This window comes from Andrographis paniculata, unplaced genomic scaffold (assembly GCF_009805555.1).
Source record: "Andrographis paniculata isolate CXL003 unplaced genomic scaffold, ASM980555v1 Contig25END, whole genome shotgun sequence".
NCBI classification, from domain to species: domain Eukaryota; kingdom Viridiplantae; phylum Streptophyta; class Magnoliopsida; order Lamiales; family Acanthaceae; genus Andrographis; species Andrographis paniculata.
The window spans coordinates 30,394-90,089 of NW_026137546.1; the positions used below are offsets into that span (position 1 = coordinate 30,394).

Here is a 59,696-nt window from a genome sequence, read left to right on the forward strand (position 1 = left end):
GTCGGGGGCTGCTAACTATTAAGTGTAAGCAAGCGTGTGTGGTCACTGGTGAGTGTTTGCGTGTGGCTAAAAAACTTCCAAATCATACAATATTAATTAAAGAGAGTAATATATATGAAAGGACGAAGACGTTCTGGTCTTGATGGTGGTTGCTATTATTGTTCACACCAGTCGAGTCTAGGCGGGTGGATAAAATATACATATATATATACCATATACAAGTCAGTCAGTCAGTCAGAGGTACACGTACATATATGTTATGTAGGAGGACGCGGGAATTTTGACTTTGGGGGAGAGCGGAAAGAAGGGTAGGTGTAGGTGCAGCAGCGGAGAGAGAGAGAGAGAAGAGGAGTGCCGAGAGACACAATCACTCGTTCGCTCCCAGCTACTCCCATCTCATCTCAGCTTCCCTCTCGCTTCACCTAACTACCCCCACCCCCAATTGCTGCTGCTGCTATCTGCTATTTGCTATGCTATCTATTCATTTTTTTCATTCTTTCTTTCTTTGGTTTTATATAATCTGTCCCTCATGATAATCATCATTGTTCCACCTCCTCCACTCCCCACCCCACCCATCAAACTCCGATCTTTCTCCCCTCCCTCGTCTCATCCACCGCTCCTCATCCTCCTCCTTTTCCTCCTCTTGAATTAACTATTATGTTGTACCAATAATTACAAATAAAATCATGTTATTGGTATTGTTATAATTTCTCGCCCCAGCTTCACTTCTCCCAATTATCCCCCCTTCAATTTTCCACTTCTGATCGATCATACATACATACATACATACACCACCATCACTTAATCTATCCGGTAGCTTAGCTATATCGGTCCTATAACAGCTCCCCACCACTACAATGTTGTCGGTGGCTGCCGTCGATACTCAAAATCCTGACCTTTCCTCCTCCTCCTCCTCATCTTCTGTAGACCATACGTCGAAAGCCGATCATGTTTTTGTTTCCAAACTCCCTTCCATACCAATTCCCAATCACCTCCCTTTGCACACCTACTGTTTCCAGAACGTGCCCCAACACCCCGACCGGACATGTCTTATGGTGGGCAGCACCGGAAAATCCTACACCTTCGCTGAAACCCACCTCACCTGTCGCAAGGTCGCCGCCGGCCTGTCCAACCTCGGGATTCAGAAGGGCGACGTCGTGATGACCCTCCTCCAGAACTGCGCTGAATTCGTTTTCACTTTCATGGGCGCTTCCATGATCGGCGCCGTTACTACCACCGCAAACCCCTTCTGCACTGCCAAGGAAATCTTCAAGCAGCTGAACGCCTCTAAATCCAAGCTGATCATCACGCAAGCCCAATACGTGGACAAACTCCGCGATCCAGCAGCAGCAGCTGCGAGCGACGATTCCCTTGTTTTCGGGGAGTCTTTCTCGGTCATCACCATCGACAGCCCTCCCCAAGGGTGCTTGCACTTCTCAGCGCTCTCCGAAGCGGACGAGAGCGAGGCACCGGCTGCGGACATCGATCCGGACGATGCCGTTGCGCTGCCCTTCTCTTCGGGCACCACTGGATTGCCCAAAGGCGTGATCCTGACCCACAGGAGCCTGATCACGAGCGTGGCCCAGCAGGTGGACGGGGACAACCCCAATTTGTACTTGAAGGCGGACGACGTCGTGCTCTGCGTCCTGCCCCTGTTTCACATCTATTCGTTGAATTCGGTGTTGCTGTGCTCCTTGAGAGCTGGGGCGGGGGTCCTGCTGATGCAGAAGTTCGAGATTCGTGCGCTGCTGGAGCTGATACAGCGGCACCGGGTCACGGTGGCCGCGGTGGTGCCGCCGCTGGTGTTGGCGCTGGCAAAGAATCCGATGGTGGATGAGTTTGATCTGAGCACGATACGGATGGTGCTTTCGGGGGCGGCGCCGCTGGGGAAGGAGCTGGAGGCGGCGCTTTTGGGGCGAGTGCCGCAGGCGATCTTTGGACAGGTCAGCACGCTTTTTTTTAAAATAAAAATTTTAGTATTTACAAATTAGTTTTTGATAAAAAAAAAATGCAAAGGGCAACTAAACTAACCAGGCTAACGGATTGTCACCTCGTTCAAATGATCCCATCCCATGTCCTATCCTAACCAAAATTAATCCGTCAAATGGATATCATTTACCAGCAGCGTATCTCACTAAATTGGTCTAACATATAGAAATTAAGTTGCGCCTAAGTGAACAAAATGAAAACGTGAATGTTGTGGTGGGTGAAGGGTTGGTGGGTTGTTTTGTTGGTTGGTTGGTTGGTTGGGGGGGATTATCTAACCAAAAAGAAATAGAGGCGTCCTGCACGACACAATTTATCATGCGATTCCTCTCCTCTGGAAGTACATGGGCCAAGACTCATCGTCATCACTTCAATTCAGTCCCCAACCACATCGTACAGAATATCCTTCTCCTCTCTATTCTGTCTGTTTCCCAAAAATTACAGACAAATTTGTTATTCTACTGTGTACGTGTCCCCACGGGATCTTCAGCCCCTTCCTTCCGGTATCCATCCCCCACAAACAAATTGTTTATATATATCTATATATTATATGTATTGTTTGTGGGGGCTGGGGGCGGGACTGAGGATGCCTTCTAGAGTCTGTGTTCGTCCATACATAGATACAGTCGCAAGTCCGATGAGTAGTGGGGACCGTATTTGACTCTATTATTTTCTAATGTGTTGTTCGAACACTCATGCATTGTGCTGTAATCAAGGAGGACTCCTCCAAAATTTGACTCCTATTTTGGTTTTAGCTCGCAACTGTTCCGTTGGTTAACAGATCATGCATCTAAGATTCACTTATTCAGTCTGTGTCCGCTTCCTGCATTTGGCATATGCTCTTTGTTGCGAGCGGCTTCCGCGTGTGCGAGCTCGTCACCCACTCCTTGGCTTGGGATGGTGATGGGTATCCGGATGGATATATATGTGGATATGGATCGGACCTTGGCTTATCACTACTGCTGCTACTAGTGTTGATCCGCTAAACTACACTAGTACTATTTCATTCATTCATTAAATGGGCTGTGGTTGGTTCGTTGGTTGTGCTCGTAGGGGTATGGGATGACCGAGGCCGGTCCAGTGCTGTCAATGTCTCCGGGTTTCGCCAAGCAGCCATTGCCAACGAAATCGGGTTCGTGTGGGAATGTGGTTCGGAACGCAGAGCTGAAGGTGGTGGAGCCAGAGAGCGGGCAGTCCCTCCCACGCAACTACACCGGAGAGATCTGTATACGCGGACCCCAGATCATGAAGGGGTACTTAAATGACGCTGAGGCCACTGCCAGGACCATAGATGTGGATGGCTGGCTCCACACAGGCGACATTGGCTATGTGGACGATGATGACGATGTCTTCATTGTTGACAGAGTGAAAGAACTCATTAAATTCAAAGGCTTTCAGGTAATATATCAGTCGGTCGATACATCCATCTCACTCCTCTTCCATCACCGCCTACTTGCCTGTATTTCACTTTTATCGTTGGTTGCTGCGTAGTTCTCTATATCTTTTAAATCAACTCTTCTCATTTTCTCTTCTTTTTTATTTTTTTGAATGGGCCTACTTTCTACCTAGCTACCTGATGCTATAGTGTGTGTGTATCGTTGCATTGACTGCCTGTATCTATCCGTTGATAAGAACTGATGGAAGCTGGCTGCATTGCATGATGATCCAGGTACCACCCGCCGAGTTGGAAGCTCTTCTTGTGAACCACCCTGGTATTGCAGATGCAGCTGTAGTTCCGTAAGTACACGACTAATATATATATGGTACACATTTGTGTAATGATGGGATCAATTATATTGGCAAAAGTAATTAATTAATGATGAAAGTGGGTCGGGGGCATGCAGGCAAAAGGATGAGGCAGCTGGGGAAGTGCCAGTGGCATTCGTAGTTCGGGCGCCATCCTCATCTTCAGCAGCAGAAGTGACGGAAGAAGGGGTGAAAGAATTCATATCGAAACAGGTGGTGTTCTACAAGAGACTGCACAAAGTTTACTTCGTGCATGCCATCCCCAAGTCTCCAGCCGGCAAAATCCTGAGGAAAGATCTCAGGGCCAAGCTTGCTGCTGCAGCTGCAACAACAACAACATCCACAGCGGCCGGCACTTAGTTGCACACTACACTACACATATATCCATCCGCGCAGATGTCCGTCCGTCCGTCCGTCTGTTTACTTGTTAATTTTCATTCTACTTTCTTCCAGTTATGATTTATGATTTCTCCTGCTGCATGTGCCTGCCTACCTTGCTCTTCTCCAACTCTCAAGTACAAGCCCGATTCACCCACCCTTATCGATCTTTCTCTCCACTCTGTTTTTCTTTTTTCTTGTTTCAGATCCCCTCCCCTCTCATTTTGCGCACCGCAGGCCATCTTTGTTGTCTTCGTCCAACTGTTTTTATATCCGATATTGTATCATGTGTATCTGCTGAGATTCTTTCCCAATAATCTAGAATCTATATCAATTTGCTTTTGCCACATGACGCCTGTAGCTGTATGATGCATACAGATAGCTTCAACCATCTAATGCTGCAGTAGTGACTTATTATTATTATTATTATTTTTATGTATTGACATATTGTAGTTATTATATGGGAGAAATTTATTTATATTTTTTTCTTTTTTCAGTATGTTAAATGTAATGAAGCCTGGAAACGATAGAGTAACACACACATTATACACGCGACGCTGACCACTTCACCGCCACATTGACCATTTGTGATCGAATGTGGTTTCTTCTGCCAACCAAATCCAATCCACGATTCTCATTAATTAAGATCGCGAGGTTCGAGGTTCGAGATAACACCCAATATTATATCTCTTGCAACTTTTTGCACTTGGCCGTATGACATATGCTCCCTCATTAATTAATTAATTAATTGTTACTACGGCTTTGTTCGGCTTGACGCTTGAGTTTGTTGCCTGCTCTCTTCCATCCTTCCTACTTCTCCGATCTCCGTTGAGGGAGGGGTTTAACATTCCGTTTTACGGCGACCATGATGCCTTCAGCTTTTGGTCCCTCTGCCTACAATTTTGCAGAGAATAGCCGAGATGGGTTGATATCATCCAGATATTATTCTGACTACAGCTTGGACGACTCTTCTGTCGTACTCACGCACGAGGGCTGTGCGCATCGGATTTTTCGAACCACGGGAGAAAGATTTTCGAGGGGGTGGAGAGTTGTCAAAGAAACTGCTATCGAAGCGTATGAAATGGGGAGGTCCGATCCGAGAAAAGCGGTGTTCGCTGCTAAAATGGGCGCCGCTTTATCTCTGGTTTCCTTGCTGATGTTTTTCAAGGAGCCCCCTAACATTTTTACTCACAAGTCCATCTGGGCTATTCTCACAGTTGTTGTTGTCTTCGAGTTTAGCATAGGTCAGTGCAAAATATACATGATTTTACAAGAGCAGAGCCCTTTCTCTACTATTATGTAGGTTTACGGTTCCATCTAGACTCTTGTCTGCTGCTGCTGCTGAGTCGGCAGCCTAGGCGTTCTTTTTGTTTTGTTGCCTTTCCCAAGTGCCAACTATTGTAACTACTGGTCGCTTTTTTAAGCATTCTTATTAGATGTATTATTTAAATACCTTTTTGCACACACTATATGCGCGCCCATGTATGTATCAAATTGAAGTTATCGTACGAAATAATGATTCCAAACTCCCAAGCCTTTTCTTTTAGTCAGAGTGCATTTTAATTAGTTCCATGCTTTTCAAATTGTTGCTGCTTGTTCAAATCTGGCCTTTAACCTCTTACCTTTGGTCATGGGATTGCATGTCTAGGGGCTACATTAAGCAAAGGGTTTAATCGAGGGCTGGGTACCTTAACTGCTGGAGCACTTGCCCTGGGGATTGCACAGTTGTCCATGATGGTTGGGGAGGTGGAAGAAGTCATAATTGTTGTTAGCATTTTTATTGCAGGTCAGTTCATAGTGAGCAAATGAAGTTATTCTCTATATGATTTTATTGTAATGAAGCATGCTGAAGTAAGATATCTCGGGCGTGTTTGTTTGGGAGTTTGGATTTTGAGTTGGGATTTGAATAGTAAAAGTTTTGAATTTAAATAGTTGTATGATGTGATATAAATAGGTGTTGATGTGATGTTTTGAATGTAAAATTGATTTTTAAGTATAATATAAAAAATGAAAAATAGGTGTTTGATTTGATATTTTTGGGGGCAAAAAATGGGATAAATAGTGGAAATTAAATCCAATCCCCCAAACAAACACACCCCTCGAGATGGATCATGGCCCTCATTTGCATTATTTTATTTTTCATCAAATTTGTCCACTTAGTTAAAGGCAAAGTATTTACTAGCAGAAATCATTAGTCAATGCCCTTCTTGGCCATCATGCCAGGATACGAACTTTACACTAAATGCAGCTTATTTGCGACTTTCACTTTTTCCGGTCTGCAGGTTTTGCGGCTAGTTATTTGAAGTTACACCCAGCTATGAAGCAATACGAATATGGATTTCGGGTGTTCTTGTTGACATTTTGTATTGTATTGGTATCTGAAGATTCAGAATTGGTTCAAACTGCTGTTTCTAGATTGCTGCAAATAGCAGTTGGGGCTGTTGTTTGCTTGATGATGAATGTATGCGTTTTACCTATTTGGGCTGGTCAGGATCTGCACAAACTCATTGTTAAAAATTTTAAAGAAGTTGCTATGTCTTTGGAAGGTGATGATTTAGATTTGTGAAATATTGTTGTGGATTAAGGCATAAAACCCCAGCAAGCTAAATATACTCATGCTTTTCGAATTTATATAAGGTGACTTTTTTCACTTATATCCAGGGGCTTTGGTTCAGGGTGTGTCAAAATGTACTTGCAATCAGCTGAATACACTAGAATACCCTCAAAAATTCTAGTCTACCAGGCGTCTGATGATCCTCTTTACAAGGGATATAGAGCTGCTGTGGAGTCCACTAGCCAAGAGGAGACCCTGGTACACTGCATCGTATTTCTTCTCAGCTGAATAATATCCTAGTCTTGGGACCCTGTGATGCCTGATATACTTTTGACTTGCTACTTGTTGCAGTTAGGTTTTGCTATATGGGAACCACCCCATGGCCGTTACAAAATGTTCAATTATCCTTGGAGTGAATATGTTAAAGTTGGCGGTGCCTTGAGACATTGCGCTTTCATGGTGATGGCAATGCATGGCTGCATACTTTCTGAAATACAGGTTTATAGCTGACCTTTATTCTGCTTATAATCTGTTCAAAGTTACTACTCCTTACACTGTGTTGCTTTCGTTTTAAAATATATCAGTCAACTACGTTTCATTAAATGACATGTACAACTGAACCTAACAGAGTTTTTAGGATGCTCAAGTTGGATTTTATCCTGTTTGCTCCCCTAGCCTTTAGAAACGTTTTGTGATCAGGTGTACAAGGTAGGTTGTTGAGGAAGAAGGGTGTTTTCCTGGAAATTGAATAATTAAAGATACAGAAAATATTCTAATACTAGCAAAATAATACTACTTCCGGCTTTTTTTCAGGTTGTATAATTTTTATTATTTTTACCTTTTTATTCCTTTTTGTTGGGTATCTTTGTATAAAGGGATAAATGTTTTTTTATCCCTTGTGCAACATTGTTTATTGTTTTGGTTCTTTAAAAGAAATCGGGTAGTTGTTGAAAATGTCCTCTGCAATTAGAATATTATTATATGTGTTGATATGACACTGCTGGTGCGAACATGGACTAACCACATACAATTTCCAACAGTAAATGTTAATATGAATTTAGTTTTATATATTTTTGTATATTTATTTAGGGTGTGTTTGTTTGAGGGTTTGGATTTTGAGTTGTGATTTAAACTGCCTGTGCGAACATGGACTAACCACATACAATTTCCAGCATTAAATGTTAATATGAATTTAGTTATATATATTTGTATATTTATTTAGGGTTTGTTTGTTTGAGAATTTGGATTTTGAATTGGGATTTAAACTGCTAATGCGAACATGGACTAACCACATACAATTTCCAGCATTAAATGTTAATATGAATTTAGTTTTATATATATTTGTATATTTATTTAGGGTGTGTTTGTTTGAGGGTTTGGATTTTGAATTGGAATTTGAACAGCAAAGAATTTGAATTGGAGCAGTTTATGATGTTATATAAACAGGTTCTAGATATTTTAAATGTAAAATTAAATTTTAGTATAATATAATAAATAAATAATAGGTATTTGATTTGATGTTTTTGAAGAAGAAAAAATTTGGTGAATAGTAAAAATGGGGAAATTTTTTTTCAAAAGAACACACCCTTAAAAAATTAAATCCACTTGAAATTACGGTATGGCCGGTTCATATCAGCTTTGGTGGTACCATGTCAGTACATATGACAATATTTCAGTAACAAATGATTTTTTCAGCAACTATAGATTAAATATAGAACTATTTCTATACAATCTTTACTTAAGACCAAAATGATAAAGATTACAACATCCGGGCATTATCATTTTTAGAATGGTAAAAGAGGATTGGGACATCCTAAATTAGAAATAATAATAAAAAAAAAAATTGGGACTGGGGAGTAAAAAACATTCTTTGAGCATTCTGACAGTGATGATGTGGTGTAGCATTTGTTGTGATATAATGAAACCAACGTAGCTATGCTGTAAGTGGACATATAAGGGGTGTAAATTAAGCCACTTTCCAGCTTTTCCTAGATATAAAATCTGTCCACCTCAATATGTTTGGTTCTATCATGTTGTCACGGCTTGTGGGATATACTCATTGCAGATTTTATGGTCTCAATATAACCTCAAGGTTTATCCCACATTATATTCACATTTTCCAATATGATCTTTAGCCGTGGAAGTTCACATTTTCCTTTGGCTGTTGCTCTCTTAACACTTGTTGTAACTACTACACTGCATTTTGCTATTCAAAGTTACTAGGCTTCCACCAAGAATGTGCAATACTCTAGTAGTTGATCTCCAATCCTCCATTGAACCCATGTAATCTGCATTCATATATGCTTCACGACATATGCTCAAAGAAAATCTCTATTCTCCATGCCTTTAAATTATTGGTGGACAATTCTGAAGGCAACTTTTAAATGTGCTTCCTTTGGTTGGTGCATAAACTGGTGACTAGGCTCACAACAAAGGCAATATCTGGTCTAGTGTAAGATAGATACTTCCGTGGTAGCCCCATCTCATTAATAAATAAGCTTGCCAAAAGTCTATGAATTATGATACACTGGAGTGTTTGGTGATCTTAAAGTCATCTTACCTGTTTCCTTAAGCAAGTTTGTAATATAATTGTGTAAGATATGAAAATTGGCAAGGGCCACTTCACTCCCCAAAAAGTATTTTAAGTCTCTAATGTCTTGATCTTGAATTCCAAGGCTAAGGACTCTTCAGCAATGAAGGCTGCAAATTCGGTGTTCTCGGCACAGTCAGAGGCTCCCAAAGATCATAGGCCATCTCAAATTTGGAAGGAAGAAAATATTTTATTCATGAGCCAGTCAAATATGAAAACTAATTTTTGGGAGAAAAATCCCTGTGATTATAGGATTTTGTTTTTTTTACTCGGATAATCCTAGCATTAATGACAGGATACAGCTTGATAAGAAATAGAACTACTACAAGAATAAAATATAAAATATCGTAAAATTTCACACTTGGTTTGTGGGATTTTAAGCCTTCTTCCAAATAGATAATATGCTACTTTGATCAAATGTATCCATTGTACATTTTCTGCTTGACATGTAGCAAATGCATGGAAAAGTGAACACCTTTAACCCATATGTCAGTATGTTGGTGTTGATTTTCTCGATTCCTGGTGCTACTACCCATTCCATCCCTGTTTTCTTAATGTTTTCCAAGTCTTTGAGTAAGCCATTTCTGTCTGCAGGCACCTTCTGAACTACGTGTTGTATTTAAGGATGGAATTCAGAGAGTTGGGACTGAAGGAGCCAAAGTACTGCTTTTGCTCAGTGAGAAGGTGGAAAAGATGGAAAAGCTTGACCCGGGAGACCTGCTTCAGGAGGTTCATGATGCTGCCGAGGATTTGCAAACAATGATTGACCGCAAATCATATCTTCTAGTGAATGCTGAGAGTTGGGAAAATGAAAATTTACCTGAGAAATCTTCTCGTCGTGACAATCTTCATGAGCTCAATAATGACAACAAACAATTATTGACTAAGTCACTTAGTGCATCGTTTAACCCTAACCCAACTCGGATATTGCAAAACAGTGGTCTGCATAATGCAAACCAGCGAACAAGTCTCTCTCTTTCAGAATGGGGCACAAGAGAAGATGTGTTTGAACACCTGGTGGTGTGGCCTTCACGACTCTCACTTACATATGATGCAACTCTGAATGAGCGAGAAGCAAGGACATATGAAAGTGCAAGTGCGCTGTCACTTGCAACATTTACCTCCTTGTTGATTGAGTATGTTGCTAGACTTCAGAATCTTGTGAACTCATTTGAAGAACTCAGTGACAAGGCTAAATTCAGGGAGCCTGTTGAATCGAATGCAACACAATCAAATTCAAATGTTGGATTTTGGAACAGACTGTCCAAATGCGTATGCAGCAGAGGCTAACTCAGGTGCGTATTTCTTACATTAATCTTGTTTGAGCAATAGCATGGTGTTTAAAATAGATTAAGTAATGCTTGGTTAACCAGTAAGTAGTGAAAAATCTAAGAGAACGGCTTGACTAAGATACTAGATGCAATTAGTGGGCTAACTCATGCATGAAGGAGTGGTAGTACCTACCTGAAACAGGCATCCATGTTATAGTGTATAAGAAGAGTTAGAAAGCCTGGGAGCCTAGCCTAGGTTAGGATGGCAGCGGCTGTCTCCAGGATTGACAGCATATAGGCGCTATGGTTAAAGAAAGAATCAGGGAGAATGCATAATTGCTAGGATCTATCATGCTTACATTGCTAGGATGAATCGATCATGTTTAGCAGATGTAATTTTCTGCTTTCTTATGTAGTGGAAAACTATAATGCCACTTGAGCTGCACGAATGGTGCAGTAATTAACTTAAGGGATACAATGGCCATTTTAATTCTATTGCATGCTGTGCCATTTTTATATTTGATTGATGTAACAGAACCACAGCTAGACTGGTTTGAAACAAGCTCCGTTCTCCATGGATCAGATCAATCTTTATCCACATGCTTGCTTCTCACGGGAACTCAGCTCCTTATTAGAAGACAATAACAGGTAACACAACAATGTTTTGTTTTCTAGTCTAGTCTAGTCTGGTAGTGCCTCCCGGCCCCTGCCTTGCACCACTAATGCATGCTTCCCTAGTTATCAAGAAAAAAAGAGCATACATTGATAATTGGAAGAACACAAGTTTTACTCTGTATATGTTCACTTGGAAACTCGGTAAAGCGATGATGTATGCAGTGTTACATACAACAACCATGCATTTAGTGTAAGTAAGAGCCAACATGTATGGGGTTAGAGGGTGGGGGTTAAATACGACACCTTCGCCACTCATGCATCTAATGTAACGTAGTCTAGTTGTGGATGATCCCCACACTACCTCTCTCTGTGCCTTCAACATTTCACTATTATATTTTGTTGTGTCAAATATATCTAGAAGCAGGGTAAGATAATGATTTGATAGAACTTTAAATCCCTATAATGTTGACTGTACACTTTATTTTGATCCTTTCACGTGTTGGATATCACAAAATAAATATGAGGGTAAGAAGTTGCACTCAAGTGCTAAAGCGTTAACAGTGAGGATTGATGTTAGGAAGATAAGAGAATGATTGTTATTTGGATTTTTTAGTATCTTGATGCATATGTCACAATTAAAACTATAAATGACCAAGCGTTGTTTATTTGTAGAAAATCTGAAAGTTAATCAACATTTTAAAATTAAAATCAAAATAATTAATTTTAAAGTTTATTCAAAATTCTTAAGGTAAGATAATAATTTGATAGAACTTTAAATCGCTATAATGTTGGCCGTACACTTTATTTTGATCCTTTCATGTGTTGGATATCACAAAATAAATATGAGGGTAAGAAGTTGCACTAAGTGCTAAAAAGCGTTAACAATGAGCATTGATGTTAGGAAGACAATAGAATGATTGTTATTTGGAATTTTTAGTATCTTGATGCATATATGTCACAATTAAAACTATAAATGGCCAAGTATTGTTTATTTGTAGAAAATCTGAAAGTTAATCAACATTTTGAATTTAAAATCAAAATAATTAATTTTAAAGTTTATTCAAAATTCAAACGGTTAAGAATTTTGAATTTGACAAACAATTGAAATATATATTTGAATTTAGTTTGTCTAAGCTCTAAAAGCCTAATTTGTTGAAATTTAAACCGTTTTCTTTTTATTGGATATTGGAAAAGTTTGTCGAAATAAGCAAACTCACTAAACAAAATGATTGATTTTTTATATTAGTATATAATAATAAATTTATTCGAGAACCAATGTAACTGAAAATTGAATCAATGAACTCATAAGATTATATGCGTGTAGTGTACACAAATGTTTATAAATCCTAACATTAAACTTTTGAGTCTCTATTTTTCAGAAATACATAACATTAAAATTCTTAAATATTTTGAAGCAACAAAATTTCATACTTATATAGGTGATTTTTTTAAATCTTACACCTACAATGCAATTTTTCAAAGAACTTATTTAGAAAATAAGTTTAAACCTAACTTTCTTGCAGGATTGAACGTTTATTTTTAGATGATATTTTAAGAGCATTTCAATAAACTATAAGATAAATTTTTCACATTAAAATCAACTCCTAATGACACATTACGAGGGAATTGAGTGTCTCGTCTTTAGATGAATTTGATGGACTTTATTCTCAACCTAAAAGATGACTTGGGCATAAGTTTTCTAGTTAATCCCTTCATCAAGTGGTCAATAAAATTATATTGTGAACAAGCATATTTTACTAAAATCACTCTATTGGTAAGACGTTCATGAGTCATGCTATGTCTCACGTCTATGTGTCGAGACCTGTTATTATAAATCTCACTATAGACTTTTGTCATTGTTGTTGAGCCATCACAATGTATTGAAATATGTGACACCAGTTTCAGCCACAATGAAATCTGATGAATCAAGTTATGAAACTATTATGCTTCCTTGATAGCCACGCCCAAAACGATAAATTCTGATTCCACTATCGAGCTAGTTATACAAATTTGCGTCTTTGATGCCCAACAAATAGTAGTACCTCCAAGCAAAAATACCTATATCGTAGTAGATAAGTGATCATCTATACAGTTTATCCAACTAGCATATGAGTATCCTTCAATGACTGAAGAAGATCCACTTTACGAAAACCATAATTTATTTTTGATTTCACGCATTTAAACACTCTTCAAGTACTTGCCAATGATGTGTACTTGTGTTACTTGTAAATCGACTTAGTCTTTCAACGGAACAATAAGCAATATCCGGTCTCGTGTTGATCATTGCGTACATCAAAGAGCCTATGACTCTAGAGTACTCAAGTTGGCACACCGACTCTCCAATATTTTGTATAAGTTTTGCCCTCTGATAAAGTGGGTATAAATTTAATTACTATCTTCTATGTGAAACATTTTAAGAATTTTCTCAACATAATGCAATTGAGTAATACTCAATCTTAGCGGATTCTCACTTAATTTTAATCCCAAGAATCACGCCTGTCTTATTATCCTCGTTGCAAACTTGGAAGACAAAAAACTTTTTGTTTCATCAACATGGCTTTGATCCGCCCCAAAGATCAATAAGTCATCCACATATAAATAGATTATAACACCTTCACCGGCATCATTAAACCTACTGTATATATACTTCTCCGACTTATTCAAAACAAATTCATTAGACAACATAATTGAATTAGACTTTTGATACCATTGTTTGAGAGTTGTTCCAAAGACTTAAATCATATAAAGATTTAATTAGCTTACATACTTTACTTTCAGTTCTCGACTTGATGAATCCTTTTGGTTTTTTCACATAAACTTCCCCACCTAAGTCATTATTGAAAATTATTGTCTTTATATTCATTTGATGTATTAACAAATTGATGATGCCAACCAATACAATTAACAGTCTAATGGTAACAATTCTAGCAACATATGCTTAGGTATCAAAGTAATCAATACATTTTTTTTTGCCTAAAACCTTGAACCATCAACCGAGCATTAAAATTATCGATGGTGTAATTAGATTTTAGCTTTGTTTTAAATATCCATCTACAACCTAAAGGTTTACAGCTCGGAAGCAAATCTGATAGCACTTAAGAGCCATTTTCCATTTCATCAACTATTGCCTTATTCGAAAAGTTGCATTCCTTAACTTCATAGCTTCACTAAAAGTTTTAGAATTTTTCTCTAACATTGTTACAAAAAGAACACAACACATCAGTTTTATTCCTTACACTTTCAACTAAATAGAGTTGAAACTCGGGACCAAACTTGGGCTTCCTAGCCATTTTACTTCTATGGAGTTCAATAATTTGTTCTCCCATATCTTTATCAAGATTGTTTCCCAAATTCAGCATATTACTTCTATCTAACACGATATCCATCGGTTAACGAATATTGTTCTCATGTTCATACTCAATATGTTTCACATCAATTGATGGTCTACGAATGAAGGTAAATTGATGTTTATCTAATATCGCAGGTCGAGACTCTATAATAGTGTGAACTGATACAAAGTCATTAGGTCCTATAACATAGAAGCTATATGTTTTAGAATGTTCAACATAAATATTAAATATACAATTGATTCCTTTTTCTCGTAATGTTTTCATTTTAGGCTTCGAAACCTTTACAATCACCCTACAACCCCTTACGTGTAAATATGACAAATATAGGTTTTTTTTTAACCGAAGTTCATAAAGGTGAGTTTGTTTTGTTTTTGGGAACCCAATTAAGAAGATAACAAGTTGTCAACATAGCTTATTATCTCAAATCCAATTTGAAGCTCAAATGTGGCCTTAAAGATTTTAAAATTGTCCGAAGCCTTACTATTTTTTTCTAATACAACAGGTAAGCATAACAAAACTTGGTGGCATCATCGATAAATGTCACAACATACTTCTTATTCCGTAACGAGGCTGTAGAATCAAAATCACATAAGTCACTATGAATGAGTTCAAAGATTTTTGATTTCGTAGTTACACCTTTAAAGGGTTTCTCGTGATCTTGGTGAACATGAAAGTTTTGCATTTATTATTGATGTCAAATGAAGGGATTAATCTTGCTTTTGACATATCTCAAATGTGACCCAAACATGCAGATCGACTCATCGTTGTGATATGGATATATTACACACGAATTTGATAGGAAATAGAATATTAATTAAATTCACCCTAAATATGCCATTATAATAATAACCAAATATTATAAATGATCATAGGACATATTTGTCCGATTTGAACATCTGTTTGTGCCCAAACTTATATAGTACAAGACCCAAGACAAAGTTCTTACGTAGCCTAAGAACATATATAACATTACATAATATAACACTCTTACTAAAATTAAATTTCAGTGTCACTTTTCCACATCCTACAATTGAATCACAATGCTAATCCCCTATGTACAACATTGATCAATCATCAACCGGCTAGAATTCTTTGAACCAACACCTATATTTACATATTATGTTGTGGCATTAAAATCTATCCACCACCACGGATAAACATCATCTTGCACATAATGTGTATTACATATCAAAGTTACCGAACCAACGACCATCATGTTTTCAGACTTAAACCAAATCTTTACCTTGGTTTGGGATTGGTGTTTCGACCATTTTTCCATCGTACCAGTGCTAGCTAGCACTTCTTTTTCCTTTCCAACATGACAATAGCATTTGAAGTGTCTTGGTTTTCCACAAATCCAACAATCCTATCTAGACTTCTTGTTGGAGCTTTTGTTGAAAACATCGGGCTTGCGTTTTTTCTCCATTTTTTTCCTTCTCCATATTAGTTGTAGATCCAACAAACTCATTTCCCTTCTCATCTTCTTGCGCACGTAATGACTCCTCAATGCGCAAATGATTCCCGAGTTCCATCATCGTCAACTTTTTTTTTTTTTTTTTTTTTTTTTTTTTATGTTTAAGCCAATGCTTAAACTCTTTCCACGCAGAAGGGAGTTTATCAATGAAACTCGATACGACGATAGCTTCATCCATCTTAAACCGTGTTAGGTGAATTGGCCCAAAATCCGGAAATATATTGTTCCATCATCGGACACATAATCCGTTTTATACTTATTGAAATTGCTTACAAAAAATTTCTTGCCAAACACATCTTTTACCATGTACCTTGTTTCGAGCGCCTCCCAAAGTTACTTTCAAGATTGAAAATTTTGGTAAACATCAAAGAAGATCATCAGTCAGCGCATTGAGAATATGGCCGCAACCAATATAGTCATTATTCTCCCATTTCAGTATTTGCCCGGGCATGCTCTATTGCCTCATCATCAAGATTCTTAGAAGGCTCTAGACATAGTGTGCTCAGCACATATGCATCCTTGAGGGAGGTCAAGAGGAAATACATATTTTGCCAATGCTCACAACGACTCTTTTGAATGTCCACAACTTTCCAATTTTGGTTGCCATATCTTTTATTGATTCTCTGGCCATTGTGCACAAGAAATGAAATATATGATTGTTGTGTCAAATACGTATAGTTCATGGTAAGACAATACTTAATAGAACTTCAAATCACGATAATATTGTCGATTTATTTTATTTCAATCCTTTCACGTCTTGGATATCACAAAATAAGTATAAGAATAAGAAGTTGCAAACAATGTTAAAAAGTATTTTAATAATAAACATTACTGTTAAAAAGAAAAGAAAATAATTATTATTTTGAAAATTTAAACTTTAATACATACATCAAACTTAAAACAGTAAATGACCAAGCATTGCTTATTTGTAAAAAAATCTGGAAGTTTTTTAAAAGTTAACCAACATTTTGAATTTAAAATCAAAATAATTAACTTTTCAGTTTATCCATAATTCAAAATTCTGAAATTTAAATGTGACAAACTCAATTAAAATACAAATTTGAATTTAATTTCAGTTTATTTTGTCTAAACTCCAGCACCTTAGTTTCTCATTTCTTGATATCGGGATTGCCTGAGAGCGCTCATTTCTTGATATCTGGAAAACTTGTCCGAGTACTCCACGCAACCCATTTCATCTTAATCTTGAGATCCCTACGCCTAAGAAAGATTCCCGTTGTACCAAAATAACCAACATATTTCAAAGAATTAATAGAGAAATAAAGTTGTAAGACATCACACTTGAACCAGTAACATAGAACATAATAACCATCTGTAAAGCAAAAGATGATCTCCATTCTAACACTACAGTTAAGGCATCGTACATTCCGCGAAGAAGAAATTACATGGAGCTGCCATTCTCCTTTCATTTCTCTTCAAAGTCGACATCAATGATGTCTGGTTGAGACTTTGAAGAGGTGGATGTGGAACCTCTGGAGAAAAAGTCACCTCGTGGCTGCCACACAATATTTCCACAGTTTGCACACCGTATGGTTTGGTTCTTATATCCAAGAAATTGCCGCCCACAGGCTGGGCACTGTCCCTGCTCACATGCACTAATACGGTGAGGGAGGATATAAATTGGGTGGTTAAAACTGAATTTAACAGTTTGGCTTCCATACACAACGATAAGGTCGTGCAAACTTAATGACCGACAAAAATCCCATAACCGCATACGTGATGCTCAAAATGAGATACAAAAATAAAAGTAAATATTTCAAAATTGATCTTGCAAACTTATTTCAATATGGGTACCGTATCTATGATCTACAAGAAGTAGCACCACAACATTTATTCATGATAAATAATTTAACAGGATAAACAACTGTTTAGAACACAGTGATTCATAAAAAAACCGGATGCATGCAAAATTGTACCCCACACAAATTATGGTAAAAAACTTACACTCAAGAATCTCATATTTAAAAAAGAAAAAAAGAGAAAAAAAAACTCTAGTATGGAAGACTTAAGTGGCGTCTTTAATATGCAAGAATAAAAAGTCACCGTTGATTAAACTGCAAAAATGTGAACTAAAACACACTATAAAATCATTCAAAACTAGCATGCTCTCAAATCTGAAGGTGGCAATATAACAATTGTTTGGGAAGTAAAATGGCACTCACTTCATTTCAAAATCCAAATTACAGCCCCTGGAATATATTCATCGATCAAGGGAAATTTAAGGTTACCCAAAGAAAAAAATTAAAAATTTGAAAAAAATGAATTTCACATTATAAGTTTGGTTATCACCCACATATCTAAAGTAAGGACGGCATTTCTTGGCAAGATCTAAACTAGATAGTCAGTAAGTTTAGTTCCCAATACTACAGCTGTCCATAAAAATATATATATCAAATACATGAAAGTTTGGATTTGCTCAATTTTAAAAGTATTACAAGACACAAGGAAGACAATGCATCTTTACTTATAAGGATCATCCAGAGAATCATCATAGTCATGGGATGATAGTATTGCTCCCATGCGAGAGTAAGGAACACAACATTTATGATTTCTCAACCCATTTCACAATCTTTTGTACTCAATGTCACATCACAGTTTCTGATGCTTATAGATATTTATAATATGAAAGGTTTGTAATTGTGTGCCCCCCACCCCCACCCCCACCCCCACACTTTTTTTAACAATCTTTTTATTCTGTCTAAAAATATCTCACCTAACAATATTTTCATATTTTCAGCTCAAAAACATTAAACACACTTTTTTTTAACGATCTTTTTATTCTGTCCAACATCTCACCCAACAATATTTTCGTATTTTAACATCTCATCCAACAATATTTTCGTATTTTCAGTTCAAAAACACTAAGGGTAAGTTTGTTTGGCGGATTTCCCCGGATATCTACTATCCACCAAATTTTCTCCCCTTATTTTCATTTTTTATATTATACTAAAAATTAATTTTACATTCAAAATATCACATCAATACCTATTTATATCACGCCATATCACTATTCCAATTCAAAATGTTCACTATTCAAATCCCAACTCAAAATACAAACCCCGAAACAAACACACCCTAAAAATACACACACACAAAGAAAAAGAGAAAAAAACATCCCTAGTTTGACTTTTTCTTTTCATTTCATTTATGTATTTCCAGCATTCAACAAGTATTAATGAAGAATATTGGGAATGCAATATCAGAATAATTTGAGGTTGTCCCAGGGAAATAAAATAGCCAGTAACAAATCTTAATGGGAATAAGAAAGTAGAAGCTCAAGAATGAGAACATTACCTTAATGACAAGATTATTTGCTACAGCCCCAATCAAGAGAGGGCCAGCAAAGGGCAATACCCATGTGGCAAAAATAAGAATTCGAAAAAGCCAGCCAGATAGAGCAAACCATAAAAAGAAAAGTGTCTGTGCACAAAAATGTTAGAATCATAGTTAGAAACTGGTGATAGGAAAATATAAGATTTGCAAAATCAAATATCTTCAAACTAGGCATTCAAAGTGCCAAGGGTGTATTGCTCAAGCCGTTGAGCCCTCTCTCGGCAAGCATGAGGTTGGATCCGTGGGGTGCGTGAGTGTGTGTGTGTATGTGGTTTAAGAAAAAACTAGACATTCAAAAGTATTATATAATTATCTTTCTTGATCAAGATATACAATTATTATATTCAATACAATGTTGAAACAAATTTGTTAATTCATTTGACAAGTTGATGGAACCAGTGGAATGCTGCAGGAATAGCGTTTCCTCCCTATATCATTTTAAAAGGCACCGAGATGCAATGTAAAAACTCCAAACATCATTGGAAATAGAGATTCTCCCAAAAGGCTAAAACAACACGAAAGCTTGTACGTTGACATACAAGGAAAATATATTGGAAATAATACTCACAGCAAAACTCCTCCCCAGCGGAGTCTCAAGAAAATCATTGAGCTGTTTTCTGTACTGCAAAAAATAAACTTATAAGAATCCTTATTATTGAATGGGCGGAATTTTAAATCTTTGAGAAATAAGTGGTTAGGATAGCAAATACCCTAGGCCAATTTCTACCGAAATCAAGCGAAAAGGTCCTCCAGCGCTGTGTAATTTCAAACTCACGATCAATCTCTCGCGCTCGGTCGGCGGCAGCCTGTGCGGCGGAGGAGAAACGAGTAGAGACAGCGTATCTTCGGTCAATTCGCTCGGCTGTTTTCCTAGTTTCATAGACAAACTGTTCAAAGCCATCGTTAGCTCTCCGCCAGGCGTCGCGCCAGAGTTCACCAGAAGCGACGCGTTTCGCGAAGCCATCAAGGTCACTGCGCCTGAAGGAGCTGATAGGGGCGGGGCGACGGAGAGGTATGGGATTGCGTGTGCGAGAAGGACGAAAGGATGAGGAGGTTTTCTGGGGGAGTGGAGGGTGCCACGGGACGCCGGACGCCATTGGAGAATGAATGAATGTATGTATGTATCTTTATTAACATTATTGTGCAAGTAATTGGAAGGTATTATTTAGTATTGATTTATTTATTTATTTACGATAGGCCCCTTGGCCCCCGGGCTATTTCATTTCTGGCCCTATTTATTCTTTTCTAGTTTCTGCTTCGATATATATGTATGTATGTACGCATGCACATGCATTTTTCATGGGCAAATTATTGCACCTGGCCTTCATTATACTTTCATTGAAGAGTTAACAATGTTAAGAGGGCTCCCCAAGCAAAGTCTATCAATACAACTAACCAACACACGCATGTATCATAATACTACCAACACTAATGACTAATGTCTGTCACCATTCATGCCAAGGATGCTACGGTACCCCCCATCCCCCTCTATCTCTAGTGCTGCTACTCAATAAAACCCCAGGCTTGAATCCCTCCACTCTCCACCACCTCTGCCTCCCCCATCTTCATCTTCATCTTGTCCCCGGGATGGACTGACTGACAACTGTCTTGAGTCTTGACTGTATGTAGAGATCACTAATGAGCTAGCTCTCTCTACACATCATGAATCATCGTCATCAAATTTCACAGCGGGTGCTGTGTAGAGTCTTCAGTTCCTCCAACTCTTCCCCATGTGCTATTCCCTCCTCAATATAGCACAACTGAAACACAATCACATCAGTCGTTACCTTCTCACAAACAAAACAAAACAAAACAAAACCCGCTTGACTGAAACTCACAATTGCTACCCACCTGGTACTGTGGCTTCTTCAGGGTGTGCTCCCCCCTCTTTATTAACCTCTGCCATCCAGAATTCTCTCTCAGCGATGCTTCCAGATCCCTTGTTCTCTGCAGCAATGATATGGGCTTTGTGTTTTAAGATCCAGCACCACACAACCAATGCCTACATGTAGCTGGTTAATTACAATACAACATTGCCGTATCCATGTCCAATGGCCATGGTATTCAAACAATCAATGCCCAGCACTACACACACAACTAATTAATTGTAGACACTGTTTCCATGTCCAATGGCCCTGATAATTTCTCATCAAGGAAACTTAACTTAACTACGCTGCAAATGACAGACAGTGCACGCAGGCAGGAATATACTTACTTGAGCAGGATCAAACACAAGTAAGTTGTACTGTCGCATCCCATTTCTCTGATACTTGGCTTGTATGCCAACAATGGTTCGAGAATGGCCATCGTGTTGGAAGTACAGAGGACTGCTCAGGAAACCTCATTGTAAGTTAGAGCTGACTTGTGCACACACTAACGAACAACCAGTCCTATTCCAGATCAGAACAAATAAACTACTCTGACCAAAAATGTATCCTCCTTTCAAGTTAATGCTAGTGGCTTGAACATACTTACGCTTTCTCACTAAGAACGACGCCATGATTGCCCCTGTTGGCATTTTCTCCAGAGAAATATCTCCAGATCCACGCAGTGAGAACCTGATGACCCCTCTGAACCTTCTCAGAAGAAATGTTAGGCTGCTGCCGGAACTCTTCTCGAGAAGGAACTGCAGGTGATAAATCTAGCTTCCCCTTTGAGAGAAATGTGTCCATTGGTCCATACACCTGGGTGCTCTTCCTCTTGCCCAAGCCTAACCAAGAAACTTCAAAATCTTTGGTGGAAAAATCCACTATCCTAGCACGCACCCCAAAGGAACGGAAAAGGGCAGCACATTCTGTGGTTCCTATCCAATCCCTCTTGCCAACAATTTTCTGACCAAAATCCTTTGAGCCGGTAGTATCGAAACCTTTTTCCCAGGCTAATTCTAGCCATCTTTGGAGCGATCCAATACTAGGCACAAAGCCAGACCTAGCAAAGAGGACCTCCCTTGATTCCTGTCGTTGGCTGAGCAAATGAGAACTAAGCATTTGTATATTTCGCCAACCACATCCCCAGCCAACATCCCAGGATTCGATGCTCTGAAAATGATCAACATGCCCAGACAACACAGTTAAGGTCTTTCCTGATTCTAATTCCAAACACTTTTTCAACAAAGTCATCAAGCCACCTTCAACCACATAGAATGTCTCCTTATTCCAAGAGCCGATCAAAGAAGCAATTCTTTCATCAACATCTCCCCCTTCATAAGAACTACTATGAAGTTGAGGATTGTCCCAAGAACTTGTGCATTCCAATAAACCATCAGCCTGCCCATAAAAGAATTGTCTTCTTATTGATATTGAAGATGCCATTAGAAGAAGCAAGAGAAACCATCCAGAGTATTTATGTAAACTGCCCGACATAGAATATATACCCAACAAGTAAACCTATGGTTTTGCTCGAATTGATTGTCACTAGAATTCGTGTGGAGGTCGATAAGCGACTGACTCTAATTGATCACATATTCATCTATAAATTTTATACCGTGATATATAATAATTGTAAAATGGAAATCCGTATGAAGATACAGACAGGCTGATAAGGGGTAAAGAACGTACAATCGGAGAGGGGGGCGGGGGAATAGAAGGGATTTGGTGCGGCGATACGAAATTTGGGCCACAATCTTCTTTTTCTTCATCTTCATCGGCGAAATGATCGTTGGCATGTCTGCGGGATAAAATGTGAAAGTGGTAAGAGCATAAAAAAAAGGAGAAGGAGAATAGGAGAGATGAAGCTGCGCGAATATTTCAGTCAGTTCCTGAGACTCACCTCTGGAGTTGGAGGGACGGGATGCTTCGAAAACAAATAGGGCAAGTGGAGGAGGAGTTGGAGGAAGACGAAGAAGACAGATCCATTGAAATCTGACAAATGAACGAAACCTTTTCTTGCCTTCTATTTATTATAAAATTTTGATTCTTATTATTATTATTATTACGGAATCTATTGAATATTATCCACATTGCTAAATATACGGTAAATTACGGTGAAGGATCAGTTCACCTATTTCTAGGGCATCGACAAAAATCAATTAATTTTATTTTATATATTTGAACCAAATTAATTAATTAAAAGTATATTAAAATTTTGTAATTTTTTCTCTTAATTATTATTATTATTATTATTGGTTAAATCATGTATACTATTTTTCAATTTTAGCTTATTTTGCATTGTCCAAAAAATAAAATAATATCAATATCTTTTTATTAAAAAGTATAAAATAATTTGAGTTAATTATAAAAATCTAAAAAAAAATAACAAAAAAAGATAAATAATATATAATATAGTTATCGAAAATAAATATTGAATAGAATATAATAATTAAAAGTTATATTTTATATTTATCGAAGTTAATAATAAAATAAATTCAGCTGATAAACTAAATTTAAGGAAGGAAAAAAATATTAATTAAAGTTAATTGCATTATTAATCGTCATTGTGATAGGAAGACAATGTACTCTTAATAACATCTTCTCTTCTCTGTGTTAATACTTCATATGATTATATAACATTTTTTTTATATATAACATGTTTGTTTCACCAATTTATGTAAGTATCCATTCATTCTATTTGTACGTGTTCCGGTCCGACCCCAAATCCAATCCGTCGTGACACAAAACCCAATTTCGATTCAATCTCACTCAAAGTCAGTTTTGATGGATTTTATTCAGATCCAACCAAATTTGTATTTATCCTCTTCAATCCCGGTTAGAATATGATAGTTATTCCATTATCGGCGGGGTTGATAAGATTTGTTTTGTTCCTAATCATTAGATTTTATTCAAAACTCCTCAAGAGAATAAAAAAAATGGAAAATGGATTAATGTACTATGTGAGAAATTCTCTGCGTGTGTAGGACGTTGTTTCATGTTTGCTTAATTTGATCATGTCCCATCTTGTTCTTCATCAAATTTCTCCTGATTTGCTTTGTGCTTGTCCGGATTTGTTTCGTTTCTATCCCAAACCTTCGGTGTGTGCCGTTCAATCTTCGTGGGATTATTTGAGGTTCTGGATAACTTTGTGTCAACCACCAACAATCTGTCATTGTAGATGTTGCCTCATTTGATGAGTTGGAGCTAATTGGTGCAAGAGTAGATTGTGATCCGAGCCTAATTATAATTATGAGTAACATTATTTTCAGAGTAAGACCGAATAGGTTGTGCATTTGAATATCCCTCCAGCACTCAAATAAAATCCAAGTCTTTTCTCTATAGGCAACACAAAAAGAAAGTAGGCACACTAAAGTTGAGTTGAGAGAAAGTAGGCCCACTGATTCAGTTCTCAATTTTACACCACTCTACTGCTTCAGTGCACCACCAGTTGGATCCTGCTGCAACATACTATACCCAACACGCACAGATTATGATTCTTTCATTGATCAGCTAGCTACAAGTATAACAACAATAACATATCCCATGGATTCACTCCCCTGTCAGATTGTGGTCCAACACTGATCCGTGCCTCCTTGTTTTGAACAACTTAATGAAGATGATGAAGGTGCAACTCTTGCACAGTTCACACTAAATCTGTGTTTCCCAGATACCCATGATCCCACTTTCCATCTTAGCATGCCCCTTACCTTGAAACTCAACGCCTTGTTCCTTATTCCTGCTGTGCTGCTAGTGTTGCGCTGCTGCCGAACCATTAATAGCAGCGCTGCGCCGAGAATCTTTGTCCCTTGGGGCCCTTGATAGAAGGGAGCTACTGGTGTATCGGGAGTGATTCTGCGGCCCTTGTAAGACGCATGCACTCGGGAGTCCTCATAGTATATTCCAAGGAACATCTTGTTTGGATTGTGTGATAGGAGAGTGAGGTGGATTGCGGAGGAGGAGTTGATGAGGTTAGCCTCCCGGATAGAAAACTGGGGTGGTTTCCAAGGGTGCAGGATGAGCAGCCAAACAAGGAGGAGCATGACAAGGATGGCAATGATGATTAATGCAGTGAGAATGAACAGCCAAGAGAGTAGCAGCAGCAGCAGCTTCTTCCTCTGGAGGGCTGCACAGTGCTTGGGGGATTTCTCATGGATTTGAGACATGGTGGCGGTGATGATTGGTGGAAGAGATCAGGAATGCAAAATTGAGGCTGCCGCTGGCTAGGACTAAGAAAGAACTATATCGCCAGAGTCACGATATGGATATGGATGGATGGATATTGGATGTATGCCTCTTCTCTTCTCTTCAAGGGGAAGAAGAAGCACACTGTTATAGGGCGTGCGTATGGGCAGGTCCAGACAGATAAGAGATGGATACTCAATAGTGGGAAGTGACAGACCCACCCCGATGACTTTACTTACTACTCTTGCATACCCTTTTTACAAGAAGATGGATGGCATCCTATGGAGGAAACGGTGAACTTTGAACTTTAATAAATGAGAGACGGAAAGGAGGAAGTAGACACACAACTTTATGGCACTAATTCAACAGCATGAAAGCTTTTGCCTTTCCTCCTTGGTTAAGAAATGCCAGTGTAATTATTCTACTTTATATGAGGCGAAGAAGCTCTCTTAGTAGTTACCTATCTGATAGATTGACTACTTGAATGAGTCAATCCAATGTGTGCCAGCCTTAGGCTTGGGCTTAGCTCTCCAGTCCTCCATCCATCTGCAATCCATCTCTCCAAATAAATATGCATGCTTGCCCTTGCCCCTCTCTACTCTACAGGCGTGACGCATCTATCTATCATCCACCATACGCATACATGTATATAATTATAGCCTTTGGAGTGAGCAGACATCAATCAAATACATTATACTACACTTTCACTCACTCACAAACAGCTATGAGCTATGCCACTACTGTCTGCACACAAGGCCCAGATGTGTTTCAATCATTTCAACTCCTTTCAATTCTGACTCATTTCTTCCTCATTCTCATCCGCCTCAGAAATTGGTTTCTTCCTGCTTGTACTTGCAAAACTTGCTGTTGAAACACTCAGTAGTTTGTTGATTGACATGCCTTCACCTAAAACCTTCCTCCTTTCTTCATAACGATGTTTGATTCGACCATCAAGTTTGTAACCAAGAAATGCAGGGAAGGACAACAGCTCTCCAACTTCACGGCCCATTTCCTGTGTCAAGTATTCCAACTTATCCTCCAACGACTTATGGTTGTATTGCAGCACTTGTGGATGTTTCTTGCTCATCTCCAATATGTCCCTGCAACTCAATCCATAACTCAACAGAACTCCAACAACTGCTTGAAAATTCTTACAGCTGCAACGGGTCACAGCTCCCATTGCCATAGCCAATTCTTTCGTTCTGTTCTTATAACCAATTTTCACCAAGAAGACCAACTTATTTGCAAGATTCTCCTCAAATGACAGGCTGAGGAACAAAGGAGCTCTGATCAAAAACCTATATATATCACCGGAACTCAGCTTGCACTGTTTAAGAAAGTCAATCCTTGGATGCAATTTCCGCTTTCTGCTAGCACTGAACAGACTTGGATAAACAAGAATAACCCTAAAAATTTCCTCATAGCTCAAGCCCGCATACGACTTCAAGAACTCGACGTGATCTTTCAAATGGTCCAAGCTATATGCCAGAGCAGACGGGAACTTACGCAACACTGTGGCAGTGGCATGATGATCTTGCCCACTCAACTCCAAGAGGTATCCAATTCTTGGCATCAATTGACTGTCCAAATCATAATTGAGAATTGCCGGCCATCGAAGGACCAAATCTGCACCCCCAAAAGGGTGTAAAAACGCAAGCAGTCTCTCCATCTCCTCTGAAGATTTGAAGCACAGAGCTTTGGCCAAATTAACAGTGTTCAACACCTTGCCAAGCTTCTCTTTGGGAATACCAAATTGAAGTAACAACCTTAGTTTCGTCTCAAATCCCACAAGAAATCTAGGATCAGTACCAGTCAGCAGCCGCTCGATTTGTGCCGGTTCAATTTTCCCTTTCAAATCTAAATCATCACCATCAACTATGACAGATAAGATTGCATCAATTTCTGGAGCTGTTAATACGTCGGGACGTTTGAGTGCTACTCGCGAAAGAGCAAGACCCTTCAGTCCAACGGATTGCAGTAATTGAATTCTACTACGAATATGATCACTAGGTAAGTATGTTAGAGCTGCATTCGTATCCAGAATCACTCGAGCGTCTTTGTCGTTAAACCCCATTTCTTGAAACAGCAGGAATAGCATGATTCCTAAAGGATAGTAAACGAGAGCATAAAGATCAATAAAGAAGCTTCAGTGCGTCATTTAACGGCATTCTTGAAGTAACAACTCTTTTTAACATTTCGGAACGGAACATGAGAAGAAAAACGCGAAGGACAAGTTGTGACCTAAGCGAAGTCCCACGCATAAATATCTATGCTTTGTTTGTTTACTTTTAGAGCTTCTTTAGACATACATACATGCATACATACATACATACCGGAGTCGGCGAACATGGGAGCGGAGTGGGCGCCGTTGACAGTGACAGCGTGGCTAATAAAAAGGGGAAAACATGTGGATTGGCATTTGGATTTGGATTGGGATTTGGAGGCGGGAGGGACGGAGGTACAGGGGTTTTGGTTCTGATTTTGATTTTGGTTAGTGAAAGGGAGGGAGGTTGCGAAGAAGCTTCGGAGCCGAGATACGGTGTGCAGAAGAAAGACATTTGCTGCCATCGATGGACGACGATGACGATGATGGATGGCGGCGAATGTTAGGCGACTCAGCTCAGCTCAGCTGGTCGGAGGGACTGACAGACTGACTGACTGGTTGGCTGACGCACCGGTCCATGAACTCGCTGAATGGATTTGGATAAGACTCTTCCATTAACTAAACCTACCCTTTTTCTATTTTTCGAATTTTCGCTGTTTGCTTGTGGCTTTCAGTCCACTTTCCAGCCTCAAATCAATACTGATCGGTGGTTAATCTATGACTGAATAATAAATAAGAATAATAATAATAATAGTGTATACTAATATCCATCCATCCATTATTTCCTCCTCCTCCTCCTCCTCCTCCTCCGCAAATATACACATGAAATGAAATAACTGGTGAGTGCAGGTATGCAATTAAGCAACAAATCTCCACTGTTGGAGGCAATTCCAATTCCAATCCCAATCCCAATCCCAGTGAACTCATAATCATACTCATAGTAATAACAACAACAATCAGATGATACATACAATTGCAATAGCATGGCTTGGCTATAGTGACCAAAAATATACTGCAGCAAGTATCACAAGACCCCTCGAATAATCAAATCATCTCGACAATTCCCTCCCCAACTTGGCTCAACTTTCCCTTTCCTTTTCATTTTCCTTCTGTTTCGACTTCACGTTGCCTTGGCTCAGGAGCTGCTGCTGCTGCTGCTGCTTGTTCGTTCTTTTCTTCCCACTACCTATGCTCTTTATCAGGATCACAGATGCGCTTCCATCTTCTACTTCACTGGACAATCAAACCCATTAATAATGTGACACCATTAAGGAAGCTCAGCAAGAGACCTAAACAACAACATAGGATAGGATTCCTTACTGGCCTGCTTGACTCTTTTCAACACCAGGTCTTCGGCCAACTTGCTCAACTTCAGATTTATTCCTCTGATTGACAAGGATCGAGCCAGGCAACAAAAGAGTTAGCACAAGACAAATATATCAAACTGAAGCCTACAAAACCCATGGACATGTCTGCAGCTCCCAGCTGAGACACACTATCTTAGAAAGTTCCAAAGTATCTCACAATACTTGATAAAAGAATCTCAAATTTTATAAGCAGGAGAAGTCGGAATAATAATAATCAGTCATAGGCTTGATTGAAAACACAGGAGTTTGAAGAAGGCCTACATTCCCTGACATCCAAAAGAAAAGGGCTTTGACTTTATAGATATAAAAAGCCAATTTATCCAATAGAATTAACAGAGATCATACATATACAAGGCACACATCGATACCGCATACAGCAGCTTGATTTTTTGCATGAAAATGGATTAATTCTCTAGAAGAGTTCTTGGTGCCGTCATAGGTAGCCGGATGCCATGGAACTCACAAAACTTTGTGAATTCTTTTGACAAAAATTCACCTCTGCTGAATAAACAGATATTAAAAAAGATGTTCCCAGTCACCCCATACCCCATTTAGTGACAAGGATCTTACAACAAGCTGTAAAAGTATCATATATTATAAATGGTACTATAAAGATATGATATGAGTGATTTTCCTTCTTGCCGACCAGGTACGATCATCTTAGTGAGTTTAATGTGAACAACAGCAGCTCAGCTCAGATGCCCATTGTTTGTTATGCATACCCATACTACACCGTACCATTCGAAACCAATAAACATAAAGATCACCACCACCAGAAAAATCTGTCAATCACTTAAACTTGGCTCAGATTAGTTATCTAAGCAAAACTGCAAACAAGCAAACAAACAGAAAGCACACACACTGTACATCATCAACCAACAATTTTCAAAACTTACTTCATTCAGTGGCAATTGACACGCCTCAGCATTCCCCTCCTTCTTATGGCTCTTCTTCCACTTCTTTCTCCCGTGATGATCCTCCTCCACTTCCCCGCTCGTCTTCCTCTTCTTGTTATTCCTCGTAACCTCGCTGCTCTTCCCCTTCTTATCCCTCACTTTCCACACATTCTTCTTCCTGTACAGCAGCTTCTCAAATTTCCACAACTCGTAACTGGAATCAATTACCGTCACCTCCGTTCTTGAAAACCCTGCCAAATCGACATCACGTTCCACCCGTTCCCCTTCATCAGTTTCCAATTTATCCAACACTTTGGCTCCCTCCACTCCACTGTTGCTATCCGCGCTCCTCAGCAATGTAACCTTCTCCGAAGCTGCATTGTGATTCCCATGGGCCCGATTATTAGGGCATGCGCAAATTCTAGGGTTTGGCTGTTTGCGAGTGGATTTTTTGAATTTTGTGGAATTACTAATGCATTTGTCCCCAAAATTGAATAGCTCATGGAGAGCGTCGGTGACTATGTCGAAGAACTGTTTGCCTTCATTTGGGGAGGTGTCGGAAATGGGTGTGTCGGGATCGGACGAGCGTGGGTCGAGGCTTTGAGGGTTGGGGAAATTGGGGTTTTTCAGAAAAATGTCGAGATCGGTGACGCCGTTGTCGGGGAAGCCTTTGGCTGTTCGGAGGCGGTCCAACCAGGTGGACCCGGACTTAGCAGTGGAGAGAGAGAGCCGCATCGAGAGGAAGTTGGCGGTGCGGACGGGAGAGAGGGAGAGAGAAAGAGCAAGCTCTGGTCTAGAGTCTCCCTGGAGACAAATTGGCAAAGTGGAATCGTCAAATCTTTGAGAAGCCAAGTGGAAATTAAGCCTGTGCGCGTGTATGCAGAAATCCAGGACACCCTACTGTGGCTGGGCTGTGCTGGGCTGACCCTGAACTGATGAACTGGAGACTTGGACGGGATTACTCCCTCCCCGTCCCATAAATTAATCCTTAATTTAATTAGTAGTACTGTTTTCAAAGATAGGATCCAAACCCGCATGATAGTAGCATTTAATTTAATTTCGCGATCCAGCAACAGAGCTCAAACAATTTCTTATCTTGAAATCAACCACTCCAGCCCAGAAGAAATCAGGAAGAAGGAAGGACAGAATCCATTCTATTATTCACAAGTATTTTCATGATTTTAAGTTCTTTGTAGCAAGCAAGCAGCAGCACACGTTTGAATAATTTAATTGTGTCCACGTTCTGAAAACCACATATTGTCGCATAAAAGCTGCGAGGAAACTCATCATTAATATAACTATCCGCAAACGAAAAGTATATGAGACTTGCACATAAACTCGAGATTTAGCCTACGCTCACTCTTATACCAGACACATGCAAGCTCAGTTGCAAGATTGGGCTTCATTATACTTTCTATAAATGTGTCCAATCAATAAATTAGCAACTGCAACTCTTGTTCCGATTGTTGATTGTTATACATATGCATGTTCATTCCAATTTCCATGGAGGAACCCTCTCCAAAGTCCAAATCCTCCTTCTGATCCCTGAATTCTTCCTTTTCAACTTTCAAGCATTAGGCAGGCCCCTTTTGCTGGAGTTCATTCTGACTGAGAGAGCAACTGACGTTATAATCTGTTCAACTACATGATCATCACATCACAATAGCAAGAAAGCTCACGCTACCAATTTTTTTTTTTTTTTCCTTTCTCTAATAAGACCATAAGATAGAGAAGTCCTTCTCTGGGTTATAGAATTAAGAGTGCAGTGTGTTATCTGGGCGCACCGCATCATTAGCATCTTACTAATCAGGATCTTTGGGGCAGGGGTAGAGGCAGAGGCAGAGCTCAGGCAGGCAAAAAGAAGAGGGTGGCCTTGACTACCGGGATTGGATGGATGGATGGTTGGATACCTTCTGAGACTGAGCTCAAAGGCCCCCGGGCAGAGCCTCCCACACCCACACCCACATGGATGGACAGGAATAGGATGCCTCTCCAGCGGAGGCCTGGACTGGTTGGGAATGCAATCGAGCAAGCAAACAGGACCAGACCAAGCAGGTTTCCCAAGCTGATTCAGAACTTTATTGATACACATTCAAATTATATATTATAGGATGGAATTCAAAAGAGGCATGGCATGGCATGGCATTAATTGTTGAAATGCAGTTTTCAGCCCAGAGTGAGACCTGTTGGTTTATTGCTGACTGCAGCCTGCCATTTGCCCAAAATGAAATCTAGCTTAGCTTGTGCTTTGTGAATGAGACAGAGAGAGACCTCAGTCACAAAAACAAAAACAAATGGATGACAACACGCTACTGAATTATAAATAGTGCAGGCAGCCGCCCTGGAATGAATGGAATTGTAGGGAGGGTGCTTTTCCTGTTGCTAATGGAAAACATAGAAAACAAAAACAAATGGATGCCAATTACTACACATACACATACACACATACTGACATACATGTTAGGGACTAGCCAGCCAGCTTCATATGCAAATGCAAATACAAGTATAAAACCACACCATGCATGATGAACAGGGTGGGTTCCATAGCTTAATTTCCACGATACATTAATGCCTTCAACATCAACAACAGGCCATGGGCGTTAAGCTAATAAAGACGCCATTAAAAAAAAAAAAGACTTAGAGAGTACGTGCGAGCTTATTGCAAACACTGTGTAATGTACGTATGTATGATTGGGGCGGAGAATCAAAGGGATGTCTTGATATAGATAGATGCACTTAATTGGTTGGTTCAAGGAAATTAAGGATGATGGCCGCCTGCAGTTGGTTATGCAGCGGCAGAGGGAGCAGGATTGCCGGCGGCAGCGGAATTATCCATGGAGGGGAACCTCGTAAGAATCAGAGGACGATCGTGGGCCTCGTCATCGCCGTCGGCGTCGATATTGATGCAGGAACAGCGTTCCAGCGAGGCGAAGAAGGCCGCCGCCACGCTGGTGCCAAGCCACCGAGCCAGCCCGTCCATCTTCTCGCAGTACGAGTAGGAGTAGGAGGCGGCGGCTCCACTTGGGGCACCGCCACCGCCACTGCTACTATTATTATTATTATTATTTTCCATCTCCTTCGTTTTCCGTTTCCCAGACAAGAGGATCCCTTCTCTACCTTCCGATAGACGGACGCAGCAGACACACGGAGTGGAATTAGGGTATTCGGACAATTCTCTTATTTTTATTTTTATTATTTCTTTTGCTTCGTGGGACAATGGATGGTTGGAACAAATATCTTATTATATTAGTGCGGGGTTACACGCGAGAATGAAAGAAAGTATTTTTAGTCGTTGAAAACCAATCTCTATTATTACCACGCGTTTGAATTCGAATTAGTCATTTACCCTCGTTAACTTACAATTTAATATATTGTGTGAATTTATTAAGAATGTGTGATATTTTTCACATTTATTTTTATTCTATTGATTCTTCTATAAATACAATTTTATTTAAAAATGTCCTATAATATCTATTTTATATTTAATCATATTTTATATAAAATATATTTTTTTTATTTAAAATGTTGTACTTAAATTATTATTCAAGCTAAAAGTTTAATTTTTTATTTAATTTGTTTAGTTGTGGTTTAAAATTAATTTGAAATAAAGTGTTAATTTGAATTTTTATATAAATAATATTTTGATACGATGTTTTATAGATAAAATAGTGTATTTTTTTAATTATTAATAACCGGTAGTGGTTTAATTTTGAAATCACAACCAAACAAATCTCAAATTTTTGCCTTGATTTTTTTTTCGATCCGTAAAAGGACAAGCGATTATTCTGCAAGAGTTCGGTTTCGGATTCTAGAAGATGTAGATGAAAGATTATATTCGTTGCAAGGATTTAGAGGTGGCGCTAGCGAAAAAATCTTAAGATATGGACGAAACCATCTATAAGAAGTCGATGAGTGCGATTTGACTTACTCTTACATTGAGCGTCGCATTTCACACAGTTAAGGCAAAATCACGAGAGAAGTTCTAAGGATCTCGTCAGATATGTACAAGTAACCCACCATTGTGAATAAAGTTTACCTGATACGAAAAGTATTCAACCTAATAGAAACATTGAGACGAGGAGGAAAGGTTGTAAAAGGTCAAAATCAAGACTTAAATATAAAGGTAAGAAATATGATAATTGCAATACAAATGATACTGTGGCGAAGAAGAATCAGAATTTGGAAAACGTGGCGGAAGATATATCCGATGTGTTGATTATAAGTGTCAACAATCCATTAGAGTCATGGTTTTGGACTTTGGAGCATCGTTTTATTAGTGTAGTGATTCAAAAATCATGGAATCCTACACGCCCAGAAACTTTTGATATTGTCTAACTTTTTATGACGATCCACTAAAAATTTAAGGAAAATGGATAACTCGAATTAAAACACCGATTGGAGGTAAATGGAGACAGGATAACGTAAGACACGTTCCAAGTCCGATGCTATTAATAAGGCAGCACCCTTGATAAATGAAGGTCAATCGATGCTATTAAATATTGATATTCCAAAGGATGCATAGATTGGAAAACCGATAAATCTTTTTTTTCTTACGTACTTTCGGTTGTACTGCATATGTCAAATTTGATACTGAGATAAAGTTAGACATAAACTTGATAAAGTGCGCGTTATTTGCTATGATAATGAAGTTCGGGTACATATTTTTGGATGAAAATAATCATGATATCATACATGTTTGTGATGTATCTTTTATGAGTAGGTTTTGTACAAAGATAGGTCAAGCGATGAAATCAAAATGAATTTGGAGATTATTGAGTTTGATATTTCCAACATGAGTTTGAGCAGCCAAGTTCAGATTCATCGGAGTGCATTTGATGTGGTGGTCGAGCCGCTACCCCGTTATTGAAAGTGTTGAGATCCTCACAAAAGTTGAACAAAAGTCGTCGATAATAGTGAGAAGATTTGAGAGGCAACATTGTGCGCCAAAGAGGTACTCGCCTATTCTTCATTATTTACTCTTTACTGACAGTGGCGAACCAAAATATTATGCATAAATCAAGGCTAATGAGGAAGCTGACAAGTTCAAACATGTTGTAAAAAATAAGATGAATTTGTCATGACCATCCAAGTGTATGAGTTGAATGAACTTTTAGATGACAAAAAAGTACTGCATAACAAATTAGAGTAAACGATATAAGACTAGATTGGTTGTGAAATGCTACGAGAAAACTATTGCTACTACTTTAAGAGGTTTGATTATACATATATAATAATCCTATTATATATGGACGATATGTTATTGACAAAGTTTTATGCTCAAAGAGTTTGTGAAGCTAAAGTAGCCATTTATGCAAAGTTTTTTGATGAAAGTTTTGAAAAAACAAAGTAGATTTTAAGCATGTGAATAACTCGAAACTAAGGGAGTGAGAGATTGGGTCTTTGTAAGGTTTCAATATGAGAGTATATAAATAAGGTTCTAAGGAGGTTCAACATGCAAGAGGCAAAGCCCGTGAGCACGCTTTTAGGGAGTCACTTCAAGTTGTCAAATAAGGACTCGGTAAAAATGAGTTGAAGCGTGTGCAAATATGAGTAATGTTCCATATACATCTGCCATAGGAAGTTTAATATACATCATGTTTGGTACAATACCGAATATTGCAAATGTAGTGAGAGTAAGCCGATTTATGAATATTTCTGAAAATGTAACATTGTGAATGACTAAAATGGATATTGAGTTATCTATGAGGCACTACAGATAAAACACTGATATTCGAGAGAAGAAATATTATAGTGATAATCAGAGCACAATCTTGTTGGTCAAGAATCTTGATTATATGCAAGCAAAAAGCATATTGAATTGAAGTTTTGATATCTCGTATGTCATACATTTTTATTGTTTATATTTTGGAAGTATTTGAGTTGATTTGGTATAAATTCTATTGGATTTGTGCATATTTGAATATTATCAGATTTAACAATTATTTTACAACATTAGTGAAAAATAAAAACAAATAGAGAAAATATTGTTAAAAAGATCAATAAATGTCTATTTGAGCCTTGATGAATTTCAAACTCAATTGCTATTTTTAAGGCTCAAGAATTAGGATTTCAAAAAAAAAAAAGGATTTTAAGAAATATACAAATTCATTACATTTGTGAGCTATTATAAAAAAAAGATTTTGAAGTTCGAAAAAAATTAAAGATTGGGTTTATTACCCTCGTCTTTGGCTTAAGTGATACCACAATAAGTCGAATCTCTGACAAACAAGAATGAAAGAGGAACGGAGCTGCCAGAGATTAGAAAATGTGTACCAGAAAAATTAACTAATGATGAGAGAAGAAGAAAGAAAATGAGAGGCTTTTGGTGTTGGTATCTTCAAATGAAAATGGATGACTTCTTTTATATGTATGACAACTTGGAGGATAAGACAACAGATGCAATCTACGACCATATCTTAATTTTCAATGTAATTATCGTAATCATATAGATATAAACGCCAACGAATAGACATATACTTTGGACAATATTTTATCTAAATCCTTCACTTTCGATTTGGACCAAATACATGGGTTTATACTCAGGCTTTCTCATATACTTTATTTTGGACCAGTCTCAAGATAAAATAATATAGTTTTTTAGTCTCAAAATGAAAGTATTTTTTTTTCCATTTTGTATGTCCTACTAAAAAAACTATCACTACAAGTTAGGGTTTTATAATGAATCAAATGGACTTTGTATCTTGGCATGTTGCAAATGATCATATATTGAATTAATGAAAAAATGTTATTATAGACCCTAAATTTCTCTAACAAAATTATATTTATATTAATTTAATATTAGTGAGTTTTCAGGTTGAATTCAGTGATTTTAAGTTATAAAATTAAATCAGAGAAAATATTTATAGCTGAGTCTGGGCAACCAGTAAAGTAGTAAAGGCTTGCTAGCGAGCGACCAAAATAGTAACAGACATAGTGTAAAGTAAAACAGTAAAAGTGAGGGAAGTGGTGGAAACAAGCGGAACGGTAAATAACGAACGGTGGGTGCATGAAGAATAGGGGTGAACGGAGCGGAAAAGATGTATGTGAATGGCATATTTATAGTGAGGAGACAAGCGGAGTGGTGATTGTTCAGCTCATTACATCGATGAATTTTCTATCCATTAAGTAATGCACAGATCACTCACACAAACCACAGTCCATCATTACATATATGTATACCACATACTGACATAAGTAAAATATGTGATCATACTTATTAACTTAAATCAGATTTTTGATATTATTGTCACTAGATGATTCCGAGACCTGTAGCAAGTGTCTATGTCTAAAAAATTATTATTTAAACTATTTCATTGACTATACACATGTGTTAGTTCTTCTTTTAATAATGATATAATTCAGATCAATAATTAAGCAGGTTCAGAAGACTCTCACGTACTTAACTGCTTCGAATTACCTACTCTATATTATTATGACGAAATTGTAGACTTAGATGACTAATCATTTTCTAGAACTTTAACAGTTTATCAAAAATCAAGACTTAAATAACCAAATATATGTGAGTTTTTAAATGAAGATAGATGCGGAGAAGAAAGTGATATTCCATTGACACTAAAAAAAACAATAAATCTATAATAAAATCTGTAAATAAAAGTAGTAAGAAAGCAACTAAATCTGTTTAGAATGACAGAACTTAAGGGGTTAGGAGTATAGAGGACTTTATTCATCCATTGGCCTCCACTAAACTAAAAAGATTTTTTTTTATATAGTTTGGAGCTTTAAAAAACTGAAAAGAATAGTGTAATAGAACTAGACAAACACTCTAGAGTTAAACGTTATTTAACAATGGAAGTTTAGACTTATTTATAAGATTGAAGACAAAAATAGTTGAACGGTTGAAAAAAACAGTTGAGACGCTCTTGAAAAGTTGTAATGTTGGGCAGTTAGACAGTTGAACGTTTAAGTTGCTACAAGTTTTTTGGAACTATCATAACTCCCAACTTATCCGTTTCGCTAATCTGGAATGATGGGAACAGATATTTCTCATCATTGACATTGCTGGAGGGCATCGGCATCACTCAAGCGGAGCTGGATGTCCTTGCTTGCCGGAACTGAATGACTTGATTGCTGGGAGACATGCGCTTCGCTTGCTTAGAATAAGTTCAGAGTCTCGCTGGTCAGCGATGGAGGTCTGGCCGCTGGTCTTAGGCGCAATCATAATGATCATCGTTTGTCATAGTTGTGAAAGTCTTTGTAGCTACGCTTGAAATAAGTAATTCTGAGCCAGAATATCGTTTGAATAGGACCAAAATGTCAGTAATATTAAACAAAACAAATCAATAAAAATATGCCATTAAATAAGATATTATGATTGTTTTCGCACAAAATTTCAAGTAATACACATATTTATCAAATAGAAAATATGTTCAAATTTGAAATTATCATATTTATTTTTATTATAGTAAAATTAAGTATACATTTATATATTTTTACTAACTAATAAAATATTATTATTTTTTAATCTATTATAAAAATTTAAAAAGATACTTCGAACCGAAACGGATGAAATGTTATTTTTCGTTGATGCAAAACTAAACTTGCCAAATCAAGTATTTAAATTTAAATTTTATAATATTTTAATGTAATTTGATATTAAAAAATATAAAATTAACAATTGACAGATAATATATATAAAAATGCATAAACTGTTGTAATATTATTATAGTAATAGCCAATAGAAATATTAATTACTTCTATCGCTAACCACTATTTTATATTTTGTATTATATTATATATTGTATATTATATATATAAGTAAATATATATATAGATATATGTGCGTGAGTGCGTAAATATAATGTGTACATATATATATATATTATATTATATGCATTAAGTAGGATGGTATTAATGAATATGAATGAGGAGGCATGAGAGAGAGGGATTAAGGATATGAATTACGTTGTATGCAAAATGATTTCTACTTTTTATTTACAAGCATTCTTCCTATTTATATACATATGAAGGTAGATATTTGATTGTACATAAAAGCATCCACGTTGCATATATGTCGACTATATGTGTACTATTCGTGTACACTTCACAATACTCCTCCTTACTAGGAAAAAAATCCTGTGAGACAAAAAAAATTTTAATAAAGGAAAAAGAGTACAACATTCTTGTATCGATTCGCTTCCCCTGATCTGCGCATTATTTGAGATCTTTGAACCGACGCATCCCGATTTTCTTCACCAGTTTTTCAAATTTTGCCGTCGGCAATGCCTTGGTTAATATATCCGCCAAATTATTATCTAATCGAATTTGTTGCACATTAATTTCACCATTTTGTTGCAGATCATGAGTAAAAAAGAATTTTGGTGAAATATGTTTTGTTATATCTCCTTTAATGTAATCCCATTTTAATTGCACTATACAAGCTGTATTGTCTTCATATAATGTAGTTGGGAAAATTTTATCGTCAAGTATTAACCCGCAATTTTTCAGAATATCTTGAGTCATTGACATCAACCAAACACATTCTCGACTAGCTTCATGTATTGCCAATATATCAGCATGATTTGAAAAAGTGGCAGTTAAAGTTTGTTTCATCGATCTCCAAGAGATCACTGTTTCGCCACAAGTGAATATATAGCCATTTTGAGACTTGGCTTTATGGGGATCCGATAAATATCCTGCATCGGCAAGTCCAATTAATTCATGCCGAGAATCTTTCGAGTAAAATAAGCCGAGATCAATTGTTCCTTGAAGATAACGAAAAATGTTCTTAATCTCATTCCAATGTCGTCGAGTAGGCGATGAACTGAACCTTACCAATAAATTTACAGCAAATGATATGTCAGGTCGGGTGTTGTTAGCAAGATACATCAATGCGCCTATAGCACTCATATATGGCACTTCTGGTCCAAGTGTTTCTTTATTTTCCTCTTTTGGTCTAAATGAATCCTTTTTTGGATCGAGTGCTCTGACAATCATTGGGGTACTTAGCGGATGTGATTTATCCATCATGAATTGTTTTAGTACCCTTTTGCTATAATTTGATTGGTGGATAAAGATTCCATTTTTCAAGTGCTCAATTTGGAAACCAAGGAAAATTTTGATTTTTTCAAAATCTTTGATTTCAAACTCCTTTTCAGATATTCAACAGCTTTTTGGATTTCATTAGAAGTTCCAATTAAATTGAGATCATCGACATATACAGCGATGATTACAAATCCTGACCCATTTTTCTTTATGAAAACACATGGACAGATAGGGTCATTTATGTAACCTTCTTTGGTTAAGCTTTCGCTGAGATGATTGTACCACATTCGGCCCGATTGCTTGAGCCCATACAAAGATTTTTGCAATTTAATGGAATATGATTCTTTTGGCTTTGACTTGAATGATTTAGGTATGTTGATCCTTTTGGGATTTTCATGTAGACGTCATTGTCTAAAGAGCCGTAAAGATAGGCAGTAACTACATCCATTAATTGCATATCAAGATTATTGTGTACTGTCAGGCTCACCAGATACTTGAATGTTATTCCATCCATGATCGGCGAATATGTTTCTTCAAAATTAATACCCGGTGTCTGGGAAAAACCATGGGCTACAAGCCTTGCTTTATATCTTGTGATATCATTATTTTTATTTCTTTTTCTCACAAAAACCCATCTGTAGCCAACAGGTTTTACATTTTTAGGTGTTTGGACTATGGGTCCGAATACTTGCCATTTATTCAATGAGTTCAATTCAGACATAATTGCGTCTCTCCATTTTGCTCAATCATCTTTTTGCCGACATTCATCAACTGACTTTGGTTCATAATCCTCGTCATCTTTCATTATATCGAGTGCTACAGAATATGCAAATGCATTATCAATATTTGTTTTCTTTATGTTCCAATATTTTCCACTGGTGGTATAGTTAACGGAGGTTTCAATAACTTCATCATCACTTTCATCAGAATTTTTAGTATCAACCTCTTCAGGGGTTGTACTGACCTTTTCAAGTATCTGATCATTGTTGATCTCTTCACCAGTATTTACAATTTTCTTCTTTCGTGGATTTTTATCTTTGGAACCCAACGGTCTGCCACGTTTTATACGGGCAGTATGCTCATTAGCACTCGACATTTTCTCTTCTGGGATATTTATTTTAGCTGGTGCATTTGCTGCTGCAATATATGATTTTGTAACTCTGGAAGCATCATTGAAAACGTCAGGCAATTGGTTTGCAATTTTCTGCAAATGCACAATTCTTTGAACTTCAAGTTCACTATGTTTCGTACGATGATCAAATTCAAGTGGTATTTTCCACAAAATTTCTTTTTTCAGTTGATTACTGTCTCCCCCTAATGTCGGAAAATGTGATTCGTCAACATGACAGTCTGCAAACCTCGCAGTAAATAAATCACCCGTTGTTGGTTCAAGATATTTTGCGATCGAGGGTGATTCATACCCGATATATATACCCAACCTTCTTTGAGGTCCCATTTTTGTGCGTTGAGGTGGCGCAATTGGAACATAAACAACACACCCAAATATTCGCAGATGAGATATATTTGGTATTTTTCCAGAGACCAATTGAGTAGGGGAATAACAGTGATAACTTGTCGGCCTTATTTTCATGAGGGCTGTTGTATGCAATATAGCATGTCCCCAACATGATACGGGAAGTTTAGACCTCATTAACAATAGTCTAGCAATTAATTGCAATATTCTGATAAGGGATTCAGCGAGGCCATTTTGCATATGTACATGGGGAACAGAATGTTCCACAGTAATCCCAATTGACATGCAGTAATTATCAAATGTATGTGATGAATACTCTCCAATATTATCTAGACATATTTTCTTTATCGGGTGATTTGGAAATTGTGCTCGCAATTTAATTTTTTGTGCAAGTAGTCTAGCGAAAGCTAGATTGCGAGTAGATAACAGACATACGTGTGACCATCTCGTTGACGCGTCAATTAGTACCATAAAGTACTTGAAGGGTCCACGCGGTGGATCTATTGGTCCAAAAATATCACCCTGAATTCTTTCCAGAAAATCTGGGGATTCATATCCAACCTTTGTTGGAGATGGCCTGATTATTAACTTCCCTAGGGAACAGGCAGCACAAGCAAATTCATTCGGACTCAAAATATTCTTCTTTTGCAATGAGTGGCCATTTGAATTTTCAACAATTCGCCTCAGCATTACATTGCCAGGATGCCCAAGTCAATCGTGCCAAGTTTTAAATTCGCTAGTAGTCATTTGGTCTACTAGGTGATATAATTCAATGGCACTGATATTTTAGTAATATAAGCCGAAAGAAAATGATGAAAATTTTTCTTTCACAATTCTTTTGTCATTCACAATCTGAGTTATCAGAAGATACTCATTTTCTGCCTCATTCAATGTTTTAATATGATACCCATTTTTTCGAATATCACTGAAGCTCAGCAAATTCCTTTGAACTTTGCTCAAGAATAAAGCATTTTCAATTGCCATTTTTGTCCCTTTTGGGAGATATACAATAGCTTTTCCTGAGCCTTCAATCATTTTTTATGCACCACTGATAGTAACAATAGTGGTCTTTCCCATATTCAGGTGGGAGAAATAACATTTGGTTTTCAGAATGCTGCGAGTCTTCAATCATTTTCGATACACCACTGTCGATAAGACAGATGTTGTCATCGGCTCCAAAATATTTGGCATCCATATCTTTGCAAGAAGGTAAAAATAATAAAAGACATGTATTAGTAACATAATTAAAATAGACTTATATTATAAGGGTAATACAAAAAGGGGGTCAAAATAACAAAAAAATACAATAATATTTTATCATTTAACATCATTAGCTATGTCAAGCAGATCATCGGCATCCAGGTGCGTGATATTCTCATTCATCACATCGTCAAATGTGTCATCGTGGGCAGCGTGGTTTGTTTCGGCAGCAACTCTTCCCTGCCTTTCTTTGAAGGCCGGATACAGTTCAGTCAAGTGATTGGTTGTGCGAAAAACATGGGCCCAATGACCTTTGATTCCACACCGGGTGCATTCCTCGTCATTTTTTCTGTTTCTCCCGGTGTTGAACCTCTGTTGAGGTTTGTACGGCCTTCTGTCATTGTAACGCCGATTTTGCACATATCGGGGCCTATTTTGATAATTATTGTGACTGTATGGGTTTGCCCGGCCCCGTCCGCGATTCTGATTTCGATCGCAATCAATTCTTTGATTTCTGACCTGCCCACGGCCACGCACCTGATTTGCCAGTTGTATTGCATTTGCCTCTGGAAATGGATTTGCACCTATCGGCTGAGATTCGTGATTTTCAATAGCAATTTGTTATTTTGTTCGGCCAGCAAAAGCCAGGTGATCAACTCAGAATATTTATGGAAGCCTCTTTCGCGATACTGCTGCTGCAAAACCATGTTAGAGACATGAAAAGTGGAGAAAGTTTCTCCATCATATCAGATTTATATATATTTTCGCCACAATGGCGTAGCTGTGATGTTACTTTAAACATGGCATAATTATATTCTTACATTGTTTTAAAGTTCCGAAGCCGTAGGCTTTGCCATTCGCTTCGTGCCCTAGGCAACCATGTCAGTCTCAAATGATCATATCTTTCTTTCAATCTCTCCCACAATTCAAGTGAGGATTCCAGTGTGATATATAGTATTTTCAGTGCCTCATATCATGACGTTTGCACGATCTTGGCTCGGGGAGTTTTTATCCCGGCAATGGTATTTTCCAAGCCCATTGATGCCAGATGCATTTTAACATCGCGAGCTCATGCCATGTAATTTTGGCAAGAAATGAGAAGAATGGGAAATTCCTGTTTAGCAAGATTTGACATAATAAACAGATAAAATATAAAGTATTACATTGCGAAAATAAAATATATAATCGTATTGTAATATTATTACAGAGACAACCAATAGAAATATTAATTAATTATCCAGCTAACTATTATTTTATATTTTGTATTATATTATATATTGTATATAATATATATATAAGTAAATATATATATGTGTGCGTGAGTGCGTAAATAGAATGTGTACCTATATATATTATATTATATGTATTAAGTAAGATGATATTCGTGTACACTTGATAATATAAATTTAAATTATGTTAATACTTTTTATTTTTTACATTAAGTCTACCTGTCATAAATTTATTTGATGGAACAGGGGAAGAGAGAAATATTGGAACAAGAGAATTTGATGCCTGCCACGTGAGGGGGGAGAGAGAGATGGATAAGCAAAAGCAACCACTGGTCACACTCCTGCAACTCCAACGGCAAGGAGGGCGATTGGCTCTGAAGAAGAAGAGCTGTGCTCCAGAAACAAAATGGCGACCCTTTCCGTCCCTCTCCAACACTGGACTTCCTCTCCCGCCGCTTTTACACCCAGGCTCAACCATTCTGCTGCATCCACTCTTAGTCACTATCACTTTGGCTTAATCAGATGCTCTTGTGAGTTTCTAGCTAGCTCTTTGTTTTACTCCATGCCAGGCAGGCAGGATCTCCATCAATTTCTTTTCTTTCTTTTTTTTCTTTTTTTCTTTTTATGAGCAACCACCATCTCGAAAATGTAAATCTGTATCTCCACACACACACACACATATATATATAGGTGGTGTGAACCATGGTCCCAAATCTGCTCAAAGTTTGCCCAATGTCTTCTTCAAGGAACTCGGGAGTGTAGCCTGTGGAATTCTTGCTGTTTGGGCCGTCACTGCTGTTTCCCCTGTGATTGCTGCAAACCAGGTCGAGATTTGATTACTCTATCAACTTAATTCATTATTTTTGTAAAATTCGTATTCTACTGAGCTCAGTTCAATTTCTTGAGTTTGACATTGTTTTTTCTGCCACGTTTATCCCTCTCCCCTCCCTCCTGGCCTAGAATGCAAGCTGACTCTCTTTCATGCTTTAATTTCTTTTTAACTTGTATTGTCACTAGTCAGCTGTAGGTTTTATTCAAGTGCCCTTGGCTGGTTAATCCTTTTCGTCACAAATAATTGCACAGCTAACATGTTTGACCAAATCCTTACTTGCAATTGTGATTGAGTGAGTGATTTGAACCATGTTTGTTGCAGTCTAGTTTCATGTTTCAGTCGTACATAGCGGAGCGATTGTTCGTCAGTGTGTTTTTTTTTTTTTTGAATACTTGTGTATTGTAGAGGCTGCCACCATTGTCAAAAGATCCTAATAGATGCGAGCGTGCCTTTGTTGGCAACACCATTGGGCAAGCAAACGGGGTGTATGACGTACCGCTTGATCTCCGACTTTGCGATTACACCAATGACAAATCTAATCTTAAGGGGAAGTCTTTGGCCGCAGCCCTCATGTCGGATGCTAAGTTTGATGGCGCAGACATGTCTGAAGTGGTGATGTCCAAGGCATATGCAGTTGGAGCCAGTTTTAAGGGTAATGATAATCATAATGATGATGATAACAATCTATTTATATGTGAGAGAGAGAGAGAGGGAGGGAGAGAGGGATTTGATAAAAGAAGGAAGCTTTCTTGCTGTGCAGGTACGGACTTCAGTAATGCAGTTTTGGACCGTGTGAATTTTGGGAATGCCAATATGCAGGGAGCCGTGTTTAAGAATACGGTGCTGTCGGGATCCACCTTCAGTGGCGCTCAACTTCAAGATGTTAACTTCGAAGACACCATCATAGGCTATATTGATCTGCAGAAGCTGTGTGTGAACGACACTATTAACGAAGAAGGAAGAGCTAACTTGGGGTGCCGGTAGTAGTGGGGAGGGAGCTCTCCCATGCCATGCCATGCCAGCAAGTGGCAATCAACTTGTGTGTTTCAGTTTCAAGCTTGGGGTCATGGGGATCCCAGTTCCTTGGCTGTGTGAAGTCAGTCAGTCAGTCAGTGCTACTTCAGTTTGTTGTTAATTTAAACCTTGTACTCTGTTCTATTGTGGGGGAAGAGCTCTGCGATGATTTCACTGAGCTCAGTCAAGTCAATGCCACACAAGTATGCGTTCTGATCCAATTATTGCGATTACTTTCATATACACGTGAATCTGGGCTGAACTTTTGTCATATTCATATGAATAAAGCACGAGAGCTGTATATGCATGGTGGAGGGGAGTGGTGCCCCATTCAATATGTTTCAATCTGAGCTACTAAGAGCTCTTTCTTTCTGTGTTTTGCAAAAAGAAATCTGCTTGGAAAGTCCTCAGATTGATTCCTTTGCTAGACGCGCACTCCATTCTCCATTCCCCCTCCTATCCTTTGCACAAAGAAAAGTATCTTTCACACGCGCCTCTACCCTTCTGCCATGCTCGCTCAATCAAATTCATCATTAAGCAACGAATACCCACTCAGCACCACCTCACCGCAGGCTGCAGCCATGGTGAAATGTTTCCAAACGTCTCCATTTTTCAGTGTCCTCGGGGGATTGTGTCTGCTAGTGCTCATCTTCACCCAAGGTACAACAAATATGCTGTTAATTTTTCCTCTCGTAAAACTGCATGCATATCATATCATATCCATCCATGGCTCGCTCGCTCTATGTTGGTCTTGCTTGCCAATCCAATCCAAACCAAACCATTCAGGTTATTTATTATATTCCGTGGCAGGTGTGGGTGTGGGTGTGGGTGCGGCAGGATGGATCGGAGTGAACTATGGCACTGTGGCGGACAACCTCCCTCCCCCGACACGAGTTGCCAATTTCCTCACACAGTCCACCCTCATCAACCGCGTAAGATTCTTTGACGCCAACCCCGACATGCTGAGAGCGTTTGCTCACACCGGCATTGCCATCACGGTCACCATCCCCAACGACCAGATCCCGCTCCTGACCAACGTGGATTTTGCTCGGAGATGGGTGGGGGCCAACGTTCTACCCTACCTGCATTCAACCAACATCATCCGCATCCTCGTCGGGAATGAGGTCATCTCCACCGCCAGCAAGCTCCTGATCGTGAGCCTCGTCCCTGCAATGCAATCCCTCCACGCCGCCCTGACCCGCGACTCGCTGGACCGCAGGATCAAGATCTCCACCCCACACTCCTTGGGGATACTGTCAAACTCAAGCCCCCCCTCGGCGGGGAAGTTTAGGCAGGGCTACGACGTCTATGTCCTTGAGCCGCTGCTTGGCTTCTTGAGAGCCACGGCTTCTCCGTTCATGATCAACCCGTATCCTTTCTTTGGCTGCTCCAGCGGCACGCTCGATTATGCGCTCTTCAGGCCTAATGAAGGCGTGCTTGATGCGAGCACCGGTCTGAGGTATGCCAACATGCTGGATGCCCAGCTGGATGCCGTCTTCTCCGCCATGAAGCGCCTCGGATTCGATGATGTGGACATCATGATCGCCGAAACGGGATGGCCCTGGAAAGGAGACGCGGGGCAGGTCGGGGTCGACGTGGAGAGTGCGGCAGAATACAATAGGAAATTGATTCAGCATGTGACATCAGGCACCGGGACGCCCCTCATGCCTAACAGGACATTTGAGACTTACATTTTTGCTCTATTCAATGAAGATCTCAAGCCTGGCCCTACGTGCGAGCGAAATTTTGGAGTGTTCCACCCAAACTTGACCCCTGTCTACCCCATGGGCATCCTCAAGCCTATGGTATCTAGCAGCGGCAGCAGAACTGGGCACCGGCAGAGCGTATATTTGTTGTTCGTTGTGTTTCTGTTGCGCACTAATTTCTTCATGTGTTTTTCTTGAGATGTTTTGGCCTTGCCAACTCAAGACACGCCAGAGAAGAGAATGGTTTCGATCCGCGGGGAAAATGAGAAACAACACAAAAGCCATAGCCGAATCCAAACTGAAATTTGAAGTGCTGCAACAGCTGCTGATCCTGAGGCTCAAAGGGTGTCAAATAAGTTGCGGTTGCAGTTGAAGCCCCGTGCATCATAACCGAAGGGTCTTGTCGACTCCCCGGTCATCACCTCTCAAAAATGGTTAAGGTATGATTCGTTAGCTGAATACCTGTGCTGTGTAGTATTATAACTTATTTTGCTCAGCATCCACATATTTAATTGTTTTCAAGACCAACAAATGGACTACATGTTACTTCATCTACTTTTATGTCCCTTAACTAGACAGTTTCACTTTATTTTGTTTTAATCTGAATGTGCATGTTTGCAAGTATAACGAGTAGCTGATAATCATAAGCATTTGGAAATATATATATATGTGGATAGAATAGGTTGAGAAGAGTGGAAGTTTGAAGTGGAACATGACTTTGATGCTTGCATCTTTGATGGCACCTTTTCTTTGTCCGTTGGCACAGTAATGCATCCAACAAGCTTACAACTTTAGGTTCTTATACTCTTCCTTCCAGGCAAGCATGGAAGAAGTCTCCTCCTCCTGGAAGCATGGAAGCAATACAATCATGCAAACACACAGTGACATTATTATCAGGGAGCTGTTCCCCGATTAGGCTATGGTTCTGCAATCGAGTTCAGGACTAGTTTTGTTTTACCTGAGAATGTTCTGTATGCATTTTATATTAACCCAACCTGCTTTTTGCAGAAGAAGAAAACAGATGATAATAATAATAATAATAGCAGCAATGCAATGGAATGCAGTGCCAATCAGGCCTAGGTTTTTTAGCTCTTTGGAGGATTAACCTGGACATGAATTGTAAGGAAGGACCTTGAACTACTGTACTGTACCTACATGCTTTGTTTAGCTTGCAAATTTTGACACCAGCTTTTGAATTTTGATGTGAAGTCACTTTTTTCACACCCAGGAACAACTGCTTTGTGCATGTAATTAGTGAAGAACGAATCGATGATTAAAAAAAGAGCTTGTGACAGAAGGTGGTTGTAATCTATGTTCCAGCGTGGAATCCGGAACCTCTAAGCAAGGGAAGTTCAAGGCAACGGTTGAACTGCACAGCCTTATCTTTGTAAATTAAATGGGTGTGATGTTTAGAAGGCTTAAGAGTGGGCAAGAATGAGAGTGGCAGTGGCAAATGCGATCTTGTACGCACCACAGGCGAATGAATATGAAGCGGTGATTGCTGCTGCATCTCTCAAAGTAGACCCAGGCCCAGCCTGCAGACAAAAACGAATACTTGATGTTGTTCAGTGGCAGAGAATCAGAACCAATGATTATTAGCATGCTGCGCTGCTCTTTGTTTGTTGTTTTAGTTCGTTAAAACTGTGTCTGTGTGGAGATCTAAAGCTAGCTAAGGAAGTAGTAGCAGTATTAATTTAGGGGAGAGCGGTGGAGTGGAGTGGAGTGGTGTGGTGTGTGCCAGCCAGCCAGGTTTGAGCATAAACGACGACACGGCACAGACAGGACCTGGAATGATTGTGTGCAGAAGTAGAGCGGAGGCCGTACAGAACTTTACAATTAGTTAATGAGACTGTGCTGTGCGTTCCCAAGCCAAACAAGCATTATACAGATATTCCTTCCTTCCTTCATCACTGCGCTTATGTCGTTGCCCTCTTACATACATACGCAGTTAAAATACTAGTATGTTTGTATATACATGCGCATACGTACATACATACATACATATATGGATGCAGAGCAGAGCAGTGTTCAAGTGAAGTAAGTAGTAGCCGAGTACTCTTCCAAATATGATGTACAGTAAGTTAATATTCCTTTCCTGTTCCTGTGGTGTGGTCAGTGTGGTGACTCTCAAGTCTCAATCCGAATCCCTCCTTTCCCCCTCCCCCTCCCACTTCCACTTATGTGATCCATGAATGCATTGATATGTCTGTCTGTGCCCCAGAAATGAAAATGATAAAATGCATAAATTGACTAGAAGCAAAAGCCCAAGTATGAGGAAAAGTGTCACAAATTAATATGCATGCAATCAATCAATCATTCATTCATTCGCTGAACTGGCAATGCTGCTTGGCATTGGCATTGGCATTGGCATTGGCGTTTTCCTTCCATCAATCATTCCCTCTTTGTTTTGTTTTGTTTTCTGGTCGATGAGCTGATGGGTGCGTAGCTAACAGTAACTAGCATGGTCTTCATACTAAAAGCCTGCTACCTCTATCTACGCTATGCTGGTGACACGGCACGAATATACATACATACATACATACATACATACATCTATGCTAGTGCAGTGCGTGCTGCTACTGTTTTCTTGTCATATACTACTATTCATAGATGCATTTGATGTACCAAAGTGTGTGTGGTAGTAGTTGACTTCCATTTTGGTGATGCATTCGTGTCGTTGCCATGCCATTTGCCCAGCTCCACTGCAAGCACTAATTAGCTATATAGATATATAACCAACCACCCAACCAGCCTTCTCTTCCAGGTTCCAGCCTCCCTCTCCTGCTTGCTTATGAATCCAATTTGCAGCAGCCATGACTCCACGGCCAAACACAAAACCATCTTCTCTTCTTCTATGCATCATCATACTGGCATTCCAATCTGCAGCAGCAGGTGCTTACAATACTACTATAAGCTTTGTTATGAGACACGTTTCAACAAGCTTACATACTTAATTAATTGCCTTGCAGGCTCCTTCCAGTTTCTCCACCTCATCTTAATCACTAGTACTATTACTTCTCCTCTTCATTAATTTCCAGGTACCATTCATGGCTCTCACGTACCTTTGCTTCTTCACAATCACAAGGTATTATTTGTTTTACTATATTAATGCGCGCGCGCACACACACACACCCCCCCCCCTGCTGCTGCATGTATATATAGTCACTCCTGCATTAATTAGTAGCAACACCATTAGTAGTAGTACTAGTAATATTACATAACCCAATGAATATAATTTTTTTTTTCTTTTTTCTGCAGCACCACAAGTCAAGAAAGTTGCCGGGATTCAGTGCAGTAGCGTTGGATTACGACGATGCAGGCGCTAACCCCAAGCATGATCCAAGAGGAAAGAAGGGAGGTGGCAGCAGCAGCAGCAGCAAAGCCCCCTGACTACTACTACTACTACTACTACTACTACTACTATATATTCAACACGTACGCATCCTTATAAGTTACTTAGTGCGTGTATAATTCAGTTTGGTTCTGTGCGCCCACTCACTGCAATGACTTTTCTGCAGCCCCTAATTGTATCTGTACTGTGCATCCATCGCCACGAAAAGGGAAACAAACAGATCAAGGTGTGGTGCTAGCTGTAGCTGCATCTGCATCTTCATCAATTGTTTAAACGGAAGCCAAATCTAATTTGGCGATCACTTGTGCATCCGTCTTTTCTTATTTCCAACTCTTACCCAATTATTAATCTGAGCTTTAAAATGTGGATCAGTCCAAACATAAACTTAAATTGTGACAACTTAGCTGAAATATGAGGAGGGAGGGGGGCGTATGCATTCCTTGATTGTTCCGAGATGTAATAATAACTATGTGCATATATGCTCAACTCATTTAAGTAAGTATATAAAGCACAAGGGGGGATCGGGATCAGGATCAGGTGGGTTCTTGGTGCCTATGTACAGCGTCTCTGTGTGGCGTTTTCATGATGAGAAGAGAGTGAATGCCCAAATTCCAAGTGACACTAAGCTGAGGGTTGCGACGGCCTGGCCCAATTCAAGCACAACATTTTGCTGCTGCTGTTGCACCGGGAGACTTTGCCAATCCGTTTGCCTGTCCAAGAAAATGGTGGAACACTAAGTCAAGTGAAGTGAAGTGAAGCAAGGGCTGCTTCGTAATGGAAATACTATGATCAAATGACGGGGAGAGAGGGAAGGAATTGATCGCTGCATTGGCATTTCTATATTATATTACATACCCAAGATCGGCTATCACAATGCTGATGTTGTCTTGTGAATATCGGTTCTGCACCACAAATTTGTCGTGAAACAGGCCAGTCAGTAATTATTATTTCCACGTAGAAATGAAATGGGGATTGGATTCAGTGAGCTGGTATGATTCGTTACCAGAGCCAACTGAGCTAGAGCTTCAGAAGCCATCTGAGAGTTGAAACACAAAAGCACACACACTCTGTCATTTCTGCACCTTCTGTAGTTATTATATTGTAGGTGCTAACTAACTAACTAACTAACTAAGCTGTGGTTCATTGCTTACCTGAACATCTCCATGCTGTCGGAGATGATTTCGAACAAAAATGACAGCATCCGAACTGAAGTTATCCAAAAAGAGTAAGAGTGTTTATTGAGATGAAATGCCTTGATAAGGTCACGAGTAAAATAACAGGAAAGGCACTGGTGTTGAACATGAGTTTATATCTTACCTGTTAATGTAATCCCACAAACCATCTGATGCTAATACTACAAATTCAGCATCCGGTCCAAGAGCTACTTGAAAAACATCGGGAGATGCCGTAACCCAGTCTCCTTTCGGTTGAATGCTGTTGAGTATGTAGAATTACATGGGTTGAGATGTAAAGAGCAGTCCAGGAGAAATGAGGAAGAGAAACAATCAATCTCACTCACCGAGAAGCAAATTTTTCGGTCCATCGGCCTTCCTCCACACCTTTCTTCAGCATCCTGATATAAAAGCAAACCAATTCTAACTCATGCTAAAGGGTGTGTTGCGATTGTGAAAAACCAAAATAGCTCACTCATTCTTCTTGGTCTTGAATCTCATGTCACCAAAAGAACGGGATACTGAGATGTCTCCACAAATCCTTCCGTTATTAATCTGCACACACGAATTGATAGCTATAAGACAGACACCCGGCAGATGGGCTGAATAGATCAGAGAAACAAAAGAAGCACTGCAGTTGAAATGTTGCCATGAACGAATGATGAGCAAAGGAGACCGCTTAGACCAACACACCCATCCTCCGGCCTCTAAAATTCGCCTGATCTCTTGTAGAGCCACTTTGTTGTTTCCATAAGGCCTGTGAGAACCAGTCAAGACTTGAGCTTTCCCAGCACATGACAGAGCCTGCATTCGTGTTTCAGAAAAATCAAATCCCAAGTACCGGGGAGAAATGTTTATGGTTCCCTATCTATCACACACGATAATGACGAAACCGGGCTAAAGGCGCACCACGCATGAGTCGCCAACATGCGAGACAATCATCATATCACTCCGGACAAAAATGACTGTGGCAGTGGAACCAGACTCTGCTTCTTCTCCGCTCTCCTCCAGCCTTTACAAAAAAAGCCTTCATACAATCACAAAGCATGCATAATCACATTGAGACTATGTATGTAACTGCTTGATTGCTCATTTTAGGTTGCTTCTTTCCGATGCATTATGGGGCTCAATTTGGTTACCACTTCAATAGTTTTGCATCAGCGCTTTCAAAAGCCTCTCGGAGTGCCTTCTTGATTGCTTGGAATTCCTTCCCATCCAACACTTGCCCGCCTTTCAACGCAGCAGCACACTCTCTGTACAGTTCTTCTCTGCAGCAGAAAAGGAGGTTGTCTCACCACATTACATAAAGTAACACAAAGCTAATGCGATTCAGTTTCAAGCCCACATAGTCGGTCGTTGCTTCAGTAAGAAGAAATCGTGAATTAGGGGGGAGGGGGGGGGGGGGGGGGGGCAAACTTACTTGAGGAATTTAACAGAAGAGAATCCAGCATGGCCATCAAAAACAGCGGCATAAGAGAACCCATCAAGCTCATCGGACTGAATGATCACAGAGTCATCCTCCATCTCTTCGCGGGCTCCCTTAAGCTGAGCCGAGCCCCATCTGATCCCAGAAACACTCGTCAAGGAAGACGGCGCATCTATCGCAATGGCAGAGCAAGATATTTGCCCCTCTCCGCCCTTCACTCTACTGCTCATGCGCTTCCTAGTCGAGGTTCTATTACAGCCGCGATTGCAGCAAATCCTGCCCTGCAAAAACTTGTGTAGTTGAGGGCTACACAGAGCCATTGTCGGTTGGGGATTAAATCAAAAGGGAAGGGAGATTTGTATGTAAGAATCTGACGAGCAAATTCTTGCTCTCAGTCTCTAAGAAGATATTTTGATTGGTTGAGCTTGAGATATAGTTCGAGGATGATAGGAGTGCGATGCTATGCTATGCGCTGCGATGCAATGCAACGCAAGCCAGCCTGACCTCTAACTGAATTAACGGCTCAGATCCATCCTCCCTCTTGTCCACGCAGCTCACCTCCACCACAAAATATATTAATGGATTTGGGCCTAATATAGTTTGGGCTTTTGTTGACGGCCCGGCTCATTGTATTACGAAACGACGTCATGAACAGAAGGCCACAGCGGAGTGGACTAGTAATGACTGACTGACTGACGGACACCGGGAGGTGGGACTGGGAGGGAGCTGAGATTAGATTTAACTATTCAAAGCAGCATCAGCATCTAACCGAACGAATACTACTTACCTCCCTCCCTCCCTCCCTCTCGTTGATTTTTCCGGTGGGCTCGCTCATCACCGACTAGACTACACATACAATAATAAGGAAGTAATAATAATAATAATAATAAATTCTGTGGACCTGATAGATAGTAGATCGACATTCGCTACGAAGCCGATGGATGCTACTCTGGAGGAGCCGTGAATGTGTGCTATCAACTCGCTGGCTTCAGAATAGTTCCGGATTTGGAAGGATCCAAGGATTTTGTCCTCCGATAAACCCTAGGACGCAATCCAATGCTAATGCGTGAATAGTGAATACTTACTCCTTGACACTGGATTTGGACTGAAATCTCGGACATAATTTGCAAATGGAGAGGTCGGGAACTAAGAGATACTACTATTACGACCAGGACTATGAATCCGAACCCCGGCATCAGCCGAGGAGCAAACCCCGCCACAGCTACTACTCCGACGAGGGCGGAAGCGGAGGGCACCATTATGCCTCCAGTTACCATCGCCGACCATCCTCGGTAGGATGCGGTGGAGGGGGGACGAAAGTGGGGGAACACCCCTTGACTGTGACAACGGTTTACCGGATTCTGTGCCATGATCTTAAGGTAGGAGGTGTGATTGGCAAGTGCGGGAGCATTATTAAGTCGATTAGGCACCACACCGGGGCTTGGGTCGGCGTGCACGACCTGGTTCCCGGGGACGATGAAAGAATTATCGAGATTACCGATAAACGGAGGCGGGATCCTGAGGGAAGGATCCCAACTTTCTCCCCTGCTCAGGAGGCATTGCGTTTGGTGCACGACAAGATTTCGGAGAATTCGGTGGGAGAGTTTGGGGAGGTTGAAACGGGGAGGGGAGGAGGAGGTGGTGGTGGTGGTAACAGAGTGGTAACGAGGCTGGTGGTTTCAAAGATGCACGTAGGTTGCTTGATGGGGAAGGGAGGAAAGATCATTGAGCAAATGCGTGGTGAAACTCGGACTCATATTAGGATTTTACCCAGAGATCACAATTTGCCATGTTGTGTTGCTGCATCGGACGAAGTTGTTCAGGTCTCTGTTGCATTTTCCCTCTATAAATCGCAGTGGTCATCCCATCTCTTTGCCATTGATTCTAATAGCGGAATTTTAAGTTTTATGGTTCCAAGATATGCTAAAAGCATGAGCTCGTGATTTGCTGACATGTTGAGATCATCATGAACGGAAACCCATTTGCAAGCTGAATAGTGCTTTTTAGATGGTTGGGAATAATCATGCAGCACTACTACAAGCCACCCTTGGCTTGTGAAACAGCCAGTGATGCAGTTCATTGAGATTCATGTGTAGGGTAAGGGTATAGTTAGTCTGTCTGCTGTCTAAGCACTAAGATATATATTAAAGTCAAGAATGATCATTAAGACTATTGTTATATGTACTTATACAACAAAGTGCCAGCTTGAGTGCCTATGTCTGAGAATTATATTAATATGTAACATTACTGAAATGCCTGTAATATTCAGACATTTCTGCCTTGGTGCTGAGTGCTTATAGGGCCTGAGGCTTTATATCCTTGTTACGGTCAGATGATTCGGACTTGGTAACTTTGCCTAGTGCAAGGTTCATGCCATACTATCTGATTTTGGTTCCTTTATCACTCCTTTGGCCCTTCTAAGATGGATTCCTAACCGGTCACCCAGATAAAACACACAACATGGATATTAACAAAGGGACTCCTGAATGTTATGTAGCTTTGTTGGCCTGAAGTTATTACATGGCTAGGTCAAACTTCAAACAATAACAGATACGGACTTAATTGTTTCACTACGTTGTTAGTTTTGTTCTATGTGTAGTTATTCTGCCCTTGCTTGGCAGTGTGATTTTATAAGTTGTTCTTCATTGCAGGTGGTTGGCAAGTTGAATGACGTGAAAAATGCCATACAAATTATATCTTCACGGTTGAGAGAGAGCCAGCATCGGGATAGAAGCTTTTACGGTAATAAGTTAAATTCACCCGACCATTTTGAAGCCATTGACAATGAATTCCACATGAAGAGTAGAGCAAGGAGATCATTAGCGGAAGAACCTGGTTTTAGGTCAAGGTCTTCTTTTGATAGTCAGAGAAGTAACTATTTATCTCGCTCGTCTAGATATGTCATTGAATCCAAAACTCCTGTTGATGACCTTGCTCAATCTTTTTGTGGTGAGGATATTGTGTTTCGAATACTTTGCCCAATTGAAAAAATGGATAGTGTTGTTGGCAACTCCAAGGCGCACGGGCTTGTTGACTTGCTTCAAAGGAAAATAGGTGTCAATGTTGACATAGTTGAGCCAGTTGAAGGATCTGATGAACTAGTAATCATTATATCATCTGACGAGGTACATGTATCACTTTATTGTTCAATGAAATTTTGATAGGGTCTAGACTCTACAGTCTAAAGTATTGCAAGCTGATATATTTATTTGTCTAGGGTATGGATGATGAGTTGTTTCCTGCTCAAGAAGCTTTATTGCATATACAGTCCCACATTGTTGATCTTGTTCCAGAAAAGGAAAATATTATTACGACTCGGTTGCTTCTGCAATCTGATGAAATTGGATGCATAGGATTGAATGGTGCTGCGCCTGATAATGATTACATAGGTGGAGCAAAAGTAGAGATCCTGCCAAGAGAAAAACTTCCTTTGGGTGTATATGGGGATGAGAAAATTGTTCAGGTTTGTTATATTTTTGTAAATGATTAATGGCTATAAACCTTCTTAAAATTCATTCCACTACCAATCATGTTAAGTTGTTAGATGTCCTTGTAGCTGGTTCAAATGGTATGAGAGAAGCCATATTTCTGGAATCTTGATCTTGCAAGTTAATCCATGAATCTCTGTTTACTTGTGATAAATTATGAAGGCCATTTGACATAATTATTTGTCACTAGCACAGTACATAGTGGTAACCTTTATATTTCACCTTTACCTTGTGAAGCTACTACTGGTGTATCTCATTTTAAAGAATTTGGGTGAGCTTCTTGATCTTCTATTCGTGTGCCTTTTGCTTGTTATTTTCAGATAAAGTGTTCTTCCCATGGGGGTGGGGTGACAACTTGCTGTCGAACACCTTCCCTGTGTGCTATGGTTATGATTTGTTACCTCAATTTTCTGTGTGCAGATTACTGGGGAAATTAGTGCTGCCCGGAAGGCTCTGTTGGAAGTTACCTCAAGGATTGGAAGTCACTTGTATGGAGAATTTCTCAAAAATGATGCATTGGCATGCTGTCCTTGGCCCGCAGATGGTGCCATGGAGTCAGAGGCCGGGCTAGACGGTTCAGCCTCATATTTTGAATCCCAAGCTGGAAATGAACCTGTTGATTCAGCTCACCAAAATGCATTAACTGATAAACCCACAGGGAAAACAAAGGTCCGTATAAAGGAATCTCTTCTCGCACAGATTTTTTGTTAGTTATCCCAACATTTCACTTCCACTTCAGGATGTGGTGCAGCCAAGCATTGAACAAGCGAATCGAAAAGAGGAGCCGCGCTCAGATCATCAGCCATGCACATCGAATAGGTAGGCAGTTCATTATCTGTCTTATATTGTGCAGCAGCGAATCTCAGTATAAGCGGCATTGATCATGCTCTGATTTCATCACCTTTTCTGCCCTCCCCCATTCTCATCCTGAAAGAATCTCCATGCCGATAATCGCAAGAAGTACTTTGGAAGTTGTTATACCGGCTTATGCAGCTCCGCTGGCAACAAAATCGAGAAATCTGACGTTGATCAGTGAGGTAAGTGGGAATGGTGTGAATATTTATATGGGGGATATGACTTAAAGCTGATTCATTCCGGAAGGAGCCCATTACTGTGTGGAAATGCGATGCAGATATCAGGGGCGGCAGTGAAACTATTGGTGGAGGAGGAGGGCACAGAGGGGGAGGTGGGGGCAGCAGATAAGAGAATTCAGATATCAGGTACTCCAGAGCAAGCTGAGAGAGCTCAAAGTTTGCTTCAAGGGATTATATTGAGTGGTAAGACCGGTCCCTGATGATTCATTATTAGTATATCCTTGTCTCTGTCTGTCTATACTTGTTTCTCCCCTTTCTCTCCCACCATATAGTATAGTATAGGATAACAAGGCGGTGATGATTTGCTTTGACTGACGGCCATGATTTTCTCAGCCGAGGAGGAGGAGGAGGAGGACTGAGGAGGATGTGTATTAGGGTAGCTCGACCACGACGGAGGAAAGTTGAAAGGCTTCATTCTGTGGCTGGCTGAGTGAGCACTTTTTTACTCCATTTGCAATGTACTTTCATTACATTACATATATCATGTGTGAATATGTTTCAGTTTCCCTACGAAATGGAAATAGTTACCTTTACTATACAATATGTATTTGACAGTGGATTATTATTTATTGCCTACTTTTTAACATATTTGAACCTGAACCAACTGATTTTGGTTAACTGCTAAAATGTCATAGAGTCTTTCTTTCAGGGCATCTCCAACTCAGCGCTATTTTTTGGCAATTTTGGTGTTATAATGTAGCAAAAAGTTGCTTTCTTATTTTTATTTTTAGTTTGTTTTTTATTTTTCTAAATTTTTTAAAAAGTTATTTTAAATTATAAAAAAAAAAGTTTAAAATAATAGAAGAAATTGAATATTTGAAGAATAATAGTGAAAAATAGAGTTATCTGTTAGAATAAAATTACTATAACAACGGTATATTTAGAGTTAAGACTGCATTAATGGAGTTGATGGATGGAGTTGATGGATTGGAGATAGATTAATACACATTTTTTTAGTTTTATTAGTCTTGGTACCATTGTACTTTTTTTTTCAAAATAAAAATAATAATAATAATAATACTAATAATAATAATAATAATTTCTAACATGATATAAAAAAAATAAATAAATTCTTGATCACAAGCGTTTTTGTGATTTGTTTTATATATATATAATACTCATTCAGTTTATTTTTTTAAAAAAAATATATTTATTTTGTTATTTTAATATGTCTATTCGTAATATACTTGTATTTTTTTTTTGTAATTATACTTTTCATATAAATATAATATATTATTGTCTCCTTTCAAATAATAAGTATATATTTACTTTTGGTGCTGTAATAATAGTGTAACGATATGTATGCTCTTTTTTTCTTTTACAAAAATAATGATGCGAGGTAAAAGCAAAAGTATTTGTGAAAAAAGATATGATATTTAATAAAATAATTATTTTGTAATTTTGGGGACGGAGTCAGTATTACATTTTACATAAAGTCGTCAAAATGGACTAAGTCCGTCGGGTTGACCCGTCCCGCCTTACTTTTAAGGAGGGTTGAGTTATGATTTCTTAAGCCCATTAAAATGCAAATCTAAATGGGCCAACCTGCGTGGGCCGCGGGTTGAAGATGGGTTATCCCGAGGTGAGGCAGGTTAGCCCGCGGACTAGTAAATATAATAATTAATAACCACCCGTCTAACTAAATGAATTTTTTTTACCATTTTTTATTCTCACATTAAAAAATTATAATAAAATTAATCAAATATTAATATTAAAATATATTTTAATTATATATAAATTACAAATATACCATTATAAATACAATTAGTTTATAAATAAGGTACAAAGAATAAAAAAAAGGTCAAAATATCTTGTACACTTTATTTAATAAATAACATAACATTATTTTTAATCTAATGAAAACAAATATTTTATGTAAAAACGAATAAAATAATATTTATATTATCATTAACTTAAACACGGCTTATTTTCTTCTCTAACTCCGTTATCCATGTCACTGTTATTTGTTTTGATT

At 39.0% G+C, this 59,696-nt stretch overlaps 11 protein-coding genes across 23 annotated transcripts; 5 read left to right on the forward strand and 6 right to left on the reverse strand.

Moving 5' to 3' along the window:
- Positions 1 to 488: 488 nt before the first annotated feature.
- LOC127245898 (4-coumarate--CoA ligase 2-like) lies at positions 489 to 4,457 on the forward strand. The gene is made up of 4 exons (XM_051267039.1): positions 489 to 1,943; positions 3,040 to 3,384; positions 3,656 to 3,723; positions 3,831 to 4,457. The coding sequence occupies exons 1-4, from the start codon at positions 858 to 860 to the stop codon at positions 4,090 to 4,092; spliced, it is 1,761 nt and encodes a 586-aa protein (XP_051122996.1). The 5' UTR covers positions 489 to 857; the 3' UTR covers positions 4,093 to 4,457.
- A 149-nt stretch (positions 4,458 to 4,606) lies between these two features.
- LOC127245899 (aluminum-activated malate transporter 4-like) lies at positions 4,607 to 11,629 on the forward strand. 3 transcript variants are annotated; one of them, XM_051267041.1, is made up of 7 exons: positions 4,607 to 5,354; positions 5,759 to 5,896; positions 6,393 to 6,656; positions 6,786 to 6,922; positions 7,016 to 7,162; positions 9,849 to 10,549; positions 11,061 to 11,629. In XM_051267041.1, exons 1-6 carry the CDS (start codon positions 4,976 to 4,978, stop codon positions 10,542 to 10,544), a joined length of 1,761 nt encoding a protein of 586 aa, XP_051122998.1. In that variant the 5' UTR covers positions 4,607 to 4,975; the 3' UTR covers positions 10,545 to 10,549; positions 11,061 to 11,629. The 3 variants fall into 3 exon arrangements, with proteins under 3 accessions (XP_051122998.1, XP_051122999.1, XP_051122997.1); XM_051267042.1 differs by having other exon boundaries at positions 11,109 to 11,629; XM_051267040.1 differs by having other exon boundaries at positions 9,849 to 11,629.
- Positions 11,630 to 17,198: 5,569 nt separating this feature from the next.
- On the reverse strand, positions 17,199 to 20,463 carry LOC127245854 (uncharacterized). 2 transcript variants are annotated; one of them, XM_051266948.1, is made up of 4 exons: positions 20,026 to 20,458; positions 19,884 to 19,937; positions 19,277 to 19,402; positions 17,199 to 17,564 (listed from the first exon to the last, which is right to left on the reverse strand). In XM_051266948.1, the coding sequence occupies exons 1-4, from the start codon at positions 20,410 to 20,412 to the stop codon at positions 17,388 to 17,390; spliced, it is 744 nt and encodes a 247-aa protein (XP_051122905.1). In that variant the 5' UTR covers positions 20,413 to 20,458; the 3' UTR covers positions 17,199 to 17,387. The 2 variants fall into 2 exon arrangements, with proteins under 2 accessions (XP_051122905.1, XP_051122906.1); XM_051266949.1 differs by lacking the exon at positions 19,277 to 19,402 and having other exon boundaries at positions 20,026 to 20,463.
- Positions 20,464 to 20,580: 117 nt separating this feature from the next.
- LOC127245853 (uncharacterized) lies at positions 20,581 to 23,189 on the reverse strand. 5 transcript variants are annotated; one of them, XM_051266945.1, is made up of 6 exons: positions 23,084 to 23,172; positions 22,873 to 22,981; positions 21,791 to 22,581; positions 21,531 to 21,642; positions 21,167 to 21,317; positions 20,581 to 21,075 (listed from the first exon to the last, which is right to left on the reverse strand). In XM_051266945.1, the coding sequence occupies exons 1-6, from the start codon at positions 23,167 to 23,169 to the stop codon at positions 21,062 to 21,064; spliced, it is 1,263 nt and encodes a 420-aa protein (XP_051122902.1). In that variant the 5' UTR covers positions 23,170 to 23,172; the 3' UTR covers positions 20,581 to 21,061. The 5 variants fall into 5 exon arrangements, 3 of the variants coding, with proteins under 3 accessions (XP_051122902.1, XP_051122901.1, XP_051122903.1); XM_051266944.1 differs by having other exon boundaries at positions 20,582 to 21,075; positions 21,167 to 21,262; positions 23,084 to 23,189; XR_007837504.1 differs by lacking the exon at positions 20,581 to 21,075 and having other exon boundaries at positions 21,227 to 21,262; positions 21,531 to 21,705.
- A 1,277-nt stretch (positions 23,190 to 24,466) lies between these two features.
- LOC127245930 (NDR1/HIN1-like protein 26) lies at positions 24,467 to 25,518 on the reverse strand. Its single transcript, XM_051267087.1, has one exon. The coding sequence runs from the start codon at positions 25,344 to 25,346 to the stop codon at positions 24,744 to 24,746; it is 603 nt and encodes a 200-aa protein (XP_051123044.1). The 5' UTR covers positions 25,347 to 25,518; the 3' UTR covers positions 24,467 to 24,743.
- Positions 25,519 to 26,011: 493 nt separating this feature from the next.
- Positions 26,012 to 28,168, reverse strand: LOC127245929 (transcription termination factor MTERF8, chloroplastic). Its single transcript, XM_051267086.1, has 2 exons — positions 27,699 to 28,168; positions 26,012 to 27,468 (listed from the first exon to the last, which is right to left on the reverse strand). The coding sequence occupies exons 1-2, from the start codon at positions 27,931 to 27,933 to the stop codon at positions 26,153 to 26,155; spliced, it is 1,551 nt and encodes a 516-aa protein (XP_051123043.1). The 5' UTR covers positions 27,934 to 28,168; the 3' UTR covers positions 26,012 to 26,152.
- A 129-nt stretch (positions 28,169 to 28,297) lies between these two features.
- On the reverse strand, positions 28,298 to 30,687 carry LOC127245931 (uncharacterized). 3 transcript variants are annotated; one of them, XM_051267089.1, is made up of 3 exons: positions 29,733 to 30,682; positions 28,790 to 28,854; positions 28,298 to 28,697 (listed from the first exon to the last, which is right to left on the reverse strand). In XM_051267089.1, the coding sequence occupies exons 1-3, from the start codon at positions 30,465 to 30,467 to the stop codon at positions 28,652 to 28,654; spliced, it is 846 nt and encodes a 281-aa protein (XP_051123046.1). In that variant the 5' UTR covers positions 30,468 to 30,682; the 3' UTR covers positions 28,298 to 28,651. The 3 variants fall into 3 exon arrangements, with proteins under 3 accessions (XP_051123046.1, XP_051123045.1, XP_051123047.1); XM_051267088.1 differs by having other exon boundaries at positions 28,298 to 28,702; positions 29,733 to 30,674; XM_051267090.1 differs by lacking the exon at positions 28,298 to 28,697 and having other exon boundaries at positions 28,798 to 29,618; positions 29,733 to 30,687.
- Positions 30,688 to 43,921: 13,234 nt separating this feature from the next.
- LOC127245921 (thylakoid lumenal 17.4 kDa protein, chloroplastic) lies at positions 43,922 to 45,728 on the forward strand. The gene is made up of 4 exons (XM_051267077.1): positions 43,922 to 44,167; positions 44,328 to 44,461; positions 44,875 to 45,121; positions 45,230 to 45,728. The coding sequence occupies exons 1-4, from the start codon at positions 44,044 to 44,046 to the stop codon at positions 45,451 to 45,453; spliced, it is 729 nt and encodes a 242-aa protein (XP_051123034.1). The 5' UTR covers positions 43,922 to 44,043; the 3' UTR covers positions 45,454 to 45,728.
- Positions 45,729 to 45,850: 122 nt separating this feature from the next.
- Positions 45,851 to 49,351, forward strand: LOC127245920 (glucan endo-1,3-beta-glucosidase). 2 transcript variants are annotated; one of them, XM_051267076.1, is made up of 5 exons: positions 45,851 to 46,143; positions 46,294 to 47,629; positions 48,007 to 48,111; positions 48,198 to 48,308; positions 48,418 to 49,351. In XM_051267076.1, exons 1-2 carry the CDS (start codon positions 45,993 to 45,995, stop codon positions 47,385 to 47,387), a joined length of 1,245 nt encoding a protein of 414 aa, XP_051123033.1. In that variant the 5' UTR covers positions 45,851 to 45,992; the 3' UTR covers positions 47,388 to 47,629; positions 48,007 to 48,111; positions 48,198 to 48,308; positions 48,418 to 49,351. The 2 variants fall into 2 exon arrangements, with proteins under 2 accessions (XP_051123033.1, XP_051123032.1); XM_051267075.1 differs by having other exon boundaries at positions 48,007 to 48,308.
- A 1,590-nt stretch (positions 49,352 to 50,941) lies between these two features.
- Positions 50,942 to 53,640, reverse strand: LOC127245956 (protein phosphatase 2C 57). 3 transcript variants are annotated; one of them, XM_051267123.1, is made up of 11 exons: positions 53,134 to 53,626; positions 52,853 to 52,981; positions 52,623 to 52,725; positions 52,407 to 52,517; positions 52,189 to 52,268; positions 52,061 to 52,114; positions 51,859 to 51,975; positions 51,693 to 51,747; positions 51,545 to 51,577; positions 51,397 to 51,443; positions 50,942 to 51,251 (listed from the first exon to the last, which is right to left on the reverse strand). In XM_051267123.1, the coding sequence occupies exons 1-11, from the start codon at positions 53,457 to 53,459 to the stop codon at positions 51,122 to 51,124; spliced, it is 1,185 nt and encodes a 394-aa protein (XP_051123080.1). In that variant the 5' UTR covers positions 53,460 to 53,626; the 3' UTR covers positions 50,942 to 51,121. The 3 variants fall into 3 exon arrangements, 2 of the variants coding, with proteins under 2 accessions (XP_051123080.1, XP_051123079.1); XM_051267122.1 differs by having other exon boundaries at positions 52,189 to 52,517; positions 53,134 to 53,629; XR_007837572.1 differs by lacking the exon at positions 50,942 to 51,251 and having other exon boundaries at positions 51,405 to 51,443; positions 51,545 to 51,617; positions 52,189 to 52,517; positions 53,134 to 53,640.
- A 309-nt stretch (positions 53,641 to 53,949) lies between these two features.
- On the forward strand, positions 53,950 to 58,313 carry LOC127245790 (RNA-binding KH domain-containing protein RCF3-like). The gene is made up of 8 exons (XM_051266831.1): positions 53,950 to 54,962; positions 55,791 to 56,264; positions 56,357 to 56,602; positions 57,048 to 57,296; positions 57,367 to 57,446; positions 57,562 to 57,664; positions 57,760 to 57,904; positions 58,055 to 58,313. The coding sequence occupies exons 1-8, from the start codon at positions 54,270 to 54,272 to the stop codon at positions 58,078 to 58,080; spliced, it is 2,016 nt and encodes a 671-aa protein (XP_051122788.1). The 5' UTR covers positions 53,950 to 54,269; the 3' UTR covers positions 58,081 to 58,313.
- Positions 58,314 to 59,696: the final 1,383 nt, after the last annotated feature.

What these genes read in the sequence shown, in the direction of transcription:
- LOC127245898 (XM_051267039.1), top strand. Translation starts at nt 858, where the DNA reads ATGTTGTCGGTGGCTGCCGTCGATACTCAAAATCCTGACCTTTCCTCC. An exon ending in CGCAGGCGATCTTTGGACAG is followed by an intron (nt 1,944 to 3,039) that starts GTCAGCACGCTT and finishes TTGTGCTCGTAG; the next exon opens with GGGTATGGGATGACCGAGGC. An exon ending in TTAAATTCAAAGGCTTTCAG is followed by an intron (nt 3,385 to 3,655) that starts GTAATATATCAG and finishes ATGATGATCCAG; the next exon opens with GTACCACCCGCCGAGTTGGA.
- LOC127245930 (XM_051267087.1), bottom strand. Translation starts at nt 25,346, where the DNA reads ATGTCTCAAATCCATGAGAAATCCCCCAAGCACTGTGCAGCCCTCCAG.
- LOC127245853 (XM_051266944.1), bottom strand. Translation starts at nt 23,169, where the DNA reads ATGGATCTGTCTTCTTCGTCTTCCTCCAACTCCTCCTCCACTTGCCCT. An exon ending in CCCCGCCCCCCTCTCCGATT is followed by an intron (nt 22,582 to 22,872) that starts GTACGTTCTTTA and finishes TTTTATGGGCAG; the next exon opens with GCTGATGGTTTATTGGAATG. An exon ending in TTGTGTTTGATCCTGCTCAA is followed by an intron (nt 21,263 to 21,530) that starts GTAAGTATATTC and finishes TCATTGCTGCAG; the next exon opens with AGAACAAGGGATCTGGAAGC.
- LOC127245899 (XM_051267040.1), top strand. Translation starts at nt 4,976, where the DNA reads ATGATGCCTTCAGCTTTTGGTCCCTCTGCCTACAATTTTGCAGAGAAT. An exon ending in AGTTGCTATGTCTTTGGAAG is followed by an intron (nt 6,657 to 6,785) that starts GTGATGATTTAG and finishes GCTTTGGTTCAG; the next exon opens with GGTGTGTCAAAATGTACTTG. An exon ending in GCATACTTTCTGAAATACAG is followed by an intron (nt 7,163 to 9,848) that starts GTTTATAGCTGA and finishes TTCTGTCTGCAG; the next exon opens with GCACCTTCTGAACTACGTGT.
- LOC127245931 (XM_051267088.1), bottom strand. Translation starts at nt 30,467, where the DNA reads ATGCGGCTCTCTCTCTCCACTGCTAAGTCCGGGTCCACCTGGTTGGAC. An exon ending in GTCAATTGCCACTGAATGAA is followed by an intron (nt 28,855 to 29,732) that starts GTAAGTTTTGAA and finishes CTTGTCAATCAG; the next exon opens with AGGAATAAATCTGAAGTTGA. An exon ending in GAAAAGAGTCAAGCAGGCCA is followed by an intron (nt 28,703 to 28,789) that starts GTAAGGAATCCT and finishes TTGATTGTCCAG; the next exon opens with TGAAGTAGAAGATGGAAGCG.
- LOC127245921 (XM_051267077.1), top strand. Translation starts at nt 44,044, where the DNA reads ATGGCGACCCTTTCCGTCCCTCTCCAACACTGGACTTCCTCTCCCGCC. An exon ending in TGGCTTAATCAGATGCTCTT is followed by an intron (nt 44,168 to 44,327) that starts GTGAGTTTCTAG and finishes ATATATATATAG; the next exon opens with GTGGTGTGAACCATGGTCCC. An exon ending in CTGTGATTGCTGCAAACCAG is followed by an intron (nt 44,462 to 44,874) that starts GTCGAGATTTGA and finishes TGTGTATTGTAG; the next exon opens with AGGCTGCCACCATTGTCAAA.
- LOC127245956 (XM_051267122.1), bottom strand. Translation starts at nt 53,459, where the DNA reads ATGGCTCTGTGTAGCCCTCAACTACACAAGTTTTTGCAGGGCAGGATT. An exon ending in TTCAAGACCAAGAAGAATGA is followed by an intron (nt 52,115 to 52,188) that starts GTGAGCTATTTT and finishes CTTTTATATCAG; the next exon opens with GATGCTGAAGAAAGGTGTGG. An exon ending in CTCTAGCTCAGTTGGCTCTG is followed by an intron (nt 51,444 to 51,544) that starts GTAACGAATCAT and finishes TTTGTGGTGCAG; the next exon opens with AACCGATATTCACAAGACAA.
- LOC127245790 (XM_051266831.1), top strand. Translation starts at nt 54,270, where the DNA reads ATGGAGAGGTCGGGAACTAAGAGATACTACTATTACGACCAGGACTAT. An exon ending in TCATTATATCATCTGACGAG is followed by an intron (nt 56,265 to 56,356) that starts GTACATGTATCA and finishes TTATTTGTCTAG; the next exon opens with GGTATGGATGATGAGTTGTT. An exon ending in AACCCACAGGGAAAACAAAG is followed by an intron (nt 57,297 to 57,366) that starts GTCCGTATAAAG and finishes CTTCCACTTCAG; the next exon opens with GATGTGGTGCAGCCAAGCAT.
- LOC127245929 (XM_051267086.1), bottom strand. Translation starts at nt 27,933, where the DNA reads ATGGCAGCAAATGTCTTTCTTCTGCACACCGTATCTCGGCTCCGAAGC. An exon ending in TCCCATGTTCGCCGACTCCG is followed by an intron (nt 27,469 to 27,698) that starts GTATGTATGTAT and finishes ACTATCCTTTAG; the next exon opens with GAATCATGCTATTCCTGCTG.
- LOC127245920 (XM_051267075.1), top strand. Translation starts at nt 45,993, where the DNA reads ATGCTCGCTCAATCAAATTCATCATTAAGCAACGAATACCCACTCAGC. An exon ending in AGTGCTCATCTTCACCCAAG is followed by an intron (nt 46,144 to 46,293) that starts GTACAACAAATA and finishes ATTCCGTGGCAG; the next exon opens with GTGTGGGTGTGGGTGTGGGT.
- LOC127245854 (XM_051266948.1), bottom strand. Translation starts at nt 20,412, where the DNA reads ATGGCGTCCGGCGTCCCGTGGCACCCTCCACTCCCCCAGAAAACCTCC. An exon ending in TCGGTAGAAATTGGCCTAGG is followed by an intron (nt 19,938 to 20,025) that starts GTATTTGCTATC and finishes TATTTTTTGCAG; the next exon opens with TACAGAAAACAGCTCAATGA. An exon ending in CAAATAATCTTGTCATTAAG is followed by an intron (nt 17,565 to 19,276) that starts GTAATGTTCTCA and finishes GCATGTGAGCAG; the next exon opens with GGACAGTGCCCAGCCTGTGG.